The following is a 72,089-nucleotide window of genomic DNA, read 5'->3' as shown; positions in this document are numbered from 1 at the left end:
GCTCACAGCAACATCAAAATGTTGGGGTCAAGAGATCCTCTTGGCTCAGCACCTATAGCTCAAGCCGCTAAAGCACCAGCCACATACGCCAGAACTGGTGGGTTGGAATCCAGCACGGGCCTGCCAAACAGCAAGGACAACTACAACCAAAAAATGGCTGGGCGTTGTGGCGGGCACCTGCAGTCCTAGCTACTTGGGAGGCTGAGGCAAAAGAATCACTTAAGCCCAGGAGTTGGAGGTTGCTATGAGCTGTGATGCCAAGGCACTCTTCCCAGGGTGACGGCTTGAGGCTCTGTCTCAAAAAAAAAAAAAAAAAGAGAGAGAGAGAGAGAGATCCTCTTATCTCAGCCTCCCAAGTAGCTGGGACTACAAGTGTCTACTACAATGCCCAGCTACTTTTTCTATTTGTGGTAGAGATGAGGTCTCACTCTTGCTCAAGCTGGTCTTGAACTCCTGAGCTCAAACAATCCACTTGCCTCAGCCTCTCAATGTGCCAGGATTATAGGCATGAGCCACCATGCCCTGCTCAGCAATTTTCTTTTCTTTTTCTTTTTTTTAATTATTTATTGTTTTTTTTTTTATTGTAAAATCATAGCTGTACATGTTAGTGCAATCAAGGGGTAGAATGTGCCAGTTTCATATACAATCTGAAATATTCTCATCAAACGGTTCAACGTAGCCTTCATGGCATTTTCTTAGTTATTGTATGTAGACATTTGTATTCTGCCTTTAGTACATTTCACCTGTACCCATTCTAAGATGCACTGTAGGTGTGGCCCCACCAATTACCCTCCCTCCACGCTAATCTCCCCCCTCCCTTCCCCTTCCTTAGCCCTTTCCTCATAGTCTTGTGTTATAGTTGGGTTATAGCCTTCATGTGCAAGCTAGAATTTAGCTTCATAGTAGGGCTGAGTACATTGGATAATTTTTCTTCCATTCCTGAGATACTTTGCTAAGAAGAATATGTTCTTGCTCCATCCATGTAAACATGAAAGAGGTAAAGTCTCCATCTTTCTTTAAGGCTGCATAATATTCCATGGTATACATGTACCACAATTTCCTAGTCCATTCATGGGTCGATGGGCACTTGGGCTTCTTCCATGACTTAGCAATTCTAAACTGAGATGCAATAAACATTCTGGTGCAGATGTCTTTGTTATATTGTGATTTTTGGTCTTCTGGGTATAAACCTAGTAAAGGAATTATAGGATTGAATGGCAGGTCTATTTTTAGGTCTCTAAGTATTCTCCAAACATCCTTCCAGAAGGAACATATTAGTGTGCATTCCCATCAGCAGTGTAGAAGTGTGCCCTTTTCTCCACATCCATGCCAACATCTCTGGTTTTGGGATTTTGTTATGTGGACTACTCTTACTGGGGTTAGGTGTTATCTGAAAGTAGTTTTGATTTGCATTTCTCTGATGCTTAAGGATGATGACCTTTTTTTCATGTGTTTATAGATCGGGCATCTGTGTTCTTTAGAGAAGTTTCTCTTCAAGTCCCTTGCCCACCCTGAGATGGGATCATGTGTTCTTTTCTTGCTAATATGTTTGAGTTCTCTGTGGATTCTGGTTATTAGACCTTTATTGGAAATATAACCTGCAAATATTTTCTCCCACTCTGAGGGCTGTCTGCTTGCTTTACTTACTATGCTCTTGATTGTGCAGAAGCTTTTTAGTTTGATCAGGTCCCAGTAGTGTATTTTTGATACTGCTTAAATTGCCTGGGGAGTCCTCCTCATGAAATACTCACCCAGGCCGATTCCTTCAGGAGTTTTCCCTGCACTTTCTTCAAGTATTTTTATAGTTTCATGTCTTAAGTTTCAATCTTTTATCCAGTGAGAGTCTATCTTAGTTAATGGTGAAAGGTGTGGGTCCAGTTTCAATCTTCTACAGGTTGCCAGCCAGTTCACCCAGCACCATTTGTTAAACAGGGAATCTTTTCCCCACTGAATGTTTTTAATTGGTTTGTCAAAGATCAAATAATGATAAGTGGCTGGATTCATCTCTTGGTTCTCTATTCTGTTCCAGACATCTACTTTTCTGTTTTTGTGCCAATACCATGCTGTTTTGTTCACTATCGGTTTATAGTACAGTCTCAGGTCTGGTAGCATGATTCCTCCTGCTATGTTTTTATTGCTGAGTAATGTTTTGGCTATTCAAGGTTTTTTCTGATTCTATATAAAATGAAGTATTATTTTTTCAAGATCTTTAAAATATGACTATGGAGCTTTAATAGGAATTGCATTAAAATTATATATTGCTTTGGGTAGTATAGGCATTTTAACAATGTTGCTTCTTCCCAGCCATGAACATGGTATGTTTTTCCATTTGTTAACATCTTCAGCTTAAGTGAAGATTTCTTTTCTTAAAGTTTCATAGTTCTCTTTGTAGAGATCTTTCACATCCTTTGTTAGGTGTACTCCCAAATATTTCATCTTCTTTGGCACTACTGTGGAAAGAATAGAGTCCTTGACTGTTTTTTTCAGCTTGGTAATTGTTGGTATATATAAAGGCTACAGATTTATGGGTGTTGATTTTGTAGCCTGAGACATTGCTGTATTCCTTGATCACTTCTAAAAGTTTTTTAGTGGAATCCCTAGTGTTTTCCAGATATACAATCATATCATCTGTGAAGAGTGAGAGTTTGATCTCTTCTGACCCTACGTGGATACCCTCGATTGCCTTTACTTCCCTAATTGCAATGGCTAAAACTTCCATTACAATGTTAAAGAGCAATGGAGACAATGGGCAACCTTGCCTGGTTCCTGATCTAAGTGGAAATGATTTCAATTTAACTCCATTCAATACGATATTGGCTGTGGGTTTGCTGTAGATGGCTTCTTTTAGTTTAAGAAATGTCCCTTCTATACCAATTTTCTTAAGTGTTCTGATCATGAAGGGATGCTGGATATTATCAAAAGCTTTTTCTGCATCAATTGAAAGAATCATATAGTCCTTATGTTTTAGTTTGTTTATGTGCTGAATTACATTTATAGATGTACGTATATTGAACCTGCCTTGAGACACTGGGAAGAATCCCACTTGGTTGTGGTGTATAATTTTTTTGATGTGTTGTTGGATTCTGTTTGTTTGTTAGGATCTTATTGAGTATTTTAGCATCAATATTCATTAGTGATATTGGTCTATAATTTTCTTTTCTTGTTGGGTCTTTCCCTGGTTTGGGCATCAAGGTGATGTTTGCTTCATAGAATGTGTTGGGTAATATTCCTTCTTTTTCTATATTTTGGAAGAGTTTTAGTGATATAAGTACTAGTTCTTCTTTAAAGGTTTGGTAGAATTCTGACGTAAAGCCATCTGATCCTGGGCTTTTCTTTTTAGGGAGATTTTATATAGTTGATGCTATTTCAGAACTTGATATAGGCCTGTTCAACATTTCCACTTCATTCTGGATAAGTCTTCATAGGTGGCATACTTCCAGGTATTGGTCAATTTCTTTCAAATTTTCATATTTCTGAGAGTAGAGTTTCTTGTAGTATTCGTTAAGGATTTTTTTAATTTCTGAGGGGTCTGTTGTTATTTCATCGTTAACATTTCTGATTGACGAAATTAGAGATTTTACTCTTTTTTTCCTGGTTCGGTTGGCCAAAGGTTTATCTATGTTATTGATCTTTTAAAAAAACCAACTTTTGGATTTATTGATCTGTTGTATAATTCTTTTGTTTTCAATTTCATTTAATTCTGTTCTGATTTTGGTTATTTATTTTTTTTCTGCTGGGTTTGGGGTTGGAGTGGTCTTCCTTCTCCAGTTGCTTGAGATGTCCCATTAAGTTATTAACTTTCTCTCTTTCCGTTTTTTTGAGGAAGGCTTGCATTGCTATCAATTTCCCTCTTAGGACTGCCTTTGCTGTATCCCAGAGGTTCTGGTAATTCGTGTCTTGATTATTGTTTTGTTCCAAAAATTTGGTGATTTCCTTCTTAATCTTATCTATCCTTCAGCATAAGGTTGTTTAGTTTCCATGTTTTTGTATGGGTATGCAGGTTCCTCTTGTTATTGAGTCAACTTTTATTCCATGATGGTCTGAGAATATGCAAGGAATAATTTTTATCTTTTTTTTTTTATTTTTTATTTTTATTTTTTTTTGTGGAGACAGAGTCTCACTTTATGGCCCTTGGTAGAGTGCCGTGGCATCACACAGCTCACAGCAACCTCCAACTCCTGGGCTTAAGCGATTCTTTTGCCTCAGCCTCCCGAGTAGCTGGGACTACAGGTGCCCGCCACAGCACCCGGCTATTTTTTTGTTGCAGTTTGGCCGGGGCTGGGTTTGAACCCGCCACCCTCGGCATATGGGGCCGGCGCCCTACTCACTGAGCCACAGGTGCCGCCCTAATTTTTATCTTTTTAAATTTGCTGAGGTTAGATTTGTGGCCTGGGATGTGGTCAATTTTGGAGTATGTTCTGTGGGCTGATGAGAAGAATGTCTATTCAGTTTTGTTGGGATGAAATGTTCTGAAGATGTCTGTTAAGTCCAGATGTTGAATGGTTAAGTTTAAATCTAAAATTTCTTTGTTTAGCTTCTTTTTGGAGGATCTATCCAGCACTGCTAAAGGGGTGTTAAAATCTCCAACTACTATGGAACTGGAGGAAATCAAGTTGCTCATGTCTGTTAGAGTTTCTCTTATAAATTGAGGTGCATTCTGGTTGGGTGCATAAATATTAATAATTGAGATCTCATCATATTGAGTATTATCTTTAACAAATATGAAGTGTCCATCCTTATCCTTCCTTATTTCAGCTGCGTCTGCGAATAGGATTGCAACGCCTGCTTTTTTCTGCTCTCCATTTTTGTGGAGCACACATGACCATCCCTTCACATTGAATCTATATTTGTCTTTTAATGTAAGATACGATTATTGTATGCAACAGATATCTGGCTTGAGTTTTTTTATCCAGTCAGCCAACCTGTGCCTCTTTAGAGGACAATTTAAACCATTCACATTAATTGAGAATATTGATAAGCCTTTAGAGAGTCCAGTGGACATTTTTAATCCTTTTGTGACTGTGGAAGTTGGAATTTGATCAAAATTTTCTGGGTGTGTTTACTTTTATGGTGGAGGATTATGCTGGTCTTTATGGAGGATAGGTCTGAGAATATTTTGGAGAGCTGCTTTAGTTATGGCAAATTTCTTCAACATGTGAATGTCATTGAAGTATTTAATCTCTCCATCATAAATGAAACTCAGTTTAGCTGGGTACAGGATCCTGGGTTGAAAGTTATTTTGTTTTAGGAGATTAAAAGTCGATGACCATCCTCTCTAGCTTGAAAGGTTTCAGCAGAAAAACCTGCAGTTATTCTAATATTCTTGCCCTTGTAGGTGATGGTTTTCTTTCATCTGGTTGCTTTCAGAATTTTCTCCTTCATATTAACTTTAGTGAAATTGATTATGATGTGTCTGGGTGGTGTCTTATTTGGGTTGAGTAGTGCTGGAGTTCTGAAACTGTCTGCTATCTGAATTTCAGAATCTCTTGGCATGTCTGGAACATTCTCCTTCATAATCTCATGGAGAAGAGACTCTGTGCCTTTTGAAGCCACTTCGTCGCTTTCCGGGATCCCTATCAGATGAATACTGGTTTTCTTCGAATTATCCCAGAGCTCTCTGAGAGAGTGATCTGTTTTTGCCCTCCATTTCTCTTCCTCTTTGAGAGTTTGGGAGCATTCAAAAGCTTTGTCTTCAATGTCAGAAATCCTTTCTTCTGCTTGCTCCATTCTGTTACTGAGGGATTCTACTGTGTTTCTCAGATTTTTAGGGCTGCAACTTCCTGTCTCAATGTGTCAAAAATCTTTGGTCATTTGGTCTTTGAATTTGTTGAATTCTTGAGATATCTTTTGGGTTACTGCTTGGAATTCTAATTCAATCTTATTTGCTATCCAGATTCTGAATTCCATTTCTGACATCTCAGCTATTTGTTTGTGGATGGGATCTTGTGCTGTTTCTTCCCCATTGATCCTTGTGGGAGTTGATCTACTCTGATTATTCATATTGCCAAGTTTTTCTTTTGATTTCGCCTCATGATTGTTTTTCACTGTTGCCTCTGGCTGTCCTCAGAGTTGGGTAGGTGTCTCTGCAAGATTAGACCCCAGCAGGATCACTCTATTGTTGCTGGATCTTTGTAGGGAGTCACCCTGTATAGTTCCTCTGGGGCTTCCCCAGTCAGGGAGTTCTGGTTGTGGAAGCATCTTCGGAGTGTGACACACCCGTATCCAGAAACAGGGTGGGAGGTGGTGCACGTGGTTCTGGGAGTGCCTGGTTCCCAGTGACTTTGGCACATAGAGCCCAAGGCTCCAGCTCTCTCTCCAGGAGAAGGGCTCTGCACAGAGGCAGGGAGGGCTGCAGAGGGCGCGTGGCTACCAGAGTCACTGTGTGGAGGCAGGGAGAGTATGGGAGGGAGGACACAGTGTTTCTTGGCTCCCTCATTTCCTGGTCAGGGCAAGCGGAGGCCCGGCAGGCATGGGTTGTGGGTTTGGTGTTGCGGCACATCTCTTATGGAGGTTCAGGTGGCACCAAGACCCGGAGTTCGAGGTTGCTATGAGTTGTGACACCACGGCACTCTACCCATGGCAACAGCCCGAGGCTCCAGTGTGCCCAAACTCGTCTCACTCTGCCCCTGAGGGTTAAGGCTGTAAGGCAGCTCAGTCCCCACCTCTAGGTTGCTCAGTCACTAGGTTACTAGCTCCTGCACGATCCTTGCTTTGTGACCCTGAGGGCAGAGCTTGCCGGGGCAGTTCTCTCACAATGGCTCCCTGTGGCCTTAGCCGAACATTATTAGCTCTGTCCAGCTCAGCGGCTCAGTCTGGGGCCTTATATAATGCCCAAGCTCTGCACTCCTGCTCAAGCTCTCTGCAAGGCAGTTCAGCTGAGTGCAAGTCCAAAAACACCAAAACAGTTCACAGGTAAGGCCTTTCCGGTTTGCAGCCTCACTGCTGCTTGTACTTACGGCTGCCGGCGGGATTAGGTCGATCTAACACACGCAACCACTTGCCAGTTTTCCACTGTTTTTGTCCTCCTCTTGAGATCCAGAAGTCCCTTGCTGACTCCCTGTATCCTCAAAGGGATGATTATAGGCAGATCCCACCAGCCAGAGATGCCTGGAGTCTTATCTCCCCAGACTCACTGTGCCCAGTTGCAGGGAAGCTGTTAGTCGGCTGCCATCTTGCTCCACCTACTCAGCCATTTTCTATGGTCACACTTTTTCAGCTGTTTGTACATAAATGCCAAAAAGCCCTATATTCCTCCATACAGTACAGGAAATCAAAAGCTGTGCATGGAACAGAAAAGAATCAATAAATGGTAAAAGTTACATAAATATCAAACCACAACAGCCATTCTTTGCCATGGAATGAAATCTAGTCTGTAGAAGTGCAAACACAGAACTTTAATCAATAGGCTACAAAGTGAACTGGATTTTATTGTTACTCTTGCTTGGGCAGTATACAATGGGTTTTTTCCCTTTTAAATCAAATTTTGCTCTTTAATTTTGTCAAGATAATTTTTAAGGCTAGCCACAACTGGTGTCTTCCTTTTAACATAATTTCTCTACTAATACAAATAAGTAAATTGTTTAGAATAAGAGATATCTAAAATTTACTTTTTAAAATTTAGATATATTTTAATTTAAAAGATCCATCTTTGGGCTATCAATAATTAGAATTAACAAAAAAAATTAGAATTCTCAATGGTATATTCCAAAAGTGATTTGATCCAATAAGCTTCATCATAGAAAGCCCAGGTGATAATTTTTCAGGTTTAGGCAGGAGAGGGCATAGAAGAGGCGGTTCCCCAGATTCCCAAAACTTTACTCTCAGAAATAGACATAAGATAGACAAAGAGGATTGGACGATTTAAGACAAAGCCCCCTAGAGCTTGATCTGTTCAAAGAATGTGCTGCTTAGAATCTTACCTGTCTTGGGTTCCCTATCTTTTCATTCTGGCTATCTGACATGTTCCTGAAAAACGCACCACTCAGATGGCAGAGACTAAGAAGAAAACTCCCACTCACTCACAAGACAAGCTCAGGGACATATAACAGGATGAGAGGGGAATCGCACATGGATTTGCCTCCCCCCACCCCCCACCCGGGAAACATATAGTAAAGCTTGCCTTTAATAGATGCTGGTCTAGTTAGAACTGCATAATCTTTATCTTGCTTCAGTTCTTAGAGGAAATGCTGTCAACTTTTCCCTATTCATGTTGGTTGTGGGTTTTTTGTCACACATGACTTTTATAATTTCAAGATATGTTCATGCCTCGTTTGTTGGGGGTTTCTATGATGAAAAGGTGCTAGGGTGTGTTGAATGCTTTTTCTGCATCTGTTGAGATGAATATATGGTCTTTGTTTTTGCTTTTGTTTATATGTTAAATCACATTTATTGATTTATGTATATTAAACCATCTTTGCATCCCTGGGATAAAGCCCACTTGGTCTTGGAGGGTTTTTTTAATGTGCTTTTAAATTCAGTTTGTTAGTAATTTACTGAGGATTTTTGTATCTACATTTATAAGGGATATTGGTCTGTAGTTTTCTTTTTTTATTGTGTCCTTTCTGGCTTTGGTATCAAGGTGATACTGGCTTTGATGTTATAGAATACTTTTTGTATTGTGGATACCAGTTCTTTGTAGGTATCATAAAATTGCTATGAACATCTGGTCTGGGGCTCTTTGGTGTTGGAAGTGTTTTTATTACTACTTTGATCTCACTGTTTGTTATTGGTTTGTTCCAGAGTTCTATATCTTCCTGATTGAATCTTGGGACGTTGTGTTTCCAAGAATTTGTCCGTTTCCTCTATATTTTCTCATTCATATGCATAGAGATTTTTCATAGTCTTCACAGATGATGTTTTGTATTTCTGTGCTATCACTTGCACTATCTCTTTTTTTTCACTTGTGATTGAGCTTATTTGTATCTTTTACTACAAATCTATTATCTGCTGCACATCTACTACATTTACCACACATCTTTTTTCTTTTTTCTTTCTCTCTTTTCCTGGTTAATTTAGCAAGAGATCTATTAATTTTGTTTATCTTTGTAAAGAGTCAACTTTTTGTTTTGTTCACCCCTTGTGTTGCTTTTGTTTTGTTTTCCATTTCATTTAGTTCTGCTCTAACCTTTGTTATTTTTTTCCTTCTGTTTGGTTTGTTCTTCCTTTTCTAATTCTTTTTCCTTGAGATGTGATATTAAGTTGCCTATTTGTGATCTGTCTTTTTGATATGGGCATTTGAATCTATGAGTTTTTCCCTTAGAAATGCTTTTGCTGAATCCCTTATTTTTTTTTTTTTTACCTCCATGGTGGGCTTGCAATATTTTATTTTATTTTTAATTTCAGATTAATATGAGGGTACAGATGTTTAGGTTACATTGTTTTCAATTCTAAGGTAGGGTTCAAGTTTTAGTTGAGCCCTTCACCCAGGGGGCATGCCAAACACTCTCACATTGTGCAAATTAGGTGAGATCCCACCAATCACTGTCCCTCCTACTTCCTCCCCTTTTTTCTCTCCCCTCCCTCTTGCTAGACTATACTTGTGTTTTTTCTTTTGTGTGAATCCCATAGATTTTAATATCTTAATGTCCTCCTTGTCATTCAGTTCAAGGAATCTTTTGATTTCCATCTTAATAGTATCATCGATCCAGGAATCATTCAGCAACAAGATCTTGTTAAATTGTTGTTAAATCCACAACTTTGTGTAGATTTGAATCTTTTTCTTGGAACTGATTTCCAGTTTTTTCCACTATAAACTCTGAGAAGATGAATGACATGATTTTGATTTTTTTAGATTTGTTGAGGTATGTTTTCTGGCCTATGATCAACCTTGGTTAATGTTCCATGTTAATGAGAAGAATGTATATTCAGTAGTCTTGTGGTAGAATGTTCTGTAAATATCTTTTAGGCCCATTTGTTTTAGGGTCCCATTAAATCCTTTGATGATTTATCCAGCTCTGGCAATTCAGTTTTGGTGATCTATCTATAGCAGTGTGGTTTTGAAGTCCCCCAAAATTATGATGCTACCATTTATTTCCTTGTTCAGTTCTAGTAGAGGTGCTTTGATGATTTGTCCAGCTCTGGTAGAGCAGTTTTGAAGTCCCCAGCAATTACAATGCTATTTATTTCCTTGCTGAGGTCTAATAGAATGTTTCTTTAATGTATCTAGGTGCATATATATTTAGCACTGTTATGTATTCTTTTTGAATTGCTTCCTTTACTATAATGATCATCTTTTTCTTTATCATTGTTGATTTAAAGTCAATTTTATCTGATTTGAGAATAGCTATCCCTGCTCTTTTGGTTTCCATTTGTGTGGAATATTTTCCCCCCCATCCTTTCATAGTGAGCCTGTGGGCATCCTTGGGCTATAGATGTTTTTCATGGAGATAGAAGATACTTAAGTTGTATTTTTTCATTTATTCACCCAGCCTATGTCTTCTGAGTGGCACAAACCATTCACATTGAGACAGAGAAGGAAAAAGAGGTGAGATGTGGGATGCTGTGTGTCGATCTATTGGGTAGTATCTTATTGCTTTTTCTCTCTAGCGTTATTGTTTTATAAGAGTTGTGAGCTTTAGCTTTTTGGGGTGATTTTTTTTCTTTTTTTTATTGTTGGGGATTCATTGAGGGTACAATAAGCCAGGTTACACTGATTGCATTTGTTAGGTAAAGTCCCTCTTGCAATCATGTCTTGCCCCCAGAAGGTGTGGCACACAACAAGGCCCCAACCCTCTCCCTCCTTCCCTCTCTCTGCTTTTCCTCCCCCCCCCATGACCTTAATTGTCATTAATTGTCCTCATATCAAAATTGAGCACATAGGATTCATGCTTCTCCATTCTTGTGATGCTTTACTAAGAATAATGTCTTCTACTTCCATCCAGGTTAATACGAAGGATGTTAAGTCTCCATTATTTTTAATAGCTGAATAGTATTCCATGGTATACAGATACCACAGCTTGTTAATCCATTCCTGGGTTGGTGGGCATTTAGACTGTTTCCACATTTTGGTAATTGTAAATTGAGCTGTAATAAACAGACTAGGACAAGTGTCTTTATGATAAAAGGATTTTTTTCCTTCTGGGTGGATGCCCAGTAATGGGATTGCAGGATCAAATGGGAGGTCTAGCTTGAGTCCTTCTGGGGTGATTTTACACTGAGGATTACCTATTGTGTTGTTTCATGTATAATGTAATTCTGAGTATTTCCTGCTGGGCACGTCTGGTCATGACAAATTACCTCAAATAAACATTTGTCTGGAAAAGACTTAATTTCTTCATCAATTGTGAGACTGAGTTTTGCAGAATACAAAATTCTAGCCTGGCAGTTGTTCTGTTTAAGAATGTTGAAGATGGAGCCTCACTCTTTTCTGTCTTGTAAGGTTTCCGCTGAGAAGTCTGTTAGCCTGATGGGTTTTCCTTTGTAGACCAGTTATTGCTCATGTCTAGCTGCAGGATTTTCTCCTTTATTTTGACTTTGACCGTGTTGATTACTATGAATTTTGGAGCTGTATTATTTTACTATGAATCTTCTCAGTGTTCAATCACTACCTTGTATCTGGATGTCTGGATCTCTGGTGGTATCAGGGAAGTTTTCCTCAATAGTTCCCTCAAATAGATTTTCTGTGCTTTTAGCTCTTTCTTCTTCTCCCTCAAAGTTGCCTATAATTCCCATGTTAGTTCACTTCACAGTCCTATATCTTTCCAAGTGACTTGCTCAGCCTTTTTTCTTCTCTTCTCTGCTTTTTTTAATGTCTAGGTTATCTCATGAGCCTTGTTTTCAAGCTCTGATATTATTTCTTTTCCTTGGGTTAGTCTGGTGCTAAAGCTTTCTGCTATGTTTTGAAATTCCCTAAATGACTCTTTTAATTCTTTAAATTCTATTGTATCCTTTTTTATGTTTCCCAACTCTTTAGTGACTCTTTCATTAATTTCCTGAAATATTTTTTTGACTTCTTTTTGTTGTTTTTCAACTTTCTCCTCAATTCTCTTCATCTTATTTGCCATCTATACTCTGAATTCCATTTCTGTCACTTTGGCAATTTCCTTGTGGTTCAATATCATACTGTAGCTCCACTGTGATCTCTTGAGGGTGTTGAATTGTTTTGTTTCTTTTATATTGCCAGAGTTCTTTTGCCAGTTTCTTCTCATCTCTTTTCTTGACTAGGGTCTAATAGGTTTGCAAGGCACTTGTTCTTTGCTGGAAACATCCCTGCCTTACTGGAAAAACAGGAGGTCCCTAGATAGCACTCTTTTCCTTACTCCTGAATGTGATGCAACAAAGGAGGGGCATGTGTGCTAAAAACCTAAAATGTAGCTGTTCTGATTTGTCCTGTTCATCAATGATTGCCACTGTTTAAGCCTGTATTGGATGATCTCTGTTCTGGGTATTGGGCTGTTCTCCAGATAGTTTTAGGACATTTGAGTTGGGAGCTGGGTGAGATCCTCTCCACAAAGACTGGCAATGGAGTAATTTTTCTGCCCAGGGTTTCCCCAAATAGGTGAAAGTGGCAGCTGGGTGATAATATCTAGGCAGTGGTTATGGGTTCGCAGGCTATGGGTGTTCACTTCAGTCAGATTCTAGTGTAATGGTGGCTTGAGCTGGGGCATCCCTGGCAGAGTGTTGAACAGTTCTTCTGGCCCTGTGGTAGTGGTAGATACTTGAGGTTGGGGTCTTGGGGTCCAGGTTTGGCAATGGAATCTCACAGGCAGTGTCCTGGGCCTGGCAGGAGCTCAGGAGCCACAGAGACAGATCCTCAACCTCCTATGTGACAGCCTCAGGTATGGGGCTAGGGAGGAGCCAAAAGCAGAGCTTTGGAGCAGGACCTCAGAACCAGAAGCAGGGTTGTGTGGGCGGTGAGCTGCTCTGACCTGGAGGGGGTAGAGGCAGAGCCAAGCAGGCAGCAAGCTATTCAGACCACAGGCAGAGGCAGGGCTAAAAAGGTAGCAAACTGTTCCAAGATGGAGGGCAGAGGCAGGTTCCTGCAGGCAGCTGGCTGTTCCAGTCTTGGGGACTGTCAATGCCAAGTCACAAAGGCAGGGATTTGGTTCCAGTAGCCCCGGTACCATGGACTTCTCTCCATTTCCCCCCCCCCCCCCAAGGACTTGCTAAAGCAGTCACCCAAAGCTTCTCAGGTTGGAGCCTCTAGCACCAAGGAACTCCTCTGCTCAGATCCTTTTGTGCTGGAGGAGAGAGGCACTTGGCTTCCAGTCACAGGGTATGGCTCAGCAGAGCCTCCGCTTAGTCTGCTCCCTCCCCAGCTCATTAGGGGCAATGGGAAGGCCACTGCTGCAAAGCTGAGTGCTGTGTAGACCTGGCGCCATGTACCTGAGAGCAAAGGATGGTGTCAGCTGCAGAAACCCAGCATCTCTGCCACCAGATCCTTACTGCACCAGTTGCCTGATGCAATGACTTGGCACAGACTCTGAGTATCTCCCTGGTCCTTCCAGACAAAGGACTGTGGTGGAGGAAGCACTTTCACAACCCAGCCATAGTGCCTGCAGGGCGAGCACAGTGCCCCCATGCTCTATCCTCCTGTTCTTCCCCACATGTAGATGCCACCCCACAGATCCCTTCAGTTTTGTTGAATATATCACCCTATCACCTTCTTTTCCAAACTGGGTGTCCCATGTTGTTTCTCTGTGATTTCATAATTTTCCTTCTGAAAAAAGCCATCTGTAGATAGGTAGCTGTCACCAATTTACGCTCCTTTCCTTAAGAACAGCATGTTTGTGGGCTGCTTCTACTCTGCCATCTTCCTATCTCTTTGACCCCTTTTATTTTCACTTATATTTATTACAGATGCCAAAAGAAATGGAGAGAGGGTTAAGTAGGTGCAAAATTTATCATTAGGTAGAAAGAAATGGAATCTACAGTGCAGAATTTGCATTTGTAATAAAAGTAGTATCTTCTGTGAGACTTTGAGATGAATGGAAGAGTAGATAACAATGGGTGGGGCAGGAGGCCAAGTCAAGTAGGCTGAGATGCACAGAGTATCTGAGAGATTTTATTTGCAGATGAACTGCATATTACTGATACACAATAGGGGACTACAAATTCCTATTACAAAGAAATTTGGAAGAATAAACTGACCTCTTACAAAAGATTATAAATTAAGAAATCAGTTAGCCAAAAGTGAAACTATAAATGGCATTTCAACGTGAACAGTGCTGAAGTTAACCTTAAGAGTTCAATTCTGAAGGGAGCCAAGATACAAAGTGTGGGGGCAGAGGAAAAGTGGGAACTTGGCAATGGGCAGGGAAAGGGGGTTGCATGGAAGATAATTCTGATGCAAGATGGATGTAAAAATGAAACCACAGAACATAAAATGTATAATTGCTGGATTAAACTCTGAAGATGGAGACGGAGAGAATGCAGGAAGCCGTGAATCTTTGAATACAGGATTGTAACTCTATTGGCTCTTGTCAAGGGATTAAAAGCCTGCTAAAATCTCACCCACCCAGATCTTCTTTGTAAGGCCATCTGGTCCTCTGCCAAACTTTTGGTAATAAAAAGAGTCTGCAGACTCTCTGAAAACGGAGTTTCAGCTTCCCAGAGAAGAAATCGAAACAAGATCACAAGGTAAGATGAAATATCCTGTTTTCAGTTTTTTTACTCAGTTTTTTTAAAGTACTATCTTGAGTCCATGGAGAGCTGGCTTTTATTTCTGCAAAATAAATGATTAAACCAATTTGTTATTATCATTGCTGACAGAAGTAAAAATTGATGATAATAGTTGCTACTAATTCATAATTCCATTTTTATTTCCTTTGGTGATTTGTAAAATTATTAATAAATTGCTAAAATCGATTATAATATTCTTTATAGTAAATATTCTCCTTCCCCTCATGAAACTTAATAAAGTTAATAATTGTACTTCATACTCCCAAGGCTAACTCAAACCTACTTGTAATTGCTTAAAAGTAGTCTTCAGTAAGAGAGGGACAAATAGAAGAACTGAGAGGTACCACCCCCTCAAAAATAAACCATTGTGTTAGAAAATGAAGAATTTATGTTGTTGGCCCAAATAAATAAATGAGGCAAAAATCTCAATCAATGGCGGTTTGTTAAGCCAAATTTGAGAGCATGCCTGGGAAAAACACAAAACTATAGACATAACTGTGCCTGTTTTTTCCAAAGCTCGATCTGGAATTTCTAGTTTTGGCAGAGAAAAGAGTAGGCGGTTGGAGGTAGTGAGAAAACAATGGTCTCTTGTGAGACCCTGGGAAATCTACATTTTACTAGGATAAGGCAAATGTTAGAAGACCAAAAGGGGTGGGGGGAAGCATCAATTATATAGATGTCCTTGGGTAAGGAGAAGAATGTTTGATCCAGTCTTGTCTCTAATCTGCTACCTGTGAAGATAAACTTGTAATTCACGATTAGTGCGGAATCAAACAGACTTTAGTTTCATGAGCTAGACAAAGCCTGAGGACCTAAAGTTACAATTTGCCTGTAGTTGCTTATGGGAGGTCAGCCAGGAATTTCCTTGAGGAATGATCTGTGAGACCAGTTCTTCAGAAATGCCTGAGGCTTCTTCTTTCCCCCCTTTGCATAAGAAATTGGAGCTGTGGCCCTGAGATTTTTATTTTCTTTTTACAACAGCCTAAATGGATAAATTAATTTTTTTTTTTTTTTTTTTTGCTACTATTCTTCATTTAGAGGCTTTCCTTTGAAGATTTTGAAGATTGGTTTCTCTTTATTCCTTGCTTCCTGCCTCCTGGCAACTTTTACTCTCACACTTTTCTCTGCCTGATCTTTCCATATGTGAATACATGTTAATAAGGAAAATGGTACAAAATCCAGAAGTATGTCTTGTGGATACCCACAAGTCAGAGCCTTGAGCATGAAGTACCCAGGGCTCAGAGTGGCTGGATCTTCCTCTTACTCACTCTCCTATAGCATGCCTCTTCAGCTAGAATCACCCTTCTATAACACCCTGAGGTCTCATGTTTCCAGTATTCTTACCTATTACTTCTCACATTCATCTTTGGAATATTTTATGCTCCTCTTTTGATTTCCTCCCCCAAAGTGCACATCTCTTCATTCAGAAAACTTCAGAATCCTCTATTTTCCAAGGTTTAGAGTGCTTGAATAGAATCACACAGCTACTCAGTAGTCTTAAGCAGTTAAGAACTCTTAGCACAAAGCCTCACTCTCCTCAGCTCACATTCCACATTTTCTACATTCTTCTCTGATAGTATTACAGAAAGAAGAGTCCATCAGCGCCTGCCACTATTAGCCAAATGCAGAGATGGGAATTAGGTCCAACAAGATTTATTGTCAGAAAGCCAGCAATCTAAAGAACATCAAGAGTAGTCTCTCAAATCTATCTCAGTTACAATTCTAATAGTTTTTATAATAAAATACCGAAAAAGTAGAAAATTTTAACTTTATTTAAAAGAATCATCAAACAACTTAAAGTAGCCTTTACTCTAACAATGTAACAATACTTACCATAAAAGTAACCTTTACTTTAACAATATAACAACACTTATTGTCTAAGTGTTACTAAGTCCCCCAAAGTCTTTTGAGATAAACATCCTCACAATTATGGGAAAGCTTAGCTAGATACTAAGGGAAGGTATGTGGGGAAAGAATGTGGGCTGAGAAAACTAGGTCAGCTCTACTGCTTCAGTATAGCTTCTCATACTCATATGAATGTTGGGGTTGGAGGGCAATGAGAATGGGTGAATGATGGGAGGCATAGAAGGAAGAGAGGTATCCCACATGATGGGGTCTATGGGGAGGTCGGATTGAGAGAAAAAAGGGGTTGTAGGGGAGGGGTTAGAGAGGAGCAGGATGGGTAGTGAGAGGTGGGAGCTGGTGGGAATCATCAGGGTTGCTTCTAAACTTGAGAGGATATCTCTGCCTAGTAGGGGAATGCTGCATGAAGGAGTGATAAGGAAAGAACGTGAAAAAGTGTCCAGAAAATGAACACCACAAGGGTGTAGTAGTGTGAGGGCATAGCAAATTGTCAACAATACCCACCACCAAAATCTCTGTTGTAAGAGATGCTTATAGTAGGATAGGGTGGAATATATGAACACAATATCAATCGGAAAAGAGAGTGGATTACCTTCCACTAGCAAAGATACCCAGAGTTCAGTCCTCGTGACTATCCAAGGCACCTGCTGACTCTCTGGGAACCATCACTCTTCAGGTGCCAAGCCCAAGAGGTCAGGGAACTCAGCCAGGTCCTGGGGGTGACTGCGAACTCGAACCTGGGCAATCAGACTTCCAGCGAGGACCTCCACGGGCTGGACATAGCTTTGGGGTGTGGGTTGGATTTGGGTACTGCTTGTCCCAGTTATCAGTTATGCCACACTTGAAGCACATGCCTGGGGGAGATTTTCTTTTTCTGGACTGTCTAGAGGAGTTTCAAGAAGTAGCCAAGATTTGGCTAATGGCAGAAGCCAACAACTGGAGCTCTTAGAGGCCTCTTCTTGGTTATTAAAGACCTTGAAGGCCAGGTCGATGAGATTTCTTTGGGGGATCTGAGGGTTCAGGGGGAATTTTTGAAGTTTTTTTCAGATATCAGGTGCAGACTGGGAGATAAAATTCATGAGTCTACCCTAGTTGCTTTCCAGCAACACGGCAGTATAGCGGTGAAGGGCTTTGTTAAGATGGGCTAAAAACTGGGTAGGATTTTCATCCCATTTCTGGGTTATTTCTTTTAGTTTGCCATAATTCATGGCCTTATGAGCTTTTTTTTTTAGTCCCTCTAAGAGACACTGGTCCACATGGTTACAGAGGTGGACCCCAGGAGCATCAGTTAGGTAATTCGGATTGGGGTCTTCCCAGGGAACAGCCCTACTGCCCTCTGGCAGGGTTTGGTCTGCCCTCCATATATCGTCAGCATGAATCTGGGCCTGAGACCAGACCTGCTCCCTCTTCTCTGAAGTTAGGGTGGAGGTGAGGATGACATATAAATCATGCCAGGTCAGAGCATATGATTTGGTTAGATACCTAAATTCTTGAGAGTATTTTGTGGGATCTGTGGAGAATAAATTTAGTTTCTGACGTATGTGGGAAAAATATGAGAGAGAAAAGAGGATATGAACCCTGATGATACCTTCCATTCCTACAACCTCTTGGAGGGGGTATAGAGGTTGTGGTGGTCCAGAAAGGGAAGGCCCAAAGGTGTGGCCAGATCTAGTATGGGGTGGGGAAGCTGAGTCCACCATCTTGTCTTTCCCACCCAGGTCCACCATCTTTTCTTTTTTGTCCACTTGCAGCAGAAGGCGGGTGGGGGGCAGTGAAGATAAGTGGGATAGGATGAAATTCTGTAGGTAGAGAAGAGGTTAAGGGAGTGGGGCTGTGGAAGGGTGGAAGGGGGGGTTATCTGCTGAGTCAAAGGAAGACAATGGAGAATCAAGGGGTTCAGGGAAGGCTGGTTTGGCCTGTGCAAGGAAAATTTGAGAGGGTTCACGAGATGAACATAAAGAAGGAATATTTTGGAGGAGGAGGAAGGCCTGGATATAAAGGATTTCCAACCATTTCCCCAGTCTTCCAAAGTAATTGTCCAAGTCAGTGAGGATTAAAAGATCAAAGGTGCCATTTTTAGTCCATTGTGAACCATTGTCTAGTTTGTACATTAAGGCCAAGCAGTATTACAGAAAAAGATGAGGCATTTAGGTTTAAGGTCAGGATAAAGGTGTAGAGTTAAGGTGGAGGTGAGTTAAGAGCCAGCTTAAAGGCAGTGCCTGTAGCTCAGTGGGTAGGGTGCCAGCCACATACACCAAAGCTGGCGAGTTCGAACCTGGCCCAGGCCAGCTAAAACAACAATGACAACTGCAACAACAACAACAACAAAATAGCCAAGCATTGTGGCAGGCACCTGTAGACCTAGCTACTTGGGAGGTTGAGGCAAGAGAATTGCTTGAGTCTAAGAGTTTGAGGTTGCTATGAGCTGTGACACCACAGCACTCTAATGAGGGTGACATAGTGAGACTCTGTCTCAAAAAAAAAAAATGCACCAGCTTAAAGCTGAAGAAGGGGGAATCCATAACTGAGCAGTCCCCATATTGGAAACTAGAGGTAGAAAATAAATAAGGTTAAAGCAAGGATGAAAAAGGAACTTATGAGGGGGGAGAGGAAGGAAGTAGCCAAGACTGGGGCCAGACAGGTTACCAGGCAGGTTACCAGGTTTTCCTGAAGGACCTTTACCAGCCAGAAAAGAGTAGTCCAGGCCCATGGGAGGGTGTCCCCAGGCATGAGGCACCGGACAGGTGAGTCTGATCCACTGGGGTTACTATTAGAGTTTTTTGGTCCAGATTAGAGAAAAGGAAATTTTAAAAGGCTCAGAGAGGGGTTGTATATGAATGCTTAAAAGGGCTAGAAACGGAGGAAGAGGAACAGAGGAGTTGGAGTGGAGTTAAAAGGCTCAGAAAGGGGTTACAGACGAATGCTCACCTCTAATGAATGGATGAATTCTGGATGGGGGTCGGAGGGGTTTCCACATTTTTCTTCATCTCATTGAAAAAAGACTCTGTCTAGTTGGGAATGGGTTTGATGCGGTGTATCTCAGCCCCCTGAGGGGACTTCTCCTTGTCCCGGGTTCTCAGCACCAAAATGAGAGGTTAAGGACCAAAAATTAGAGGTTATTCCAAGATAGGAACAAAAGGAAGCAGAGTCCAGGTTCTGTGTAAGCATCATGTGACTTTATTCACTTGAGTGCAAGCGTGCTGAGTTCAAAAAAGAAGTCAGCATATGGGTTAAGGTGGATGGGAATATAAGAGTTCAGGGAGGTAGGGCTGACACAGTCATTTCTTCCTTGGCCAGATGTTCTTTCCTGGGCCGCACGGTTCTATTTGGGTGGGTCCCTACATTTGGCCCTATCAGAAAGGAACTGCTACTCCTTCCCAGTATCTTCCAAAGGGTAAGGACACAGAACTTGCAACTAACTCAGAGCTTAAAACTAACTTTGGGAAATAGGTGTGAACTTCAATTGTGAAAATTACAGCTCCATCAAGGAATTAAACTATTAGAGAAAAATATTGCAGAAGGAGCAACTTTGGAAGAAAAAAAGTGTGTGTATCTCAATGAATATTTATCCCAGTAAATCTGAAAGCATGAAGTTCCTTTGGGAGATGTGTGTGAGACTATGACAAAATCAAGGTATCTTGTGCTCAAAACAAGTTGAAATTTTGAAAAATATAGTGGGAATCAAGCATCAGTTGGAATTCTTCTTCTTTGTAACTCAATTTGTGGCAAGGACATTTAGAAATATTTAAGACCACAAATAAACTCTTTGAACAGCAGAAAGAAACTGACCTTAATTGATATTGGGTTCAAAGCCTTCAGGGAATTGTGGTAGAGATTTGAGAAAGATTGTATTAACCCTAGATCCCAAAGTTAGTAAATTTCAGATCAGAGATTAAAATCCAGGGCCAGATCCCATTAAGAAAAAATGGACTCAAAAGTTAAGAATGATTCCAAAACACTTGGTGCATCCATAATTCACTTTGTGAAGTCATTTTTTGATTCAAAGTTTCCATCACTTTTGAAGTATATTAGTGAAATGACATTAAAACTTTCCACCTGTTTTCTTCAGCGCTATGTTTACTGAAGGGAAAGGGTCTCTGCTAGCCAACATTGTCTTATGCAATTTCTTTTATCATTCCATTGCTATTGCCAGAACCAGGAGTCCACCCATAAACTTGGCTGGGTACTTTACTTTTAATCAGCACCCAGTCTACATTTAATTCTCCTCCACTTTTAACATCTCATAAATTAAATGATTGTCATAATTTTCTCTAGCAGTATTAGTGTATCTGAGACCTTTTGCAACTAAAAGAATGTTTTTTTCATTATTTCCCTTGGAGTTCCTAGGAAAAGATTCAATATTTTGTTAAAGAGTATAACAGAACTTCGTGGTTTTGCATGTCTGCTGTGCTCAAATCTCAACCACTCTTAACTTCTTAGCCCATTGGCTTATCAGCTATTACACTGTTTATAGTTTATTTTTAAAGAGGGGATTATATATTTTCCCACTTTTCTTTCATTTGGGAAATCATTATATCCAAACATGAACTTCCTCAAACTTGAATTTATTAGTTCCAAAATTTATCTTTGCTGAGGTTTTATTTTTCCATTATTTGTATACATACTTTATGTATTATCTGTCCACATTTTTTAGCAATCCTATTTAACAATACTTGATCAGAAGCCAGGAAAACTGCTTCATATTGGTAAACTGTTATTACTAGTATTATTAATTTTCCTTGAATAGTATTTCATTTCAAACTTAGAAAAAAAAAAACTTCGGCTATAGAACCAGGTACCAATATTCATTCTGATATAATTGGTTGCTCTCTTTAGCTTCCTATTTTTCCTACCATAGGAAAAAAAAATTCATATTATTTGAATATATGTGTGGTATTATTTTCATTAAAGAGTATGCACATTTTTTCTTCACTAACTTACTCAAAAGCCATATGGTTTCTGAAAACCATAATCGTAATTGTTAGAATGTGACAATTAATTATTAATATAATAAATGGGATGGTATCATTCAAAGGAGTATCAGCTATTTTACAAAGTAAGTATAGACGCTCTCTTGCCTAAGAAGTGACAGGTAATGCTTAGATCTGGCTGTCCAATTGTTATTACCCCTCATTATAACAAGTGAAAAGATTTCTGCTCAGCCCTGTGAGGCTCATAAGAGCAGACTCAACATTTAGAAGCATAAAAGTCATTTGTTTTGTGATGTGAATTTAGAAAAAGTATTTTTAAGTCTTTATATTTCTTAATTCATAAAAATATGAAAATTACATAGAATTCCATTATTTTGTTAGCATCCATTTTTTCCACTAGGCATTTGTGTCAAAAGCTTGAAAAAGGGCATCTGGATTTAGACCCATTGGTCTAAACTACTATCTATGTGGAACCATGCAGTAACTAGTAACCTCTGTATGGTCATTCTTTGTTATGTCTAAATAAATTTTTGTGTGAGTTTATCTTTTCTATTTTCTGATATATCATGCTTTTTCTGTCATAGATAATATTATATTGATTTTAATACACCAATGTGTATTTGCATGTTACACTAAAATTTTCTTTAAAATATAACATTAAATGTTAAAATGTTTAAATAATTCAACCTTGAAGATATTAAGTCAATTTCCAGAATATATTAGTTCTTTGCCACTTCATTTTAGGGTTTAGAAAAGGTCAATGTAGATCACATTTAGACAAAAAAAAAGAGAAACTGTATCACTTGATAAGCTGCAATATGAAACAAAATTGAACACAGCTTAAAAAACACAAGGACACTTATTGCTCACTTACTAGAAGTCTAGAGTTGGGCAGTCCTAGAGTTAGTGCAAAAAATCAAGCATATCACCAAAGACCTAGTGTATTCCCACCAGTCTGCTCTGCCGTCCTCAGAGTGTCTATGTTCTCTCCTTTGTAGAAAACTTGGTTATATCTCATTGGCCAAATCTGGGTCACATGATCATTCCTAGACCCATTATTGGCAGATAGAAACAAGATGCAATGGATGGTATACATTTCTGCATGGCTAAATTTCTCTAGGGAAAGAAAAGATTCATTGGCTAAGAAACAACATTCATCCTCAGTAACTTTCGGCCTCTTTTAATGCCTAGAGAACTCCAACCGTTTTTATTTATTTTTTTTTTTTTATTTTTTTTGTTGTAGAGACAGAGTCTCACTGTACTGCCCTCGGTAGAGTGCCGTGGCCTCACACAGCTCACAGCAACCTCCAGCTCTTGGGCTTAAGCGATTCTCTTGCCTCAGCCTCCCGAGCAGCTGGGACTACAGGCGCCCGCCACAACGCCCGGCTATTTTTTGGTTGCAGTTTTGGCCGAGGCCGGGTTTGAACCCTCTACCCTCGGTATATGGGGCTGGCGCCCTACTCACTGAGCCACAGGCGCCACCCCAACCGTTTTTATTTTTAAAGACTTCTTATCTATACCTGAAAAAAATAGCCAACTCTTCTAAAAATTACCCTAAGGATTCTGCCTTAGTTTAAAAACCACCTCAAAAATCCCTTTTATCACTTCTTAGCCTTTTGGCTAAGATCAAATGTACATAGTTAAATTCCTTTGTCAATGGAAAGAATCCAAACTCTTAATAATTTAAAGAGGTTTATTCTGAGCTGAATATGTGCAACCATAGCCCACCCAGACAACCATGCCCAGGAAGCCTTGAGCAATGTTCTCACCATGGCTGGGTTATAGTTTAGTTTTGTACATTTCAGGGAGACAGAAATTACATGTAAACTGTAATTCAGTCAGTACATGGAAGGCATATATTGATTTGTCTTAAAAGGCAGGATATCTTGAAGCAGGGCATTATAGGTTATAGGTAGGTTTAAAGATTGTTTGATTTGTAATTGGTTAAAGAAATGAAGATTTGTCTAAAACAGTGCTTTTCAACCTTTTTTTATCTCACAGTACACTTGAACCTATGTTAAACATCCACAGCACACTTAAATTATGTTGATCAAAAGAAAAAAACAGAGTTAAGGAAGGAATATACTTCCTGTGCTTTGAACTTCTTTTAAAAATAATTTAATTAATGATCTTCAAAAATTTTTGTGGCACACCTAACTGGTGTGACTTTTCACAGCACACCAGTTGAAAAGTCACTGGTTTAAAAGCTTAGAATGTTTTTATTTTAAGATAAGTAAATCTATTAGTGAGAGACAAGCCACAAGATATATTCTGGACACATACTCATACTTGAGTGATCTTTAAGTAAATCAGTGACCTATGGTTTAAGCTTTGTTATGTATAACTTTAGGCCTGGAATGAGTTACAAAGGTATGATACCTCCAAAAAGGGAGGGGGACATGATGAGCCATGTCTGACCTCTCTTCTCATGGCCAGCAACTCAGCTTTAGGGCACTTGTGGAATTCCCTTGGCCAAGAGGGGATGGAGTCGGGCAGCTGGGGGGATTTAAAATTTTATTTTTGTTCATATCCCTTTAAACTGATTTTTAACTTTTATAGGACATAAAACTTCATCTTTAATCAGGCATATCAGATGTTCTTATTTAGTACTAAGGTCCATTCCCTGTCTGACCATTTTCTATTCAACCTAGTTCTTACAACACAAGTGTTGACACCTTTTTATTTTTTTTTAAGACTATGAAATATAGTACTTATTTAATTCTGTCAATGAGTCTCTTTGACCACCACACTTGAAAGTATGGAATGGATATACAGATAATTTAAAATTCACTGACAGTCTTCTCTTTCCCTTAACCTAAACAAAAAATGCTAAATGTTATTGACATATAACAAATAATTATACAAAATGCACATATTGTACAGCTTAATGAATTGTCACAAATTGAACTATGTAGCCATATCAGGAAATTATAATAGAAGAGTGAAAGAATCCTAGAAACCTCCTCATGCCCCCTTCTAGTAACTACTCTCTATCTCAAAGATAGCCTTTATATGCTTTCCAATATCATATATTACATTTGTATGTTTTGAATTGCATAAAAATGAATTTATATACCCTTTTGTGTACTGCTCCTTTCACTCAACATTACATTTGCAGGATTCATCTGTGTTGTTGCCCTTAGCAGTAGCCTTTTTATTTTCATTACTGGTTAGAATTCCTCTAAATGAACATACCACAATTAATCTATTATAATATAGATGAACATTTGTGTTGTTTCTTGCTTGGAGATATAAGATTGAGTCTGGTATGAACATTCTCTTGCATGTCATTTGGTGAACATTTTTATGTCCATCATTCATGTGTAAGAATGTTGCAAATCCTTGCTAAGATACAGTGTTTTCTGTCTTTCTCATTTTAGCCATTCTGATAGGTAGTTCTCCTTCAACTTTAATACATGCTTTTATTTTTTTTTACCTTTCCTAGAAATAGTGTTCTGTCAGTCAGGATGAACCTGCATTTTCCCCCCAGACTTGAGTTAAATTAGGCAAACATGCTTTGAAAAAGTAATATCTTCTGTAGGATAGTGATTTTGGAGGTGAGTCCTCTGTTGTATCCCAGTTGCAAGGCAATACTTAGAGAAAAAAACAAAACATCATATTACGTTTGGGTTTCAGAAAAAAATGGTCAGGAATAACTTTTCTAAATGTTTGACTATAGTATAATTTTTTTAAAAGCTTAACCTTTTAACCTCATGATCAAAAAATGAGTTTTTACAGACTTTTGAGTAAACATACCTTAAGAAAATTTAATCAGGTTATTGTTGAATCATTACAAACTAATAGTAATCTACTTTAGGCTTTGGAATTTGGTACTATTCCCAGAGTCAATATTGACATTAATGGGCAAGTTCTCATTCTCAATTAAGCTATGTGTTTTGGTTGCCTTGTTGCCAACTGCAGAGGTTCACACACTTGTTGGCATATATTTGTGGTGCATTATGTCCAGAAATAATTTTTCCATACACACGAGCAATATTATTTTTTCATGAATTAACAAGGGTGATAATGCAGGGTGTCCCCAAAGGCATTATACATAAGGAAAATGAAATATTGTAGCTAAATATATCTTTATTTTCAAAATATTCATTACAAAATTTTACAAAACATTTACAAAATATTCTTTAGGTGTTGGCCACCTCTTTCTTCACATACACAGTCTTCTCTCTCACTCCTGGTGAGCACATTCCTGTTGTTATATGAGTTTGTCAATTTTTCCTATGTATGGAAACTTTGGGGACACCCTGTACTTTGATATATCAATATCACCTACCCTGGAAAATTATCTTTCTTTGTAGACCTAGGGTATAAACTTTTTAGAAAGCAAACTGAGACAGGTCTAAAGCAGTGAACAGAAACAAAACAAACTGGATTTTTTTCTCCAGTTGTGTGAACTTATTTATGACCTAGTCACTCAGGTCATATGAGTGCTGTGTTTTGGCACCTGCTTTTTCCCTGTGTTTTTCTTGACAAACCCTTTGTAACACTGAGATTTGCTTCCACCCCTCTTTACCTTGACATCTTCTCCAGAATACTATGCCAGAACTGATTTCTATGACTCAGTTTTTTAATTTCATTATCTAAAACTGTCTCACTCTATCCTCATACTGTTTTATAAGCTTTCTGAGTCCATTTTTAAAAACACACATACCAAGAAAAACAAAAATGTTACAGATTCTATGAACTTTCCCTTACACCATAATTTTGTCCTAAAACCATGACTTACCTGGATTTCTGTACTGTGACAGATCAGCCTCTGTAAGAGAGGACTCCAGGTTACTTGATTCCTCCCTTGTCTACTTCATCCTATTTGCTGTAAGATTAGGGAGAGGGAGAAGGAGAAGAGGAAGGCACAGGGTGGAGGAAGAACTTTCGTGTTTTCCAAGGATGGTACCTTTTGGGTGAGCAAGGAGCTGGTGCTGCTGCTGGTATAGGAGCCCTGGGAAAGAGGAAGGATGGGCTGAATGAGGAAACACAGGAGCAGAGGAAAACCCTGGTTGAATATACCCTCTTCTTTTTATTTTTTTAAGAGACAGAGTCTTACTTTATTGCCCAAGATAGAAAGCAATGGTGCCATAAATAGCTCATTGCCATCTCAAACTCCTGGGCTCAAATGATCCTCCTGCCTCAGCCTCCTGAGTAGCTGGGACTATAAGTGTGTGCCATCACACCTGGCTAATTTTTTGTTGTTCTATTCATTCTCTCTCTCTCCTCCCTCCCTCCCTCCCTTCCTTCCTGCCTTTTCTTTTCTCTCTCTCTCCCTCCTTCCCGTCCTTCCTTCCTTCTTCTTTTTTTTTTTTTTAACAGGGTCTTGTTCAGGGTGGTCTTCAACTCCTGGCCTCAGGCAATCCTTCCACTTCAGCCTCTCCAAGTGCTAGGATTATAAGTGTGAGTCACTGCACCCGGCCACTAGCTTTAAAGCAAGGAAACTGAGACCTGGATAGCTTAAGGGACGTGGGGGGAGAGAGAAAATCCTGGATCTAAGCTTAGGAATGGGAAGCTTCTTTAAAAATGACTATAGGTCTGGTAGCATAATTCTTCCTGCTTTGTTTTTATCTCTGAATAATGTATATATAAATCAATAGTGATCAAAACAGCATGGTAAGGGCACAAAAACAGAGAGGTAGATGTATGGAACAGAATAGAGAACCAAGAGATGAACCCAGCTACTTACCATTATTTGATCTTTGACAAGTCAATTAAAAAACATTCAGTGGGGAAAAGATTCACTATTTAACAAATGGTGCTGGGTGAACTGGCTGGCGACCTGTAGAAAACTGAAACTGGACCCACACCTTTCGCCATTAACTAAGATAGACTCTCACTAGATTAAAGATTTAAACTTAAGACATCCTTATACAAATACTAGAAGGAAATGCAGGGAAAAGTCTTGAAGAAATCGGCCTGGGCGAATATTTTATGAGGAGGACCCCCTGGGCAATTGAAGCAGCTTCAAAAATATACTACTGAGACCTGATCAAACTAAAAAACTTCTGCACAGCCATGAATGCAGTAAATAAAGCAAGCAGACAGCCCTCAGAATGGGAGAAGATATTTGCAGGTTATGTCTCCGATAAAGTTTAATAACCAGAATCCACACAGAACTCAAAACGTATTAGCAAGAAAAGAACAAGTGATCCCATCTCAGGGTGGGCAAGGGACTTGAAGAGAAACTTCTCTGAAGAAGACAGGCAAACACCTACAGATACATGAAAAAATGCACATCATCCTTAGTCATCAGAGAAATGCAAATCAAAACTACTTTGAGATATCATCTAATGCCAGTAAGATTAGCCCACATCACAAAATCCCAAAATCAGAGATGTTGGCATGGATGTGGAAAAAAGGGAACACTTCTACATTGCTGGTGGGAATGCAGACTAATACGTTCCTTTTGGAAAGATGTTTGGAGGACACTCAGAGATCTAAAAATAGACCTGCCATTCGATCCTACAATTCCTCTACTAGGTATATATCCAGAATACCAAATATCACATTATAACAAAGATATATGTACCAGAATGTTTATTGCAAGCCCAATTCATAATTGCTAAGTCATGGAAGAAGCTCAAGTGCCCAACCAATGAATGGATCAATAAATTGTGGTATATGTACACCATGGAATATTATGCAGCCTTAAAGAAAAATGGAGACTTTACCTCCTACATGTTTACATGGATGGAGTGGAACATATTATTCTTAGCGAAGTATCTTAAGAATAGAAGAAAAAGTATCCAATGTACTCAATCTTACTATGAAACCAATTTATAGCTTTCTTACAAAAACTATAACCCAATTATAGCCCAAGAAGAAGGGGAAAAGGGAGGGGTAGAGAAGGGGTGAGGATGGGTGGAGAGAGAGTAATTGGTGGTACCACACCTACGGTACCTAGGGTACATGTGAAATTTACTAGGTGTAGAATGTAAATGTCTTAACACAATAACTAAGAAAATGCCATGAAGGCTGTGTTAATCAGTTTGATGAAATATTTCAAATTGTTATGTAAAAGCAGCACATTGTACCTCATAATTGCACTAATGTACACAGCTATGATTTAATAAAAAAAAAGAAAGAAAGAAATAAAAATTACTATAGACTTGATGTACCTCCTAAGTATGTGAGGCTTGAGGAGAGGCATAAGAGGAGAACAAAACAACAATTTGTACTGACTAATTTGAAATATTTGGTCACACTAAAACCACAGGCCAGCCAGAAAATCAGCTTTTGAAAGTGCTTTAGATTCTAAGCAAGGTCACATTAAGAAAGAAAGAGAGAGAGAGCACATTGACTCAAGAACAAGACAACTTGAGAGCAATTAGGCTGAAGCACATGACACTGTTATTTCCATAGGTCAAAAATGGTGAAGTAGTGCCAATTTCATAGAGCTCAACCTGGGATTCTAGTTCCACTGCTCTGTAGGTCTTTGGGGTTTGGGCAGACCCTCACATCTGTCCAGTGGGTGGTGCCTGCCTTAGTTTATAGGGTTTTTGCAAGGACTGATCCAAATTACAGAACATTTTCTAAGTGCCTGCTATGTATAATTTCTGAGAAACAAAGATGAATAAGGCACAACCCTTGTTCCCAAGGAGCTAGCAGTCCAATGAGGGAGATAGGGAAACAAACAGCAGGATATGATAAGCAAGTGAGGAAGCAATACAATCAGCTTGATTGTGAGTTGTCAGGGAGATCAAAACACTTGAATCAGGCTCCCACGGTTAAATACAGGCAGTTAGGGGCTACGAATGAGATAGGTTCTGTAGGTTTATTCCTAAGTTGTATTTGTGTGTAAGATGAACACATACATTTACCTATTAAAAACTAATAATTAAAAAATATTATTATAGCCTCCATTCCTAAGTGCAAGTTGTATGTTGGATGTTTGTAACTTGGGGACTGCCTGTAGAAACTTCCCAGGAAAAAGGAAAGAAGCATCACTCATGAGAGGAAGAGTCTGAGCACAGGCATAGAAGTGTAAATATGCATGATGAATTGAGGACCAGTAAGCAGTATAGTGGATATAAAATGCAGAGAATGTGGAGGGAGGTGTAAGGTTAGAAAGGTTCATGGGGCAAGTAGTGCCAGTGTACAAAATAATTAGATTAAGACTGCATTCAGGAAAACCACAGAAGAGCATATAAATGCTTTATAAATTCTGTTTACCTTAAAGACATAAAAGAAAGCATGCCTAAAAATTCATATCATCCCTACCCTCCTCTCACAAGGGGTTTAGCCTGAGTCATAAATTTATTTGCTAGATTTCTTTATAGAGTGTTCTCTCTTCCTAGGAGAAGTATTCTCTCTCCGGGGTCCAGGTAAATGTCCTGGGAGAATTCTCAAACTGGTGGGGGAGTAATTCAGTTTGGGTGGGGAAAGTGCTGCCTCATTTTTCCTGATCCTTCAACCTTCCCTTCTCTCATTATCACTTAATTTGATCTCTCCCAAGGAAGAAGTGAAACCACTACACCCAAGGAAGCAGATTGGCATGAACACCCTTCCTCTGCCCCCCAGTTCTGCTCACCTACAAAATCAAGCTCAGTAATAACTTCCATTTCCTCTTCCTCCTACCAGCCAGGCCCAGTTCGGGGCCACTACCTTCTTCCAGTAATTTTTCCAGTACCCAGAAATAGGTTTGTGTGATTCCACCATACCCTCACAGACCCTCTTTCAGTGCAAGAGCATGCAATCTTAACAATGTGTGAATGAATTTAAGGCCCAGGAATTCAATTCCACCCCATTTACCTATGTTCCCCATGGACTAAAAGAAAGATCCAGGTGAACTTAATATTAGACTCTGGATTTGCTACTTACTACTTATGTGGCCTTTTGTAGGACAATCTTGGAGCCATTATTTCCTCACAGCTATGAGGAACACAATCAGAGATAATATATGCAAAACATATGGTTTACAAAAGATGCTCCAAACACTGTAGCTGCTATCATCATCACCACCACCACCATTATTAAGCATCTGAACTAATGAAGACTGCTTGTGGGTCTCATCCTTTCCTTCTATTGCTTTACATCTGCTCCTTACATGGCACCAGAGCACTATTTTAAAAGTAAAAACCAAATAAATTCCCATAGTACTTAAACCATTTCTTTGACTTCCCTTTGTGTTTTAATAAAACCCCAGCTCCCTTCTCTGACCTCCAAAGCCCAGTCCCCTTCAGTTTCCATTCTCATTCTATTGTGCTCTGCCCATGCTCTGCTCTGCTCCAGCCATGCTCCAGCTCTCCATTCCCTATCCATCTCAGGGCCTTTGCCCTTGGGATTTTCTCTGTGCAGTAGGCACCTTCTGTCCCTTTCCTTCCATGTGTTCTTTGAACCCTTTGGGTGAAGCTTAACTATCACTGTCTCTGGCTACACTACCGTAGTACCACTCAACTTTATCTTACCAGCCTAATTTTTATTTATCACTGTTAATTAATAATATATTTTATATGACTATTTGCTCAGTATATGTCTTCCCAATGGAGAGTGAACTCCATGAGGGCAAGGCACAACTTGCTTTGTTTACTACTGTATCTCCAGCACTGGCCCGATATTAGACAATGGATTTGACTTATCGCTATTTTTAGGCAGCATCACTTATGGCATCAAGACCTTAGGAAATTTAGGTTTTCCTTAATATGATTAGCAGTTGTGTTTTATTTCAAAGCATTTAACTACTTTCTAGGACATCAAAGTTCACAAAATTCTTCTTTTCTGTATCTAAATTTTCCATAATGAGTATGGATTTTTAATAAAAATTTCTCATAAACTCTGAATTTTAACAAGACTTATCATGGGAAAACAATTTGACTACATTAATTTATTTTAAAAATAAGATTCGATTTTTCCTCAGCCTTTTGGCTAAGGTCAAGCCCAAAATCAAAATTCACAGTAAGTAAAGAAAGGCAAATAGCCAACTTAACATTCCTTTTTTTTTTTTTTTTGAGACAGAGTCTCACTTTGTCACCCTTGGTAGAGTGCTGTGGCATCACAGCTCACAAAAACCTCAAACTCCTGGAATTAAGCAATTCTCTTGCCTCAGCCTCCCAAGTAGCTGGGAGTACAGGCACCTGCCACAACCTCCAGCTGCAGTTGTCGTTGTTTAGCTGAACCCGCCAGCCTCGGTGTATGTGGCCAGTGCCATAACCACTGCACTACGGGTGCCAAGCTGCAATTTAACATTCTTAAGGGTATCCCTATCCTTTTTTTTTTTCACTTTTTCAACAAGTTTTTATTAGTAGTTAAGTCATGATTCAGAATCATCAGGCACCTACGTCCCGCTCTGCTATCCTGGAAGAAGGACGGAGGACAGAGGAGAGGGTGCAGCCAGTTCAAATCTTCCCAGGAAACGTGCCTTCTGTCCGACGGTCATCCCAGGCCGAGACCTGGGTAGTTTTGCTAGCAGTTTCTGGTCTGGTTCTGGTTGGGGAAGCGCCAGTCAAAAGGGGCAGTCTTGTAGTTCTTGATGTCTTCTGCCATGGTGCTGACCCTGAAAGACACCCCTGAAGCACCTCAAAGCTCAGTGTGACCCTCAGCAAAGACACCAGTACCGGACAGGAAGCGGAATTAAGACCGGCCGGAAGCAGAGACAGGCAGGGAATCTGTATCCCTATTCTTAAAGAGGAAAATTGTCTGACATATCATGTAAGAGCAGGTTAGTAATTAAATAAATGATTTTCCATCTGATCAGATGTGCAAATATGACAAAGTAAACTGAAAACTTCCATAGTGTCCCATGGATTAATACTGATGGAACCTATACTCCCTAGCATGTAAAGAACACTTAGTATTTGTTGAATGCAATTTTCTGGAAGCCTTCTCCAGCCAAAGACACAACCGCAGACCTTTGCTACTTTGAAAAGGACTAGATCTCCTATATTTTTTGTGGTTGTTACTGCTCAGAGGTGAATAACCAACTAATAAAAATTTCTATTTAAGATACTATATCTTGACAGATTAAAAGCTTCTTTCAGGTTTTTCCCCTAATTTAAATATATGTCATTTCCTTTGGAATGTTTGCCACCCACACACATGCAAACTCCTTACCCTCTTCCTCCTTTTCCTTCAAAAGCTCCTTCTATTTCCTTTTATTATCTGAAATGTGACTTTTGGTTGGGCTTGTTGGCTCATGTGTATAAGGGTAGCACTTTGGGAGGCTGAGGCAGGAAGATTGCTTGAGACTAGGAGTTAGAGACCAATTTGAGCAAGAGCAAGATCTTGTCTTTACAAAAAATAGAAAAATTAGCCAGATGTGATGGTACATGCCTGTATTCTCAGCTATTTGGGAGACTAAGGTAGAAGGATTGCTTGAGCCCAGAATTTTGAGGTTGCAGTGAACTGTAATGACAAACACTGCACTCTAACCTGGGTGACAGGGGGAGACAATGTCTCTAAACAAACAAACAGATGACTTTGCCTTGGCGTTGCCACTATTCTCAAAATGCACTCCATTGCCTTGTGTGCAAATTTCCCGTGGCCAGTAGAGAAAGCATCACATTTCTCATTTTTCATAGCCCTTTCTCACTCCAACCTTAGGGCCAACTACTTATGCTGACCTCTCTCCTTTTTGGTCACAAGGGTACCCTGAGTTCCTTCTCTGTTCACTGTAGCCATTGCTGTTGTCACCCTTGGTGACTTCAGTGCCTGTTTTGATGACTCTAACATTTTCTGACAGCTTACTCACAAACCTCATCCTGACCTCCTTAACATCAGAACATCTGTCTCTAAGATAGGGAACACTCAAATTCTCCCATTTATGAACAAACTCCCTTATTGCTACTTCTTCCCTTCCCACTTTTTAAATTCTTCTTTAGCCGGGCGCGGTGGCTCACGCCTGTAATCCCAGCACTGTGGGAGGCAGAGGAGGGAGAATCGCTTGAGCTCAGGAGTTCGAGACTCGCCTGAGCAACAGTGAGACCCCGACTCATGAAAAAAATGGAAAAACCCAGCCGGGCGCCGCAGCAAGCGCCTGTAATCCCAGCCACTTCCAGAGGCTGAGGCAGCGGCTTGCCCGCAGCCCGAGTCTGAGGTTGTGGTGAGCTACCACGCCCACTGCACTCTGCTCAGGGGCATAGGGTGGGACCCTGTCTCAATAACAACAAAAAAAAGTAAAGAAATAAAAAATAAGCAACGAAATAAAATAAAAAAAGCCAAAAATAAAATAAAATAAAACAAACAAACAAAAATAAATAAATTCTTCTTTAAAACATTTTTTAATTTTGGTAAAATATGTGTACCATAAAATTTATCAATTAACCATTTTTTAAATGTATATTTCAGTGGCATTCAGTATATTCACATTGTTGTGTAACCATTACCACCCTCCATCTCCAGCACTTATTTTTATCTTCCAAAACTGAAACTCTATACCTACTGAACAATAATTCCCCATTCCTCAACAAATTCTTTTTTATATTCTCCATGGAGCTGTTTCAGTCCTTTCCCACTTATTCTCAAAAATTCAATCTATGCTTATTCCTCTTAATCTCTGTAACTCTTTCATAACCTACATTACTAGGAATATTGCAGCCATTTACAAGACCCTCAAGTTCATGTCCCTACACCTTAACACTTCACGCCTTCTCTGATTCTCCCACTGTAAAACATCAATAATAATAACAACAATATAACAACAATAATAAACATGTATTGAGTTTCTACTATGTCAACTACTGTGCTAAGGGCTTAAACATACCTACTTAAAACAACTCATTGAAGTCTCACAACTCAATGAGTTCAAACTATTATGAGGAAAATTATGACATTATTATGAGTAATATAATAATTTTTATAATGAAGATTATGATGATGAAGAAATTGAGACTTTATAGGCAGCAAGGAACTTGCCCAGTTTAGCCAGCTAGTAACCAACATCTTCCCTTCTCCCCTTTACTCTATCAAGATACTATTCTCTTTCTTTGTTTCCTTTCATGACCATAGAAAAGGAAAAGATCTCACTTCCTCCTTTTCTATTCTGTGCAATCCACTGTAGTTTGAGATTCCCACTATACTTAAATGATTCTCTCCAAGGTTTCTAATCTCCAACTGGGTTTCTATAGTACTCGTTGCCAGCTGTCCTACTTTTTTTGAGACAGTGTTCTCTCTGCTTTTCTTTCTTTTTTTTTTTAATTAAATAATAGCTGTGTACATTAATGCGATGATCATGGGGCACCATACACTGGTTTTATAGACTGTTTGACACATTTTCATCACACTGGTTAACATAGCCTTCCTGGCATTTTCTTAGTTATTGTGTTAAGATATTTACATTCTACATTTACTAAGTTTCACATATACCCTTGTAAGATGCACCGCAGGTGTAATCCCACCAATAACCCTCCCTCCCCTTCCCCCTATTCTTAGGTTATAACTGGGTTATAGCTTTCATGTGAAAGCCATAAATTAGTTTCATAGTAGGGCTGAGTACATTGGATACTTTTTCTTCCATTCTTGAGATACTTTACTAAGAAGAATATGTTCCAGCTCCATCCATGTAAACATGAAAGAGGTAAAGTCTCCATCTTTCTTTAAGGCTGCGTAATATTCCATGGTGTACATATACCACAATTTATTAATCCATTCGTGGATCGATGGGCACATGGGCTTTTTCCATGACTTAGCAATTATGAATTGGGCTGCAATAAACATTCTGGTACAAATAACTTTGTTATGATGTGATTTTTGGTCTTCTGGGTATATGCCTAGTAGAGGAATTATAGGATTGAATGGCAGATCTATTTTTAGATCTCTAAGTGTTCTCCAAACATCTTTCCAAAAGGAATATATTAATTTGCATTCCCACCAACAGTGTAGAAGTGTTCCCTTTTCTCCACATCCATGCCAACATTTCTTTCTGGTCTTCTTTACTAAATCTTTTTCCTCTTTTATCCCTTAAATCTAAGATACCCCTGAATTCCATCTTTACACAGCTTTCTCTTCATGCTCTACACCTAATCAAGACAATCTCTCATTCACTTCCACACCGTCAGACAAGATGTCATCATGTCTTCACAAATGAAGAGCAAATCCATATGGCTAATTCTGACTTCCCACAGTTTCCCTGCTGAAATTTCCTTAATTATTCCTCAAATACTTCAAACTCCATCTGCTCCACATCAAACTCTTTCAGTATTCCTGCTGGTGAAATTCCCATCTGAGTTTCCTCTTATTAACCACTGGAACTATCTTCACTTCCCCCCTCTACCCGTCTTCCCATCTTTCCCAGTCTGGAGCCAGTACACTCACATCCAAAAAGAGCTATGGAGGCATTGTGGAGATATACCTCTGAACGGGGAGTAGGAACTTAGTTCTAATCCTGACTCAGCCACTTGGTGACTGGCTTAGTAGAACTAAAATAGGTATCTCTGGGACCCTTTCTCAGCTCTCATCACTCCATCCCCTCCTCATGAAACCCACTTTTGCCCTCACTCTTTCCTCACTGCTTTTGCCTCGGCCATTTTAGTTGGCCTCCTAACTGATCTTCTCGCCTCTCTCTCCTTTCTTTCCTTCTTCTGGATGATGCTTCGCACAAACATAAAATAATATTCATTAAACACACTCTAGATGATGTTTCTCATTTGCTTTGGAAACTCTCAAAAGATTCCTGTTTTCTATGGGATAAAATTCAAACTCCTTACTTTAGCACTTATAAGCCCTCTGCATACTGGTCCCAACTTAATAAGTGAAACTTCATTTTGTCTGAATTGGATTACAAATGTAATTGGGATATTTATGGGAGAGAAATCTCTAACATTCTTTATACTAAAAGTAATAGTGAATCAAATATTTAAGTATAAAATATAAACAATAAAATTTTAGAAAATAGCATAAGTAAACTTATCTGTAATCTTTAAAGCAGGACAAAAAACCAGAAGTTCTAAATGAAAACACTGATTAATTTTATCACATGATATTTAGAAACTTATCTATTCCATTAAAAATAATGCCATTAACAAAGTATAAAGATAAATGACAATGGGGAAAAAGCAGTATCATATCACAGACGAGGGTTTAATTTCTTAACTTACAATGAGTCCATATACATCAATAATTTACAGAAATTCAAATCAGACTTTTTAAAAAAAAGATGTTCAAGCTCATTAAATAACGGAAAAAAATTGAAGACTATGAGATATTTACTACTTTTTATTTTTATTTATTTATTTGGAGACAGAGTCTCACTTTGTTGCCTGCGGTAGAGTGCCGTGGTGTCACAGCTCACAGCAATCTCAAACTCTTGGGCTCAAGTGATTCTCTTGCGTCTGCCTCCCAAGTAGCTAGGATTATAAGTACCTGCCACAATGCCTGGCTATTTTTTGAGACCAGGCCTCGCTCTGCCAGGCCTCACTCTTGCTCAGGATGCTCTCAAACTCATGAGCTCAAGCAATCCACTCACCTTGTCCTCCCAGAGTGCTAGGATTACCAGTATGAGCTACCGCACCTGACCAATTTTTCACTTTTTAGAAAGGCAAACATTTTAAAGTTGATGATGCTGGCTCAGCGCCTGTAGCTCAGCGGTTAGGTCACTGACCACATACACCGGAGGTGGTGAGTTCAAACCTGGCCCAGGGCTGCTAAACGACAATGATAACAACAACAAAAAATAGGTGGGGACTTGGCAGGCACCTGTAGTCCAAGCTACTTGGGATGCCGAAGCAAGAGAATCCTTAAGCCCAGGAGTTTGAGGTTGCAGTGAGCTGGGATAGCACTGCACTCTACTGAGGGCGACATAATGGGACTCTGTCTCAAAAAAAAAATAAATAAATAAAGTTGATGATGCCTGTTGTTGCTATGGGGATGGAGAAGAGGGCATTCACCTGTATCACTGACAAATTATAAATCAATACAAACTTTTAGAAGTCAATTGGGTAATATCTATCAAACTATAAAATACACATACCCTCTGTTCCAGCAATTCCACTACTAGAAATTTATGCTACCAATGAACTTAACAAAGGTTTCCCAAGAGTCACAACACACACACACTCAGCTGTGAAGAGAAAAAGGAAAGAAAATTCTGGAAACAAAGTGTTAAAGATTGATTATGTGAATATATATAACCTTATACGTATAACATTAATATGTTATCTAATTTATAATAAAATATTGGTTAAGACATATTTATATGATTGAATGCTATTTATAATGATACTTGTAAAAGAATGTTTCTAACATGAAAATGTTTATCATAAAATGTTAATTGGCAACTAGAAAAAGCAGCTTACAAAATATTTGTAGTATGATTTTTATTTTAATAAAATAGATGTACATACCATTTTTACCTAGAAAAAAGAATGTCAGGATCTATAGCATATATGCTTTCCTGTCATTTACATATTTTCTAAGTGCACATATACCAGTTTTATAATCAGAAAAAAGTTACTTAAACAGTTTTCACCTTCGTAGAAAAGAGGGACTTCAATAATCTATGTTCTTGTATACTTTATATTATGCAATAAACACTACAAGTCTGTGTCATAGAGGTTTTTTAAAAATTAATGATTAATTAAGCATAACTCTTTGGAAGTGCTTTCATTAAAATAATTTGAAAGCTCTGTTTAGTATTTGGCCGTAAAAAAAAAAAAATGCTCCCACACAGTCTGATGCATTCAACTAGTTCTATTTGCATTGGTTCATAATCAAACACTGCCACGCAATGTTGCTTAATCCCTGTGTGTATATAAGTAGAATTAGAATGTAGTTGCCTAAACTACTACCAATTGCTGACTACAGGAAACCACATTAACCGAGGCCAGTCCTTCCCATTTATAACTTAGGTGAGTATCATAACCAGTGTGCTGTATGTCACTGGAAAAAGCAGCAAAAAAGAACCAGTGATGTTTATATGACCATATGTTCTGAAATATATCTGATATAAAAAGAGGAAAATAAAGAGTTAAGTTTTAGTCTGAAAAAATGGTGAAAAGAACAATACTGTTTATTAAGGTTAAAGATTGTAGGTTGTTTGCAGAAAATGCTTTGTTTTTCAGAATAGGATTTGAAAATATTTTCTGACTATACTTTTGACTTATTATGTGATTCTAAAAAAGGTACTGGCTTTCTCAGTAACAACAACCCCATTGTAAATGTGGTATTTTCCACTTTGTATCACTCTTGCTCAATTAGGCAAGCTAAAGTTGGTTTAGAGCAGTGATATAATGATAAATCTGGGTTGTGTCACCATGTGAAAGAACATGGAACTTTCAGCAATTTATGACAGAGAATTCTGTATTTTTTCAGTATATTACTGTAACTCAGCTTGATCATTAAGCTATCGCACCCACTGATGATCCTTGCCTGAATCAAGTATTAAATTGGAGGCTGCAACATGGTGATCTGCCATCTATCTAACATCACTTCTATAATGAATAGATTCCTTCCTATTCATTCATTCTTGAGAAATGCCATGAACTTGTAGGTTTCTTTTTTCATTAAATGCTTTGCTGTCAATTACCATTGTTACTGTTTTGGGGTTTTTTTGTTTTTGTTTTTACAGTTTTTGTCTAGGGCCGTGTTTGAACTCGCCACCTCCAGTATATGGGGCCGACGCCTCACTCCTTGGAGCCACAGGTGCCACCCCATTGTTACTGTTTTTGATCCTTAAATTGTGCCAAATGTGGCCAGCAGAAGACCTTTCATGATGGCTCATGGATGCTTTTGACACAACCTCATAAGTTTTTGTATGACTTTACTGCTTCTGGCACAACAGGATGCTCCATGTTCATTACCGCATTATCAACTACAGATCTGGAGTCATGACTCCTTTTAGTGAAGAAAGCATTTAGAAACTAAGATATGGAACACTGATTTTTCTGACTGAATTCTATATTCCAGGGTTTTTCTCATGGCTTCTGTTGTTTTATATTTGTATCTCCTTTCCCCTACAATGAAACCCATGTAACATCAATATATCCATTTACTTGCTCTATACTACGTCTCAGATTTCCAATGCAAATTTTACCCCTATCAATAAACCCAACAAGTAAAATTTAAGGTTTCTTTACAGTTGTTTTTGACTATGACTATACTGCCAAAAACAACAACAAGGATATGTTCTGAGAAATGCATCATTAGGCAATTTCAGCACTGGGTGAATATCATAGAGTATAATTAGTATAGCCTACTACACAACTAGGGAATATAGTATAGCCCCTTGCTCCGGGCTACAAACCTGTACACCATGTTACTCTACTGAATACTGTAGGCAACTGTAACAACATGCTAAATATTTGAATATCTAAACAGATTAAACATAGACAAGGTACAGTAAAACTACCATATAATAGGGCAAAAAAATGGTATACCAGCCATGAATGCAGCTCACAGGAGAGAAGTTGCTCTGGTGAGTAAATGTGAAGACCTGGGACATTACTTTATATCACTGTAGACTTTATAAATGCTACACTATCTATCTTTAAAAATTTTTCTTTTTGCAATAATACATTAACCTTACTTGCTGTAACATTTTTACTTTATAAACTCTTTATTTTAACATTTTGACTCTTCTGTAGTAACTTAGCTCAAAACACACACTGTACAGCTGTATAAAAATATTTATACCCTATCATACTATATATTTTGTATTTTTTAAATTTTTTAGTTTTCTACTTTTTAAACATTTTTGTTAAAAACTAAGACAAACACACACACATAAGCTGGGGTCTATCCTACCTCCCTGGAAGCTCTTTGAGAGCAATAGCACATGTGGACCTGCCATCTCCTATGATAATAATACCTTCTGGAATACCTCTTGATCGACCTGCCTGAGGTTACTTTAAGTTAACTTTTTAAAAAATAAGTATAAGAGGCTCAGTGCCTGTAGCTCAGGGTGCCAGCCACATACACCAAGGCAGGCAGGTTTGAACCCAGCCCAGGCCTGCTAACCAACAATGACAACTACAACAAAAAAACAGCCGGGCATTGTGGCCGATGCCTGTAGTCCCAGCAACTTGGGAGGTTCAGGCAAGAGAATCACTTTAGCCAAAGAGGTTGAGGTCGCTATGAGCTGTCACACCACAGCACTCTACCAAGGGTGACGTAGTAAGACTCTGTCTCAAAAAATAAATAAATAAAAATAAGTGTAATTTATAATAATGATAAAAAGCATAGTATATCAAATACTAAGCCAATAATATGTGTAGAGTCATTTATTATTAAATATTACATAATGTACATAATTGTATGTGCTATACTTTTATACAACTGGCAGCACAGATTTGTTTATACCAGCATCACCATAAAGGTGATAATGAATTGCACTACAATGTATCAATGGCTATAGTCACTAGGCAATAGGAATTTTTTCAGCTCAGTTATAATCTTTTTTTTGTTTGTTTTGAGATAGAGTCTCACTATGTCACCCTCTGTAGAGTGCTGTAGTGTCACAGCTCACAGCAACCTCTAACTCTTGGGCTTAAGTGATTCTCTTGCCTCAGCCTCCCAAGTAGCTGGAACCATAGGCACCTGCCACAATGCCTGCTATTTTTTGTTGTAGTTGTCATTGTGTAGCTGGCCCGGGCTGCGTTCGAACCCGCCAGCCCTGGTACAGGTGGTCAGCACCATAACCACTGAGCTATGGGCGCCGAACCCTCAATCATAATCTCATGGGACCACCATCATATATATGGTCAGTCATTGACTGAAACATCATTATGCAGTGCATGACTTATTCTAGTAAGAATGTATATTTAGAATACTATGCTCAAATTTTACTAAAGTAATTATTTTCTCTATATATTTATCCATTTTATAGTGAGTTAGCCACAGTTGTTTCTGCTAGTTTTCAAGTTGATAACAATTGAACTAATATATTTTAATTCAACAGAAACCTGAAAAATGAAGCCTAAAATGAAGTATTCAATGAACAAAATTGCCCCAGCAAAGCTGAACTGCATAGCAAACAAAGCCATGGAAACGTCTTGCAAGCCAATAAGTAAGCATTTTGAATATTTTCCATGCTACGTTTTATCTGCTTATCTGTTATTAAAGCCTTATTATTCCAATGTTCATACATGCTGTCTTATCAAAAGTTACTAAGAATACAAAAACTGAAATCAAAAGAGATGTCTCATAAGGGTATAATACAGCAGATTTTAGTTTTGAACAGTATATTTAGCCAGCTTTTGTTTATCTGATACATTTGTTGTCAGGAGAATAAGTACCATGCTGGCTATGGTACTAGATATTTTTCTTAGTTACATTTCAAACTGCACAGGAATAGCTCAGATAATTTAAATTTGCGAGTAGTGGCACGTGTCCATAGCACAGTGGTTACAGCTCCAGCCACATACACTGAGGCTGGCAGGTTCAAACTCAGCCCTGGCCAGCTAAAGAACAATGACAACTGCAACAAAAAATAGCTGGGCATTGTGGCGGGTGCCTGTAGTTCCAGCTACTTGGAGGCTGAGGCAAGAGAATCACTTAAGCCCAAGAGTTTGAGGTTGCTGTGAGCTGTGATGCCACAGCACTCTACCAAGAGTGACAAAGTGAGACTCTCTCTCAAAAACAAAACAAAACAAAATTTGCGAGTAGTGACAGACTTAATCATTGCCTTTTACATCAACCATTTCTCTCTTCCCACATCTCCTACCACCAAATCTCCCAAATCTTTTCCCTAATTAACTAACAAAATTTTAAACTGATTAAAATTTTCATTCAACTGATTAAAAGTTTCATTCATTAAACTTTCATTCCACAAATATTTGTAAAGACTTTGGTGTATCAAGCATGTGGTTGTGACTTAAGACTATTGATAAAGGTGAGAATAAGTGAAGATATTAGGATAATCTAGAGCTCAAATAAAAATAAATAAATAAAGCAGAAGCAACAAGAGACACTCAAGTTTATCTACTTATAAATTAAAAGAGTTTGACATAAGATTAAAGGTAAATAAAGTCAGGTAACGGCTACAGGTCTGATATTAAAGAGCTGTATTCCTCTTTAATTCTTAAAATTATCTATTCTGGAAGTAATCATGAAAACTTATACTCCAAATTCATATGGGAGCAGTAAGTAACACAAAAGCGTTAACAGAGCCATGGTGCCCAGGAAAGAAAACATAAGACAAAGAATGATGGCGGGGACGAGCTTATCCTTGTCTGGATGCTCCTTTCGATTTCTCTGAACATCTTTAAATCTAGAAGAGAAAGCAGTGTTAAAGAATATGATTTCTACCCTATTGTGTCCTCCATGAGTCTCTGACTCACCACATTCTCTTGGGTAACCACAGAAAACACTGATTTGATTGTGGTTTCTGAATGGCCAGGAAATCATAATTAAATTAGTCCTTTTATTTGTAGCTGAGTCAAAATGCTGTTTGCAGAAAGTGACTCATGTTGAAATTTAATTGCAATTGTGACAAGAGATGGGATCTATAAGGTGTGATTAGATCCTAAGGCTCTGACCTGTGAATAGATTGATGTCATTATCACAGGAGTGGGTTTGTTATCACAGGAGCAGGTTTCCGATAAAAGAATGAAATTTGATCCCGTTCTTTCCCTGTCTTGCATATTCTCTTAATATATGATGTTTTTAGCCAGACTATGACACAGTGAGAAGGTCTTCACCACATTCAGCCCCTTAATCTTGGCCTTCCAGCTTCCAGGACTAGGGGCCAAATAAATCTCCTTTCTTTATAAATTATCCAGTCTATGGCATTCCATTATGGCAGGAGAAAATAGACTAAGACAGGTATATCTTAGTTTAGGGTAGCTGTAGGTCTTCCAGCAAAGATGTCCAGAATTCAGGAGGATATACACAGAAATAGATAGAGGTGCTTTATAGAAGGGGTGTCCAACCTGTGGTCAGGTCCGTGGGCCACATGCTGATTTTTCTGAGGACTTTTTTGCTTATCTGTGGCACTGGATATCATGAAAAGTATGCATGGACCTTGTGTTTTGCTAATCATCTTTAGTCAGTGTTTGTGTATTTATTGTGTAGCCCAAGACAACACTTTAATTTTTCCAATGTGTGGCAGAGAAAAAAAAAAAAAAAAGGTTGGACACCTGTGCTTTCAGGTATCTGAGTTAAAATGCCCTAGGGAGAAAAAGCAACAGTTAATAAAGCCCAGGAGAAAAACTGAAGATAGTGTTATAGTTTGGAGCATTTGGGGGAGTCATCAGCCTCTAAAACGGTGATTGAAGTCACTGGAACAAGCAAGACTACCCAGAAAGAAGGAGCAAGACACTGGGCACGGTTGCTCACTCCTATAAACTCAGCCCTCTGGGAGGTCAACGTGGGTGCATTGGTTGAGCTCAGGAGTTCAAGACCAGCCTGAACAAGAGCAAAACTCCATCTCTACTAAAAACAGAAAAAACTAGCTGGGCATGGTGGTGCATGACTGTAGTCCCAACTACTCAGGATGCTGAGACAAGAGGATCATTTGAGCCCAAGAGTTTGAGGTTGCTATGAGCTATGATGATGCCACAGAACTGTACCCTAGGCAACAAAAGAGGACAGGCAAGAGAAGAAGGCAAAAGACAAAACCTTGAGGAATACAAACATTTTAGGAGCAGACGGAGGAGAAATAACTAACAGTTATTGAAGTAAACTGATCAAAGAGAAACAAGAAGAACCTAAGAGGACTGGTGATACAGTGATAAGGGAAAAAGGGTTCAAAGAAGGAAGAGGTTCCAAGAGTCAAATGACGGAGTCAGACCAAGAGTAGTAAGCAGCAAAATAGGTGTTTGTGGAAGAAATGAAAAATGAAGTGATTAACTTTCATAGTTTCTGTCACACATAGTCTAGCTCTCTAAGTGGAAGAATTATAGAAAAAATTCCAGGGCCTTTCCCATTTACTCACCAGAAATCCCTGAGGGAAATGAATGCTCTTGGAAGATAAAATTAGTTATAAGAATTTTCTTAAAATTCCTCACTAAGCCACTGCCCTCGGAGAACAGCCAGATGGAGACATACACAGTGGTAGCAGTCCTTATATGTTTGAGCTGATTCTTTGACCCCAGTGGAACACTCTCTCTCCTACAGAGTCCTCATGACTATGCAGCTTTGTACTTTCAAACCCAGAATACAACTCCCATGCTTTCTGCTGCCCAGAATACCAAAGTTTACATTCTTCCAAATTCTTCCAATGTAAATTATTTGTAATACTTCAAATGGAGTCATCCCTCACCCCTACCCTATTGTACCCCATGCTTGGGGTCTCACTAGATCCTGGCCTCTGTATCCATACCTTTAACTCTCAAACTCTTTCTTCTTTTACATGCATAATACTTCATCAGTACTGTGACCCTTACTTCTAACTACCCAAGACCAATATTCTGCTCCTCATAGAGTCCACATTTGATATTAAACATTCCTATCATGTCTGCATGTAATGTGGACCACATTAAAAGAAGAATTTAAAGGGCGGTGCCAGTGGCTCAAAGGAGTGGGGCGCCAGCCCCATGTGCCGGAGGTGGCAGGTTCAAACCCAACCCCAGCCAAAAACGGCAAAAAAAAAAAAAAGAAGGATTTAAAGTACGAGCATACTTTTGGTATAGTCTTGTATTTTTTGGCTATGAAGAGACAGCATAATACAGTTGCTATTGTTTAAATGTCCTCACCAAAACTCATGTTAAAATTTAATTGTTACAGTGTTGAGAAACAGGAAGTGATAAGGTCATGAGGGGTCCACCTTCATGAATGAATTAATGCTGCTATCACAGGAGTGGGTCAGTTGTCACGAGACTAGGTTTGTTTTAAAAATGAGTTCTCCCAATTTCCTCTCTCTGTCTCGTGGGTTTATTTCTGCCTTCCACCTCTTCCACCAAAGGATGACTTTTACTACATGCCAGCACTATGCTCTTGGATTTTCCAGCTTCTTGAACTGTGAGAAATTAATTTCTTTTCTTTATAAACTACCCAGTTTGTGGTATTGTCATAGCAGCAGAGAACAAAGTGACAATAGTTAATAAAATATTATACTAAATTAGTTGTCAGGAGAACAATTACAATGCTGGGTCTGCTACTAGTTAGCTTTGTAAATTATCTTTTTATCTGTAAAAATGCTACTATATAAATGTGAGATGCTGAAGTCAGTATCTCTGAATTATGATTCAATGTTAGGAAGTTCCAAGGTGAATGTGAACATAATTAAGTGGCCCTTCCCTGTTCAGACAGTTGAAGATACTTAAAGGGAGCTACCTATCTATCTCAATTGGGGAAAAGATATGGATAATTCAAAATAATAGCTAACAAAGGTTTATTCCATGTGACTTTTAGAAACATTATTTTAAGAAGACCAGTATCCTGGAGAATTAAAAGAAACTAAAAGAAATAAAATGGATCCAAGAATCTCAAATAATTATTTTCTTTTCTGAATTGCTGCAAATTGAAATTTGACTGTATTGTATAAATTCCTTGATCATTTACTATAATGTTAAAAATTGAGATTCTATAACTCATGTATTATAATATTCTATCTGACTCTTAAAGGCTTTTTAGGATATCAAAGTAGCAAATTTAATTTTTTACTTGAAATGTAAATATTTCTTTGCTAAATTAAAAAAGAATTACTAAATAATCGATTAACTTTTTAATTTCAATTTATTTAATTTGAATTTCCATTTTTTTAGTCCCTCAAATTTCTGTGCAGCTTATTCTTAGATGTAGGTAAGTGGACGGTAATGGAAATAAAAATTTTGGTATTATATACCTTCGTCACAATTTCTCACCAGATCTGTAGCCTTAGGCAAATGTCATAACTTTTAAGGGCTGCAGATCATCACCTGTTAAATGGGGATAATAACATCTACTTTGTAAGATTACTGTGAATGATTAAATGAAGAAATATGTAAAATTATTAGTAGAGTGTGTGGCTCACTTAGTAAATACCAGGGTTTAAAATTTGTTTTTAGGCTCGGTGCCCATAGCACAGTGATTATGGTGCCAACCACATACACTGAGGCTGGCGGGTCCAAACCTGGCCCAGGCCAGCTAAAACAACAATGACAACTGCAACAAAAAATAGCTGGCGTTGGGACGGGTGCCTGTAGTCCCAGTTACTTGGAAGGCTGAAGCAAGAGAATCGCTTAAACCCAAGAGTTTGAGGTTGCTGTGAGCTGAATGCCATGGCACTCTACTGAGGGCGACATAGTGAGACTCTGTCTCAAAAAAAAATTTTTTTTAATTTCTTTTTTTAGAGATGAGATCTTGCTGTGTTGCCCAGGCTGATCTCAAACTCCTGGCATTAAGCAATCCTCCCACCTCAGCCTCCTGAGTCACTAGAATTACATACAGGATGAGCTACCATGCCTGGCTTGGCTGTTATTTTAATGTCAGCAACCTTTGTAGACCACAGCTATCCTTCCAAAGTTATTAAAAGTCTATATTCTAGATAAGTAGAAAAAATTCAGATTTCATAGGAATAAAATGTCTCCCACAGTTATGATATGATATGTTGGATGTAGAGTTTCAACAATATGAAATTCTAAAACCCAACATTTTTTCTAAAGTTTTCACAATTCATTTTGCAGCAAAATATGACCGGAATTCATTTTGTCAGTTAAACCCTGACCTGAACTAACATGAAGTCTTTATTTCACTTTATTTCACAAATTTTCCTGTCTCACTATAAAGTTAACTAGTTTTTTATTACGGAGTACTGCCCCAGTCCCTCCTGGGAGTACTATACACATGTAGTATAGGTTCTACATTGCAATCCTAAAATCTATAAAGCTCTGATTTGTGAAATACAGCTGGTCCCAAAGGTCTCTGATGAGATAATGTGAATGTGAATTTGCTTTCTTGGACTGCTTCACTCAGAGGTTGTAAAAGAACTAATATGGCTCAGCACCTGTAGCACAGTGGTTATGGGGCCAGCCACATACACCGAGAGTGGCGGGTTTGAACCTGGCCTGGGCCAGCTAAACAACAATGACAACTGCAACAAAAAATAGCCGGGCATTGTGGTAGGCGCCTGTAGTCCCAGCTACTTGGGAGGCTGACACAAGAAAATCGCTTAAGCCCAAGAGTTTGAGGTTGCTATGAGCTGTGATGCTACAGCCCTCTACCAAGGACGACATAGTGAGACTCTGTCTCAAAACAAAAAAAATTAGAAGAAGAACTAATATGAATGGAATGAAACAATCTCACAATTTTTTTCAATTGTTTAGAATCCCAGCAGAAGGCTGAAGAAGTATGCCATTCCTATGTCATGAAGCTACGCTCTGGCCTTCTCATAGAAAAGAAGGCCTGTTACTTTAGGAAAAAAACCACCAAAAGGGCTTCCTTAGGAAAGAAACCACCAAAAACAGGTAAGGGGAATTGTATCCTCCCTGGCAATAGTGTTAAGTATCTATCTGCCTTAACTTATCACATTTAAGTATATAGCTTTTTCTCCTCACCCAAATATTCCTGCTGAGAAAGAGTAAGGATGATGAACTTCCTCCTCATCATTTAAAAAAGGGCGTATATAGAGTTTTTAATATGAGAGAAATGGTTATGTTACATTATTAAATGAAAACAGCTGATATAAAATTCTATATAAATATGTTTACAATATTTGTAAGTGATTTTTTTTTTTATTTAAAGAAAGTAAACTAAAATATTAATAGCGGTTGCCTTTTCAGTGTTGAGACTAGTTTTCTTTCTCCTGCTCTCTAGTATGTCCTTCTGCTGGGGTATAATTGTGCCAGGAGGCATTGATCCTTTCAGACTATGGGATGACCAAAGCCCTGAAGTCAGTCACTACTGTCCTCCTCTGGGAATCCTCAAAGGGGCATCTGTGCAGAATGGAGATTGATAGTCCATCTCTATCTCCACCCCATTCTGTAGGTGTAAAAGAACATCTGTCACTCACTGCCTTTCAACAACAGTCTACTATGGAGCACTTAGCCTTTGGTATACCTGAGATCCAGAAATATGCTAGAACACTTCCTGTTTCGAGTCCTACAGGTATGACTGGTTTACAGGAGTGGTGTGGGGGCGAGGAAGGCAGTGAGACAAAGGACCCTAGCAAGTGCTACTCCAGATAGCATTCCCAAGTCTATATCTCCATGTGTATTAGAAACTTCTGTCCATTTGCAGCTGTTGTACTCACTAACAGTATCCAAAATAGGTGCACGGTATCTGTTCTAACAAAGCATCTGTATTCTATTGTTAGCATTCCATCATAATGTTGAATGCTTGCTATGGATTAAAATCCTATATATGTTATTCTTGGTAAAATATTTTGCCTTAAGGACAAAAACAAAAGTTTCAACATTTTGATCATAAAAGAAAGAACTACTATATTTTCTAAATATAATTTCAACATTTTATGCATTTTAAATAATAATTAAAATGGTTTTAAATTTTATCAACTACTTGTTCAAAGTTCCAAGCTGATGATGGCTATCAAAAAAATGAAGAGATTGGCCAAGTGCAGTGACTCACACCTGTAACCCTAGTACTCTAGGAGGCCACAAAAAAAAAAAAAAAAAAGATCATTGATAAGAAAACCAGGAAATTGCACATTGCCCTTACAAACATTATTTCTAATATAAATGTTTTAACTTCCCAGAAGCAATATTGAAGTTCCTCATTAAGTATTTCTTTCTTCTTCTTCTTCTTTGTTTTTGTTTTTTTGTTTGTTTGTTTGTTTTTGTGAGACAGTCTCACTCTACTGCCCAGCCTAGAATGCCATGGTGTCAGCCTACCTCATAGCAACTTGAAACTCATGGGTTCAAGCAATCCTCCTGCCTCATCCTCCTGAGGCAGGAGGCACCAATGCCCAGCTAATTTCTCTATTTTTAGTAGAGATACAGGGTTTTGCTCTTGCTCATGCTGGTCTCAAACTCTTGAGCTCAAAAATGGCACAGCAAACATAAAAAATGATAATACAGTATTTTTACAGGCTGATGAGGTAAACTGGAGCAGAGTAAGGGACTACTGATATGGAGTAGTCATGGAAAAAAATTTCTTTACACATTTTCTTTACCTTATAGAATTATGCTAAAAATATATATATACAAAATACTAAGGAGAATGTTAAATTGAATTTGTATATGGAATTTAAAGTAAATGATTTAGAAATACTTGGGCTGGGTATGGTGACAGCAAATTTTTTTAATTTAGCCAAAGGATAGAACAAGGCTCGCATCTACATACCCCAGGACTGCTGAAAATCTCTGAGTGATGCCACACTTTATAGAAAGACATTATTTATCCATGTCTATCAAAATACAGTCCCTTTTCCACAGACCCCAGACCACAGGGATTTAGGAAGTGGAGGTTTCTTCACCCACTATCTATCACTTTCCATCTTCCTCTTTATCGAACCCTCCCAAAGAACACTACAGTACATAGCTTCCAGGGCCTTCTTGCAGGAAACTAGCACCTTTAATCCCATTCAGGCGTCACACCTCAGTCTTTGAACATTGTAAAGCTTGTGCCAAAGACTTTTACAACAGTAAGAAAGTGCAGTTCAAAATGTAAAGATATTCTTTTGAGCAAGTATTTTTTAAAAATTGCCAAAAGAATTGTTCCTGACAACAAATTGTTTGAATTCTTAATGACAGGAATTTCACCTATTACAGAATCTTTTGCTTCCCTAAGCACATACAATGATCAATCCATTACTTTTGCTTTGGAAGATGGAAGTTATGAGATCTACATTGAAGACTTGAAAAAAGATCAAGAGAAAGGTAGCACATTTCCTTTTGTCTATACTGATATAATGATCACTACTAAAAGCATTTTTCTTTAAATCTGCCAAACCATAAACAATGGATTAGCTTAGACACATGCTGTGCTAATAGATCATGCTGTGTGCTAACTACAGTGCCTTGGCAGTGGATGACTGAACATCACTATGTAGAGAAAGATTTAGAAGCTTAGTCAGGGTTGATCAGGGAAGAATGCTGATATTGAGAAGTGGTATCTACTGTGAAAGGTGGAAGGACGGACCATGTGTACTTGCTATCTCTAAATTACCCACTGATCTTTCCAACCTATCACTATCACCAAAGTATAACCTTTAGGAAAAGAATATGTTAGTGTTCTGAATGATATTTTAAATATTTTAATAATAACGGTGTTGGAGAATTCACCAGAGTATGATCATGTATTTGAGACCTTTCTCAAAATACAAAAGTTTTGCTTTTATTGATATATGATAAAAAGGGAAGATATTTTCTGATATTTTATACACACACACAGAAGATGCCAAAAGATGTATACTCAGTTAAAGAAAGAAAAACACTGTTTTAAGTTTGTAATATTCAAATTGCATTTGACTTTTGCAATTATAAGAGGTGCTCAATGTGACTTGTATTCATCTTTTATTGTTGATATATATAGAGTATTATAACATATATATACATAAACATATATACATATATGTTGGAACTGAAATCTTTTGATAAAATTGTATTTCACCAAGGAATTTTATACATTATATTTCAGACAAGGTGTTACTGCGTTACTACGAGTCTCAACGCTCCTCGAGTGAATCAGGTAATTTGGAGGGTAGGGAGCTGTAGAGCTTAAATTCTTAAATTTGCAGTAAAGGTAAATTTAAAATCCTCCACAAGAAAAGAAGACAGTCTCAGAAGGTTCTTGCCAGTCCAAGCTCATAGTAAAATCTTAGATTCTTTGAGAGTTTACTCTATCCTATCCATTTTTCAGTTTAATACTTAGGATAAAGGTTTGGCTACCTTTAACAGAGATCCAAAATAATAGTAGCTTAAGTTAGATAAAACTTTATTTCTGCCTTAGGTAGGGCTGAAACAGCAGTTCTGCTGAACAGGCTGTCTAGGAACCTAGCTTCTTCCATTATGCAGCTCTTGACACCATGACAATATCCAATCAGCAGAAAAGAGGAAGACAGATGCATGCCCTCTCCTGCCCTTTAAGAGCATAACCTGGAAGTTATACCTAACAGTTCCACTCATCTAACATGGTCAAAACTTACTCCTATTGCTATACTTAGCCATCCATAAGAAGACAGGCTGTAAAATGTTCTATCATTATACAAGAAGAGGAACTGGATATTGGGGGACAACTATCAGCAGCCTTACAGGCAGACAGGGAAGCTGATGCCAGAGAAGTGCCGATTAGAGTCACAGCTCTTCAGTTAGAAAGCATATAAGAAAACTAACCTCTCTCTAATTGAGAAGTGCCCTCTATTTAACCAATGACTCTTTAGTTTTGAGTACAAATTTTCTAAGAGACCTGTTGGTGAATGAAGTAGTTTAGACTCTTTTCCTGGATGTTAAATTCATTTAAATAAAGATGAATTATGGAGCCAAGAGGCCCAGGGCCCGGGTGGCAGGTGGAGACGCGGGCGCCCTCCCCGCTCCGGCCCGCGCGAGCATTATTTTTTGCAGATCTAGAAAAAATAGTTCTACGCTTCCTATGGAATCAGAAAGATCCTGAATAATGAGTGCAACCTTATGTAATAAGAACAAATCTGGAAGCATCACTTTACCAGGCTATACTACATGGCTATCATAATTAAAGCAGCATGGTACTGGCATACAAATAGAGACACAGACCTGTGGATCACAGCAGAGAACCTGCACATGAAACCATCCTCATAGTCCCCTCTGATCTTTGACAAACCAGACAAAAACATACACTGGAAAAAAGAATCTCTATTCAATAAGTGGTGCTGGGAAAACTGGATAGCCACATGTAAAAGACTGAATCAGGCCCCACATCTCTTGTCACTCACAGAAACTAAACACAGTGGACAGTAGACTTAAACTTATAATAAGAATTCTAGAATAAAATGTTGGAAAATCTTATAGATAGTGGCCTTGGTAAAGAATTTTTGAAGACGACCACAAAGTAGTCACAGCAACAACAGAAATAAACAAATGTGACCTGATCAAATTAAAAAGTATCTGCCCAGCCAAAAACTCAATCAGTAGAGCAAATAGACAACCTACAGAATGGGAGAAAATATTTGCATGCTGTTCATCCGATAAAGGGCTGATAACCAGAATCTATAAAGAACTCAAGCAAATCAGCAAGAAAAGATCAAACATTTAAAAAATGGGCAGAAGACATGAACAGAAACTTTTCAAATAAAGATAGACTAAACAAAAACACATGAAAAAATGCCCGGTGTCTCTAATCATCAGGGAAATGCAAATTAATACCACATTAAGATATCAGACTTAACTCCAGTGAGACTGGCTTATATCAAAAAGTCCCCAAGCAACAGAAGCTGGTGTGGATGTGGAAAGAAAGGAACACTCAGACACTGTTGGTGGGACTGCAAACTAGTACAACCCCTGTTGGAAATTCTATGGAGATACCTCAAAGAACTGAAAGTAGACCTCCATTGATCTAGCAACCCCACTACTAGGTATTTACTCAAAGGAAAAAACAAAAAATTTTATGAGAAAGACTCTTGCACTCAAATGTTTATTGCAGCACAATTCACAGTGTCAAAAGATGTGGAAACAACCCAAATGTCCATCAATACATGAGTGGATTAATAAAATGTGGTATATGTAAAAAAAAAAAGATTAATTATGATTCTTAACTTTATCATTTTTAAATTTCTTAATTATAAGGTGACGATGTCGATGGTAAGATGTTAATGGTAAACCTGGGTCCTACAAAAGACCTCTGGCTGCATGCCAACAACAAGGAGAACTCTGTGGAGGTAATAGAAATATGATTATATAACTGTTGTGACTGCATCCCTTTATGTAGATTTGAGTGTTTGGTATTTTGCAAATACTACTACCCTGTTTCCCCGAAAATAAGACAGTGTCTTATTTTAAGGTGTGCTCCCAAAGATGCGCTAGGTCTTATTTTCAGGGGACGTCTTATCTTTCCTGTAAGTAGGTCTTATTTTCAGAGGATGTCTTATTGACTTTAGGAACTACTATTTTCTTCTAGGAAGTGTTTCTAGTTATAATATATATATAACTATAATATATATAGAAGTGTATAATATAGAGTTCTTAAGCAAATTAAAAAATAATTTTATGCTCTAAGTCTGCTTAAGGGGAGGATCATAAACATTTCCATGTGCCAAGATTTATAAATATACTAACAATCTACATTCTGACCATAGGTTTACTGTATATTCTTCTTTAGTTAGTAGGTAGCATTATTATATTGGTCATAACAAGTAATTATAAATATCTTAAGGAACACAAACAAAGGTAAAGGAAAGAAAGACATAGGAGAGTATAACATAGAAGATAAATTATATAAATACAGGGTCCAGTATAGTGGCTTTTGCCCTGGGTGTAATCCTAGCACTTGGGAGGCAAAGACAGAAAGATTGCTTGAGATCAGAAGTCTGAGCCCAGTCAAAGCAAGAGTGAGATCCTGTCTCAACAAAAAATAGAAAAATCAGCTAGGTGTGGTGGCTTGTACCTGTAGTCCCAGCTACTTGGGAAACTGAGGCAGAAGGATTGCTTGAGCCCAGGAGTTGGAGGTTGCAGTGACCTATGACAATGCCAATGTACTCTAGCCTAGATGATAGCATGAGACCCTATCTCAAACAAACAAAACAAAAAAACCCCAGGAAACTAAAAAAATTATATAAATGCACAAATTTATAAAGCTAACACAGCCATGTAAGGCATATTAACACAAAGAATGAATGGTAGTCAGTATCTTTCTTAACAAAACACTACTAATATTTATGCCTTAATATAGTATTTGGCAAATATAAGTACTTAGTAATAAAATATGACTCATACTTAGTTCTATTATATAGAAAGTGCTATGCTAAATTTTACAAATACTCAGTTAATTCTCCTACTAATTGTACAATGGAGTTATTGTATTGGTCAGCTGTGTGGTGTAACAAACCATACCCAAAACTTAGTGGCTGAAAATAATCATCATTTATATTACTCATATATCTGTAAATACTTTGGGGATTGATTGATCTAGACAACTAGCTAGACAACAAAACTGAGGCTGAGGCTTGAGAAGTGAACCAACATGCCCAAAATAGCACATGTCACAGGGGTACAAATCCTGAACTGCTGCATCCAGATTTATTCAGCCAAGCCACACTGCCTCTCTGAGTATTGACTATCAATGAACTAAATCGAATCCACCCCTCACCCTTTTGTACTCTATTTGCTCTTCCTCCCTTCCCTCCCCTACTCACTAAGCAGGCTTGCTAGAGATAACAAATCATAAATAGTTATTCCCTTTTAGTTTCTAACACAGGGCGGTAAAGTTGACCCTGAACTTCCCAATCACATATTGATTGTGTTCTTTCTTGTTTCCTTAGCTCCACAAGTGTGAAAAACCATTGCCAGAGGCCTTCTTCGTCCTTCATAAGAAGCCCTTCAAATGTGTTTCATTTGAATGTGTTTCATTTGAATGTAAGAATGATCCTGGAAAGTTTATCGGTGTAAAGGATAAACAACTTGCCCTAATTGAAGTAGACTGTTCTGAGAATTTGAGCAGTGAGAATATCATGTTTAAGCTCTCTAAAACTTAATGTGATGGAAAGCTGTGGGTCTTGGTATGGATGGCCCAAATGCTACCTATGGAGAAGTAATAAGAGATAAAGAAAGAGATGGACAACATGCAAGGGAAATGGAGAGCGCTTTGTATGCCATGGAATGTTTTTCTTCTTCTTCCTTTTTTTTAATGTTTTCTTTCTTTCATATAAAAATATTTTTTTCTTATCCTTCAGTTCTGTTTTGTATTTCCCTCAGTAAAACTGCATATTTAATACAGGCATGAGTGTATTAAGTAATAAGGGTATTGGTAAGAAACTGCCAAAATTCAAAAGAGATATAGCCTAACCTTTTACTTTTTTCTATAGTCAATACAAAAAGAATTTCACATTTACCACTAAGGCCTCTGGGAAGTGTTAGCATCATAGCTCAAGTTTCCCTTTAGACAGGGATCAATTTTAAAGAGCTAGGTTCCAAATAATAGTCTCAAACATGACACGAGCTAGTAAAAAAAAAGGAAGACCAGATGCTATATAAAATGACCATTTCTCAGCTGAAATAAAACATCAAGTTTGTAGATGTCCTAGGCAACACTCAGATCAGGTCTCTCTTACTATAAAAGGTTAAGGAACTTTGAAAGGCTACATGACTAGCCAGGTAATATAAATGAATGAAAAAGGAAAGACAGTAGAAAAATTAAGAAAAATAAACCTAATACAACAGAAACTCCATCATTGACCACCTCCCTATTATAACCGCCTCCTTAAGTTGACCTAATTCTCATAAACTAAATATGTACATGTAAATATCAGTGTAATAGACCTACTTCCTTATGTTGACCAATACATACCTCCATATGTTGACCAGTTTATTACAGACCCTTGGTTGATAACTTACAGAAGTTTTACTGTATTTGTGGAGAATAATTTAACTTCTAATTGCTTTATTTTTAAAATTCTGATTTTTACATTCTGAGTTTCCTTTAAGTATGGCATTCTTACATCAGGATGTAAAATAAATTCTAGTTCAGACATAACATTTTATTTGTTAGAGTATCTAATAAACTAAAACTTAAAAAAATACATAACATATTTTAGGGCTTCCAAGTACCATGGAATCCAAGTACCACTAGATGAGATGTGGAATTAACATTAAAATGTCAATAACTGATTGTCCCTCATGTTTTTAGCATATTATCTCTTCAGACCTGGGCCCAGGATCTATGTCTTTCAAGGTACTCATTGTCACCTTGGACAAAGTTTCTTCCAATTCCTGCTTCCCACGTACACAGCCTTTTTGTTGTGCAGCTTCCTAAAGACCCCACTTACTATGAAATATTCATTTCACCTTTGTCTCTTCTTCACTTCTTTTGACTAACCATGTCCTTGATAAAGGTTTTACAACTCCTGAGTTTTATTCCTGTATTACATGACTTTTTGGATGCCAATACTTTTATTCTGCTTTGTCTATTTGATAGTGTAGAATTTTAGATAAAGCTATTAATGGGAATATTTTTTGTTGAATATCTTTGTGCTTTATTAGTACTAAGGAAGTAAAATTTATACTCAACCATATAATAACATTTTTTAACTATGAAAGGAATATTTTTTGCTTAAAGTCTTAACAATTTCTACTATAATTTTTCTTAGACTTAACACTCACAATAAATGATAAACATAATAGCAGAATATGAAATATGCCCTTATGAAATATGCCCTTTTCTGAAAGTGTGGGCTTTTAATTTCTAATTTGTTGAGACATATTGGACATAATTGCTGGTAGAACATAAGATAAAAGAAGCTAACCATTACGGTATAAAGGTATTTTAATTGTAAAACAATATATCTTTGTTTCATTACTTTGTCAATAGTTTTATCAAAGAGACAAAAATAAAAGTAGCATCTGTATCATCCTCTCTGAAAAAACACTAAATATCAACCATGTGCATCTGTATGATATACTTAAAATTATTAGTAAATAGCCAAATACGTCTATTATGTTGTTTATATTCTTGAATAAACTGTATTTTTCAAAAATATGTGAGACCATAAAGATTTTATCACAAAATGACTACTTTCTAAAATTCTTAAGTAAAAGTAAGCATAACCCAGTCCACCAATGTTGGTATCTGAAGTAGGTCATTTGTCTGATTTTTTTTTTTTTTTTTTTTTGAGACAGAGTTTCACTATGTCGCCTTTGGTAGAGTGCCATGGGGTCACAGCTCACAGCAACCTCAAACTTTTGGGCTTAAGCGATTCTCTTGCCTCAGCCTCCCAAGGAGCTGGGACTATAGGCACCCGCCACAACGTCCAGCTTTTTTTTGTTGCAGTTATTTAACTGGCCCAGGTCAGGTTTGAACCTGCCACCCTTGGTGTATGTAGCTGATGCCTTAATCACTGTGCTACAGGTGTGAAGCCTGTCTGATATTTTTGATGATCTAATACTAAGTAAGATTTTCAAGTAAAGAGATTGTGTCTTTTTCACCTTTGCACTTCCAGTGGGCTTTTGTTGGCTGGCACAAAGGAAGTAGTCAGTGATTTTTACTTAAGATCAAACAGCCAGCAGGTATCTGTACCAGAACTTCAACCTAAGACTTCTAATTCCTTATTTAGATATCTTTCTACTTGGCTAACTTGTTTTCTGTGTTTAATTTTCCTTTTTTAAAAAACACTTTCTGCCATCATTACAGTCAATGTAATTTGATTACAATATTCTAATGTGTGATAGCATTTTTGTCATTTACATACATTTTCTTTTTTTTTATTAAATCATACCTGTGTATATTAATGTGATCATGGGGCACCATACCCTGGTTTCATAGACCGTTTGGCACATTTTCATTACACTGGTTAACATAGCCTTCCTGGCATTTTCTTAGTTATTGGGCTAAGACATTTACATTCCACATTTACTAAGTTTCACATATACCCTTGTAAGATGCACCACAGGTGTAATCCCACCAATCTCCCTCTCTCTGCCTACCTCCCCCCTCCCTCCTCTCCCTTTCCCCCTTCCCCCTATTCTTAAGTTGTAACTGGGTTATAGCTTCCATGTGAAAGCCATAAATTAGTTTCATAGTAGGGCTGAGTACATTGGATTCTTTTCCTTCCATTCTTGAGATACTTTACTAAGAAGAATATGTTTCAGCTCCATCCATGTAAACATGAAAGAGGTAAAGTCTCCATCTTTCTTTAAGGCTGCATATTATTCCATGGTGTACATATACCACAATTTATTAATCCATTTGTGGATGGATAGGCACTTGGGCTTTTTCCATGACTTAGCAATTATGAATTGGGCTGCAATAAACATTCTGGTACAAATATCTTTGTTATGATGTGATTTTTGGTCTTCTGGGTATATGCCTAGTAGAGGAATTATAGGATTGAATGGCAGATCAATTTTTAGATCTCTAAGTGTTCTCCAAACATCTTTCCAAAAGGAATGTATTAATTTGCATTCCAACCAGCAGTGCAGAAGTGTTCCCTTTTCTCCACATCCATGCCAACATCTCTGGTCTTGGGATTTTGTGATATAGGCTAATCTTACTAAAGTTAGATGATATCTCAAAGTAGTTTTGATTTGCATTTCTCTGATGATTAAAGATGATAAGCATTTTTTCAAATGTCTGTAGGCTGCATGCCTGTCTTCTTCAGAGAAGTTTCTCTTCAAGTCCCTTGCCCGCCTGCAGTGGGATCACTTGTTCTTTTCTTGCTTATACGTTTGAGTTCTCTTTGGATTCTGGTTATTAAACCTCTGTTGGAGACATAACTTGCAAGTATCTTCTCCCATTCTGAGGGCTGTTTGCTCGCTTTACTTACTGTGTTCTTGGCTGTGCAGAAGCTTTCTAGTTTGATCAGGTCCCAGTAGTGTATTTTTGAAGCTGCTTCAATTGCCCAGGGTGTCCTCCTCATAAAATACTCGCCCAGACCGATTTCTTCAAGGGTTTTCCCTGCACTCTCGTCTAGTATTTTTATAGTTTCGTGTCTTAAGTTTAAATCTTTAATCCAGTGAGAGTCTATCTTAGTTAATGGTGAAAGGTGTGAGTCCAGTTTTAGTCTTCTGCAGGTTGCCAGCCAGTTCACCCAGCACCATTTGTTAAATAGGGAATCTTTTCCCCACTGAATGTTTTTAATTGGCTTGTCAAAGATTAAATAACGGTAAGTAGCTGGATTCATCTCTTGGTTCTCTACTCTGTTCCAGACATCTACTTCTCTGTTCTTGTGCCATTACCATGCTGTTTTGATCACTATCAACTTACAGTATAGTCTGAGGTCTGGTAGCGTGATTCCTCCTGCTTTGTTTTTATTTCTGAGTAATGTCTTGGCTATTCGAGGTTTTTTTCTGATTCCATATAAAACGAAGTATTGTTTTTTCAAGATCTTTAAAGTATGACAGTGGAACTTTAATAGGGATTGCGTTAAAATTATATATCTTTGGGTAGTATGGACACTTTAACAATGTTGATTCTTCCCAGCCATGACCATGGTATGTTTTTCCATTTGTTAACATTTTCAGCTATTTCTTTTCTTAGAGTTTCATAGTTCTCTTTATAGAGATCTTTCACGTCCTTTGTTAGGTAAACTCCCAAATTTTTCATCTTCTTTGGCACTACTGTGAATGGGATAGAGTCCTTAACTGTTTTTTCACCTTGGCTATTGTTGGTATATATAAAGGCTACTGATTTATGAATGTTGATTTTGTAACCTGAGACACTGCTGTATTCCTTGATCACTTCTAAGAATTTTGTAGTAGAATCCCTACTGTTTTCCACATATACAATCATATCATCTGCAAAGAGTGAAAGTTTGATCTCTTCTGACCCTATATGGATACCCTTGATCACCTTTTCTTCCCTAATTGTGATGGCTAAAACTTCCATTACAATGTTAAAGAGCAGTGGAGACAATGGGCAGCCTTGTCTGGTTCCTGATCTGAGTGGAAATGATTTCAATTTAACTCCATTCAATATGATATTGGCTGTGAGTTTACTGTAGATGGCCTCTATCCGTTTAAGAAATGTTTCTTCTATACCAATTTTCTTAAGTGTTCTGATCATGAAGGAATGCTGTATATTATCAAAAGCTTTTTCTGCATCAATTGAGAGAATCATATGGTCTTTGTTTTTTAATTTGTTTATGTGCTGAATTATACTTATAGATTTATGGATGTTGAACCAGCCTTGAGACGTTGGGATAAAACCGACTTGGTCATGATGTATAATTTGTTTGATGTGTTGCTGGATTCTGTTTGTTAGGATCTTGTTGAATATTTTTTGCATCTATATTCATTAGTGATATTGGTCTATAATTTTCTTTTCTTCTTGGGTCTTTTCCTGGTTTGGGGATCAAGGTGACATTTGCTTCATAGAATGTGTTGGGTAGTCTTCCTTCTTTTTCTACCTTTTGGAACAGGTTGAGTAATATAGGTACTAATTCCTCTTTAAAGGTTTGGTAGAATTCTGACGTGAAACCATCTGGTCCCGGACTTTTCTTTTGAGGGAGGTTTTGTATGGTTGATGATATTTCAGAACTTGATATGGGCCTGTTCATGGCTAAGTCTTGGAAGGTAATGTGCTTCTAAGTGTTGGTCAATTTCCTTAAGATTTTCATATTTCTGAGAATAAAGTTTCTTGTAATATTCATTAAAATTTTTTTGAATTTCTGAGGAGTCTGTTGTTATTTCGTCTTTGTCATTTTGATTGATGAGATTAGAGATTTTACTCTTTTTTTCCTGATTAGGTTGGCCAAAGGTTTATCTATTTTATTGTCCTTTTCAAAAAACCAACTTTTTGATTTATTGATCTGTTGTATAATTCTTTTTTTTTCAATTTCATTTAATTCTGCTCTAATTTTGGTTATTTCTTTTTTCTACTAGGTTTGGGGTTGGAATATTCTTCCTTTTCCAGTTGCTTGAGATGTCCCATTAAGTTGTTAACTTCCTCTCTTTCCATTCTCTTCAGGAAGGCTTGTAGTGCTATAAATTTCCCTCTTAGGACTGCCTTTGCAGTATCCCAAAGGTTCTGATAATTCCTGTCTTCATTGTTGTTTTGTTCCAAAAATTTGGTAGTTTCCTTCTTAATCTCATCTCTGACCCAGCTATCATTCAGCATAAGGTTATTTAACTTCCATGTCTTTGTATGAGTATGCAGATTCTTGTTGTTACTGAGCTCAAATTTTATTCCATGGTGGTCCGAGAAGATGCAAGGAATAATTTCTATTCTTTTAAATTTACTGAGGTTAGACTTGTGACCAAAGATGTGATCGATTTTGGAGTATGTTCTGTGGGCTGATGAGAAGTATGTGTATTTAATATTGTTGGGATGAAATGTTCTGTAGATGTCTTCTAGATCCAAATGTTGGATGGTTAGGTTTAAATCTAAAATTTCTTTGCTCAGCTTCTTATTGGAGGATGGATCCAACACTACCAAAGGAGTGTTAAAATCTCTGACTATTATGGAGCTCATGTCTGTTAGAGTTTCTCTTCTACATTGAGGTGCATTCTGGTTGGGTACATAGATATTAATAATTGAAATCTCATCACATTGAGTATTACCCTTAACAAATATGAAGTGACCATTCTTGTCCTTCTTTACTTTTGTTGGTTTAAAGCCTATTGTATCTGCAAATAAAATTGCAACACCTGCTTTTTTCTGATTACCATTTGCCTGAAATATGGATGACCATCCTTTCACCCTGAGTCTATATTTGTCTTTTAAGGTAAGATGTGACTCTTGTATGCAACAAATATCTGGCCTGAGTTTTTGTATCCTGTCAGCTAACCTATGTCCTCTTTAGAGGACAGTTTAAGCCATTCACATTAATGGAGAATATTGGTAAGTCTGGTAAAATTTTGGGTATCGAGTTTTTCGAAAGTCCAGGGGACATTTTTAATTCTTTCACCAGTGTAGAAGTTGGAGTTTGATCAAAAGTTTCTGAGTGAGTTTACTTTTGTGGTAGAGGATTGGGTTGGTCATTATGGAAGATAAGTCTGAGAATATCCTGAAGAGCTGGTTTGGTTATGGCAAATTTCTTTAACATATGAATGTCATTAAAGTATTTAATTTCTCCATCATAAATGAAACTCAGTTTAGCCGAATACAGGATCCAGGGTTGAAAGTTATTTTGCTTTAGGAGATTCAAAGTCAATGACCACCCTCTTCTGGCTTGAAAAGTTTCAGCAGAGAGATCTGCAGTCATTCTAATATTCTTTCCCTTGTAGGTAATGGCTTTCTTATGTCTGGCTGCTTTGAGAATTTTCTCCTTCATATTAACTTTAGTGAAGTTAAGTATGATATGCCTGGGGGGTGTCTTATTGGGATTGAGTCATGCTGGGGTTCTGAAACTGTCTGCTATCTGAATTTCAGAATCTCTAGGCATGTCTGGAAAATTCTCTTTCATAATTTCATGAAGAAGGGCCTCTGTGCCTAATGAGGCCACTTCATGGATTCAGGGATTCCAATGAGGCAGATATTAGCCTTCTTTGAATTATCTTAGAGTTCTCTGTGAGAATGATCTGTTTTTACTCTCCATTTCTCTTCCTCTTTGAGAGTTTGGGAGTGTTCAAAGGCTTCGTCTTGAATGTTAGAAATCCTTTCTTCTGTTTGCTCCACTCTGTTACTGAGGGATTCTACTGCATTTTTCAGATCTTTGAGGGCTGCAAATTCTTGCTTCAGTGTGTCAAAATCTTTGGTGGTTTTGTCTTTAAATTCGTTAAATTCTTGAGACAACTTTTGAATTTCTCCTCGAATTCCTAATTCCGACTTTTGAATTGCTGCTTGAATTTCTAATTCCAAATTTTCCTCCACTTTATTAATCTTGTTTGCAATCCAAATTCTGAATTCGATTTCTGACCTCTCGGCCAGTTGTTTATGAATGGGATCTTCAGTTACATCTGCCATATCTTTCCTTGGGGGGGTTGCTCTATTCTGATTATTCATGTTACCAGAGTTTTTCCACTGATTCTGCCCCATGATTGTTTTACACCATTTGATTTTTCCCCTGGAGCTTTGTCGAGGACCCATAAGTGATATGGCCTGAGAAACTGGGACCCTGTTTGGTGTGGTGGGGCTACGTGGTTCTGTCTTGTTTTCAGCTGGTTTCTGTTCGACTCTAGTGAAACAGTTACTCTAGGTTAAAGTCTCAGCTGTGGAGAAATACCAGCAATTAAGTCACATTGCCCACCACAGGCAACAATTGGAAAAGGAAAATCAAACCTTCCTACAACCACACACCCAGGGCACCACCTGAATAGTCCTCATGCGATTGGCTCAGTTCAAAAGGTCCAAATCAATTGTCTCAGTCAGCACCTGTCTCAGGTGGGAGAGTTTAAGAGGTCTCTGGGAACTGGATCACAGGGGTCTAGTGACTACTCCAGTGCTGCGTGGAGTCAGGAAGAGCCACCGAGCAAATTGATCAGTCTGGGAAGGTTGATACCTCCTTCCTCACCTTGCACCTCTGTCACACCCAGTCACTGATAGCCCTGCAGTTGGCTGACCCAGTTGCCTGTAGTGAACAGATACTCCAGGGGTTTGCACCTGCCTGAATCACAAGGAAATCTATTTCTGTTCAGCCAGGCCACTATGCTCTGTCTCTACCTAGCAGGAGGAGGTGAGGCCTGACAACCTCGTGTGCTTGATGAAGTCTGGGGGGTGTTCACTCAGTTCCAGCCCTGCCCCTGATTGATGTTACTGACAGAACAGAGTAGAACAACTTTGTGGGATTTTGTTTCTGTTCCTGCTAAATTCCCCTGTCAGTTCTATCCTGCTGACTTCCTTTGTCTACAGGCTGATGATCCCCTGAGGGCCAGGTGCGTGTTAGGCTCAGTAAAGCGGTCCTCTGGGTCAGCCCTGCCCTGGGAACTTCCGGGGTCTACGAGTTCATTTCTAGTCCCTGCACTCCACCCAGGTCAGTACCGCCTCAGGCAAATCCTTTACTCACGGGGCCTGTGTTTCCATACCAGATCTGTTCGTGGTGGTTGCCAGCCTCCTCTGGTTGCCCAGGGAGACAGGGGATGTGGCTTCAGAGTATCTGGGGGTGAGCCGAATCGCTGCTAAAAGACAGCTGCTGCTCTGTGCCCCAGGGAACCGCTGCTCTGGTATGGTTCCCTCTCAGCCGACCATCCTCTCCTCACTACCATGCCCCAGAGTCAGCACACTCCAGAACTCAGAGTGAGAGTGGAGGGGAATGCTGGGAGCCCAGAGCTGCAGGCAGAGAATACACACAATTTTATACAGTTTTATGCCTGGCCGTATTGTTGCCAAAAGACGGCTGCTGCTCTGTGCCTCAGGGAACCGCTGCTCCAGTGTGGCTCCCTCTCAGCTGACCATCCTCTCCTCAGTCCCATGCCCCAGAGTCAGCACTGACCAGCTGCAGTCCAGGCACTGTCCACACCCCTCGAGAAATCACCCAAGAATCTGGACTCCTGGGGGACAGGCCTCCAGACCTCAGAGTGAGAGTGGAGGGGAGTGCTGGGAGTGCAGAGCGCAGGTAGAGAATATATACAGTTTTATGCCTGGCAGGAGAACACCGTGGCACCCTAGTAGGGGAGGCAGGTCAAGTTTTTAGAGGGTCTCTCCTGTGGAGTGTAGTGGGAGGACCTTTGAACTCTGCCCGTTTGTTTGTGGGGCACTCCAAGTTGTTCCTACATACATGTTTTGATGGTCTATAACACACATTATTAGTAGTAACTTGTTCATTTAATTATATCAGAAATGATAATTGTGTCAAAATTTACTTTTCTCTCATTTTATTTAGGCTCCTAGAATTTTATGTATTTATTGTAGGCCTTGAAATATTGTCAAGAAAATTTTATTTGAATGAGTAAAATGACTTAGGGGAAAAAAACTAAGTAAGAGATGAAATAAGTAAGGTATTTGAAGAAAAAAATTGCCAATTTAATTAGAAAATGGGTAGTTTGATTTAAGTCTAAAATGACTGATTTATAGAATCCCCACTTCTACAGAACAAAATAAACCAAAAAAGACAATTGAAATGTTTGTGCTTCATGCTGAAAAATGTTATGATAGAAAGAGAAATCTTCAGTGGGGGTTAAAGAGACAGTCCCTTCAGAGTTTGTCCCACAACTCCTTCTTCCCTCACACCTGTACAGCTCAGAAATCTCATCTTCTGCCAGGTGTAGTGGCTCATGCCTATAATCCCAGCACTTCAAGAGGCTGAAACAGGAGGATCATTTAAGGCCAGGAGCTTGAGACCAGACTAGGCAACATAGTGAGACCTGTCTCTACAACAAAAAAGAAAAGCATTAGCTGAGCATGGTGACACATGCCTGTAGTCCCCCACTACTCAGAAATCTGAGGTTGGAGGATCACTTGCAGCCAGGATACAGTGAGCTATGATGGCTTTTGCTTGTGCAATAAAGCAAGATTCTGTCTCAAAAAAACAAACAAACAAAAAAGAAATCTCATCTTTTACCATTTATTCATTAAATACATGCCATATATACTGAACTTTGCTAGGCATCATGAAAGCACAAAACAAACCTTAGCTATGCTCCTTGTCCACATTAAAACATTTACAATGTGTATTAAAACTCTAACTCCACAGTACACAGTTGTACATAGGTGAAAGAGATAGAACTGAATTCTTTATCTCCATCTCTTAATACCCAACCTGATCTATTCTAGTTTGTAATTTTTTTTTGCATTGTATTTTTAAACTGAAAATGCTTTATCTATTCTTATGTGCATTCTCAAGGTCATGCTAAGCATGTTCCTTCTGTAGGTCTTAGGCAAAAAAGGTAAATTCAGTTGTTTCAACCCCCTTAGTAGTCAGTGTTGGGCTTTGGCACCTTAGGAGTCTAAGGAATGGATTAAAAATGAAAGTGAGTATCAGTTGGTAGAGACAGGATCAATGAGCTATTCCTACTAAGGTGTCATGATGATGAAACACTTATCCAAGCTCAATTACAGCCTCTAGTCCAGAGGACACTCCCATTAAAAAACAAATGCATGAACCACTGTCCAGTATACTAAGAACACAGGCTTGGTTTACTGCTTAGAGGCTGGGCATCTTTAGCAAGGTATTTGACCCCTCTTAATCTCTGTTTCTGCTCTGTAAAATAAGAAGTACAGGGCGGCGCCTGTGGCTCAGTGAGCAGGGTGCCAGCCCCATATACTGAGGGTGGCCGGTTCAAACCCAGCCCCGGCCAAACTGCAACAAAAAAATAGCCAAGCATTGTGGCGGGCGCCTGTAGTCCCAGCTACTCGGGAGGCTGAGGCAAGAGAATTGCCTAAGCCCAGGAGTTGGAGGTTGCTGTGAGCTGTGTGACGCCACGGCACTCTACGGAGGGCAATAAAGTGAAACTCTGTCTCTACAAAAAAAAAAAAAGAAAGAAAGAAAGAAAAAATACTGTAGCTGTCTATCTACAAATCCATCACTACCACCCCTATTTCTTTACCAAGCAACAGTGCACTCAACTAAAATATATACTCTTTTCCAGACTCCCATGCAGCTAGATGCAGCTTTGACATAGTTTTAGGGAAAAAAAAAAAAAAAAAAATATATATATATATATATATTAACAGGATAATGGTTTTTATATAAACAGGATAATGTCCTTTTTTGAGAGGACATATGTAACCAGCATGGAATTTTTTAGTCTTTTACCCCCTCTTCACTTCCTACCTGGGTAATTGATATGAGGCTGAATGTAGAGCAGCCAACTTCTGACCACAAGGCAATAACCTTGGGGACAAATACTTATACATTGAAAAATGGCAGGAGGGAAAAGTTTTAAAACCCTGGTGCAGTGAGCAATATTGGTGCTATGACCAAATTCCCTTGGATTTCTTTGTAGTGGATTCTTGGATACACCATTTCCATGTGTACCACACACCCATACCAGTACTATCTACTACTATGTGCTTTCAATATGTCAACACTTGCAGCTCTTCTTATAAGGATTGCCTTTGTAGTACTGATGTTGCTTTGCTCTTTTGCACAGAGAGATGAATGTGTCTGTGAGTTTGCATTCCCTCGCCAGCCTCACAAGGGTTTTGAAAGCCTTGCTCCCTTGTCTTGGGTGGAACAACTCAGTTTTAAATTTCACTCAAAAATTCACTTATAGGATTCATGCTGAAGTTATCCTCTGTTGGACTTTAGCATGAGATCACATTCTTACTTAGATTCTTCTCTGTATGTGCCCTACCCTACTCTGTCTCCCTTATTAGTCTTTCTTTTGGAATTACATCCTCATAATCCCTAACTCAGTGTCTGTTCTGGGGAACCTAAAGTAAGATACCAGTTCACATGTGACATTATAGAAAGCTATACTAGTCTTGTAGTACTAACTGCAAACTTCATGTTTATTTTATTTATTTATTTATTTTAAGACAGAGTCTCACTTTGTAGCCCTCAGTAGAGTGCCATGGCATCATAGCTCATAGCAACCTCAAAATCTTGGGCTTAAGTGATTCTCCTGCCTCAGCCTCCTGAGTAGCTCGGACTACAGGTGCACACCACAATGCCCTCTGGCTCAGGCTGGTCTCAATCTTGTGGGCTCAGGCAATCCACCCACCTCAGCCTCCCAGAGAGTGTTTGGATTATAGGTGTGAAGCACCACATCTGGCCCAAACTTCATGTTTAGAGACAAAAATAAACCCATGTCTGTTTAAGCTAGTCATGAGTTTTCTGTTTTATGTGGCTTAAAGCAAACTTCACCCATAGAAGAGATAATGGTAAAACCTGCTTCTTAGGACTCTAGGATTGCCTTGCAAACAGTGAAAGTGAGCAAAAATAAATAAATAAATAAAGACAAACCTGAATAATAAGAATAATTTTTCTTAAGTACAATTAGAACATAGAAAGACATAATATAATGCCTCTACAACTTTAAAAGAATTTAAAGTGAGGAGGGGGATAAAATTTTTTACACACTGAGGGATAAATCTGATAAAGTGTGCAAGACTTATATACTGAAAAATATCAAACCTAGCTGAGAGAAATTAACAAAGACACAATAAATGAAGAGATATATCTTATTCATCGTTAAAATGTCCATTCTCCCAAAGTTGATGTATAGCTTTGGTGCAATCCCAATCAAAATCCTAAGATGATTCTAAAATCTATAGAGAAATGCAGAGGACGTAAAATACCCAAAACAATTTTGAAAAAGAATGAAATTTGATGTCTCAAATAATCAAGATTTGCCATATAGTATCAAGATTTACTATAATGATACATAGACACAGTGGTATTTTCATAGACAAAGACACCAATGGAACAGTATAGAGAGCTCAGAAATAGATCAAATTACATACATGCAACTGATTATTTCACAACTGAATTGTAAAGGCAATTCAATGAAAAAAGAATAGTGTTTTCAACAAATGGTGCTGGAACAATTGGACGTCACATTCAAAACAAGCAAAACAAACAAAAATGGAACTTCAATCTATACTTTTCATCATATAAAAAAATAAACTCAAGATGAATCACAAATCTAAAAATGCAAAACCTAACACTATGAAACTTCTAGAACAAAACAGGACAAATTTTTTGTGGTCTTGAGTTGAATAAGGATTTCTTATATACGACATCAAAAACATGATCCACAAAAGAAAACATTTGACAAATTAAAATTCACCAAAATTTAAAACTTCTGCTTTTAGAAAAACACTTTTAAAAGTATAAAAAGATAAGTCACAGACTGAGAGAAAATATTTGCAAAACATACATGATAAAGGATTATACCCAGAATATATAAAGAACTCTCCAAACTCAATAATAACATAACAACCCCTCCCAACTTTTCTAAATGGATAAAATGTTTAAATACATACCTCACCTAAATATAGACGGCAAATAAGCACATAAAAGATACTCACCATGATAAGTCACTGAGAAAATTTAAGTTAAACCACAATGAGAAACTACTAGAATGTCTATAATAAAAAAACAAACAAGTGTGGGCAAGGATGTAGAGAAACTGGGACACTTATATGTTATTTGTGGGAGTAAAAACTTACACCACTACTCTGGAAAATAGTTTGCCAATTTCTTAAAAACTTAAAAGTAAATTCACCATATGACTCAACAACTCTACTCCTAAGAAAGTACCCAACAGAAATTAAACCCACATAAAGATTTGTACATAAGTGGTATAGAGGAATTATTCATAATACCCAATTTCTGGAAATAAGTATCCATCAACTGATGAATAGATAAACAAATGTAGTATGTTCCTACAACAGAATAGCATGCAGCAATAAAAAGGGATACTGAGACATACTTCAACATTCATGAATTTCAAAAAGCTTATATAAAAAGAATGAATCTGGACATAAAACATTATTTATTTTATGATTCCATTTACATAAAATGTCCAGAAATGGTAAATCTATAGAAACAGAGAGTAGGTTAGTAGTTGTCTGAAGCCAGGAGTAGGAGAAAGCAAATAGGAACAAGGTTTGTTTTGAGATGATGGAAATTTTCTAAAATTGGATTGTGATTACATAATTCTATACATTAATTGGAAATTTTGTAAATTAAAACTCACTGAATTATGTGTGTAAAGCAATACATTTTAGGCTTGGCGCCCATAGCACAGTGAGTAGGGTGCCAGCCACACACCTGGCCTGGGCCTGCTAAACAATGACAACTGCAAACAAACAAACAAAATGAAGCCACATTTGTGGCGGACGCCTATAGCTATTTGAGAGGATGAGGCAAAAGAATTGGAATCGCTAACGCCCAAGAATTTGAGGTTGCTATGAGCTGTGATGCCATGGCACTCAACCAAGGGTGAAATAGTGAGACTCTGTCACAAAAAAAAAAAAAAAAAAAAAATAGAAATGAATTTTAAAGTATATGAGTTATTGAGATAAAGCTATTTTCAAAAATATTTTTAATGTAACTTCATATATATATATATACTATTTGATCTAGCCATTCCACTTATAGGTATTTATTCAAGAGAAATGAAAGCATACCTTCATACAAAGGTTTGTACAAGAATGTCTATACCCATTTTGTTTGTAACAGTCAAAAACTGTAAACAACCCAATGGATAAACAAACTATACTATGTATATCTACTCAATGGAATTACTAATCACCAATAAAAAGGAATAAACTTTTGAGACCCACTACAACATGGATGACTCTCAAAACAATTAAACTAAGTGCAAAGAAGCCATATTTAAAAAGAGTACATACTAAATGATTCTACTTACTAAAAATTTAGAACATGGGACAATCCAAGATGGCAGCCAAGTATCAGCCTCCCTGCAACAGGGCACAATGAGTCTGGGAAGATTAAGACTCCAGACATCTCTGGCTGGTGGGATCTGCCTATAATCATCCCTTTGAGGATACAGGGAGTCAGCAAGGGACTTCTGCATGCCAAGAGGAGAACAAAAAAGTGGAAAACTGGCAAGTGGTTATGTATGTCTGATCAACCTAATCCCGCCAGCAGCCATAAGTACAAGCAGCAGTGTGACTGCAAACTGGAAAGGCCTTACCTGTGAACTGTTTCAGTGTTTTTTGGCTTGGCACTCAGTTGAACTGCCTTTGGGGAGAGCTTGAGCAAGAGTGTGGAGAACTTTGGGCATTGTCTAGGGCCCCAGACTGAGCCACTGAGCCAGACGTAGCTAACAGTGTTTGGCTGTGGGCCACAGGAAGCCACTGTGAGAGAACTGCCCCAGCAAGCTCTGCCCTCAGGGTCGCAGAGCAAGATAGTGCGGGAGCTAGTAACCTAGTGACTGAGCAGTCTAAAGGCGAGGACTGAGCTGCCTTATAGCCTTAACCCTCAGGGGCAGAGTGAGACCGGTTTTGGAACACTGAAGCCTTGGGCTGTTGCCCTGGGTAGAGTGCCATGGCGTCACAACTCATAGCAACCTCACACTCCTGGGCTTGGCATTGCCCAGACCTCCATAAGAGCTGCGCCTTGAACCCCGACCCACGACCTGCATCCCCCGGGCCTCCGCATGCCCTGACCAGGAACTGAGGGAGCCATGCAATCCTGCATCCTCCCTCCTGTACCCTCCCTGCCTCCACACCGGCCTGCTCGTCTGGCCAGGGACTCTGGTAGCCACGTGCCCTCCAGAGCCCTACCTGCCTCTGCGAAAAGCCCTTCTCCTGGCCAGAGACTGCTGGAGCCTTGGGCTCTCTGTGCCAAAGTCACTGGGCACCAGGCACTCCCAGAACCATGTGCACCACCTCCCGCCCTGTTCCTGGATCCGGGTGTGTTACACTCCAGAGATGCTTCCACAACCAGAACTCCCTGGCTGGGGCAGCCTCAGAAGGAACTACACAGGGTCACTCCCTACAAAGATCCAGCAACAATAGAGAGATCCCGCTGGGGTCTCATCTTGGAGAAAAACCTCCCCATTCTGAGGATGGCCAGAGGCAACAGTGAAAAACAATCATGAGGCGAAATCAACAGAAAAACTCTGGCAATATGGGAGGCGGAGCAAGATGGCAGCCGAGTAACAGCTTCCTTGCATCTGGGCACTGTGAGTCTGGGGATATAGGACTCCAGGCATCTCTGGCTGGTGGGATCTGCTTATCATCACCCCTGAGAGGATACAGGGAGTCAGCAAGAGACTTCTGGACCCCAAAAGGAGGACTAAAACAGTGGAAAACCGGCAAGTGGTCGCGTGTGTTCAATCCGTCTAAACCCGCCCGCAACTGTAAGTTCAGTAGCAGCGAGACTGCAAACCAGAAAGGCCTTACCTGTGAACTGTTTTGGTGTCTTTGGACTTGGCACTCAGCTGAACTGCCTTGGGGAGAGCCTGAGCAGGAGTGCGGAGAACTTTGGCCTTTGTCTAGGGCCCCAGTCTGAGCCGCTGAGCCAGATGGAGCTAATAGTGTTTGGCTCTGGGTCACAGGCAGCCACTGTGAGCGATCTGCCCCGGCAAGCTCCACCCTCAGGGTCGCAGAGCTAGAATTGGGTGGGAGCTGGTAACCCAGCGACCAAGTAGCCTAAGAGCGGGGTCTGAGCCGCCTTGCAGCCCTAACCCTTGGGGACAGAGGAAGACCAGTTTTGACACACAGGGTAAGTGCATAGCCACTTCAGCAGTGATTCCAGCGACAAGCACTTCCCTGAGAAAGCTTCTGCTCAGTAAGTGAACAAGTTCAAAGTGCCTTTTAAGTGGGATAAAGAGAGATTAAGGGTGTCTACCTGCTGGGGTTTGAGAAACTAGCAGCCTCCAGTCGTATCAGAACTGTGATTAACATCTCATACCCCAGAAGACCACGTGTTGCCCAGACAACATTCAACAACATATACATACTGCTTTCTTTTTGGTTGTGTGTTTTTTTTTTTTTTTGGTTTGGTTGGTT

General features: G+C 38.6%; 1 protein-coding gene across 3 annotated transcripts; it reads left to right on the top strand.

The window, feature by feature from the left end:
• The first annotated feature begins 14,255 nt into the window (after positions 1-14,255).
• Positions 14,256-56,812, top strand: IL33 (interleukin 33). Of its 3 annotated transcripts, none has more exons than XM_053579013.1 (8): positions 14,256-14,577; positions 41,245-41,352; positions 47,531-47,671; positions 48,192-48,311; positions 49,934-50,041; positions 50,802-50,852; positions 52,922-53,013; positions 54,613-56,812. In XM_053579013.1, exons 2-8 carry the CDS (start codon positions 41,256-41,258, stop codon positions 54,823-54,825), a joined length of 822 nt encoding a protein of 273 aa, XP_053434988.1. In that variant the 5' UTR covers positions 14,256-14,577; positions 41,245-41,255; the 3' UTR covers positions 54,826-56,812. The 3 variants fall into 3 exon arrangements, with proteins under 3 accessions (XP_053434988.1, XP_053434984.1, XP_053434990.1); XM_053579009.1 differs by having other exon boundaries at positions 14,257-14,577; positions 49,916-50,041; XM_053579015.1 differs by lacking the exons at positions 14,256-14,577; positions 41,245-41,352 and adding an exon at positions 45,195-45,245 and having other exon boundaries at positions 49,916-50,041.
• The last annotated feature ends 15,277 nt before the right edge of the window (positions 56,813-72,089 follow it).

This window comes from Nycticebus coucang, chromosome 2, assembly GCF_027406575.1.
Source record: "Nycticebus coucang isolate mNycCou1 chromosome 2, mNycCou1.pri, whole genome shotgun sequence".
Lineage (NCBI taxonomy): Eukaryota > Metazoa > Chordata > Mammalia > Primates > Lorisidae > Nycticebus > Nycticebus coucang.
The sequence above is the reverse complement of the archived record's forward strand: the minus strand, read 5'-3'. Positions and strand labels throughout refer to the sequence as shown.

What these genes read in the sequence shown, in the direction of transcription:
- IL33 (XM_053579009.1), top strand. Translation starts at nt 41,256, where the DNA reads ATGAAGCCTAAAATGAAGTATTCAATGAACAAAATTGCCCCAGCAAAG. An exon ending in TCCTGTTTCGAGTCCTACAG is followed by an intron (nt 48,312 to 49,915) that starts GTATGACTGGTT and finishes TCTTAATGACAG; the next exon opens with GAATTTCACCTATTACAGAA. An exon ending in ACAAGGAGAACTCTGTGGAG is followed by an intron (nt 53,014 to 54,612) that starts GTAATAGAAATA and finishes TTGTTTCCTTAG; the next exon opens with CTCCACAAGTGTGAAAAACC.